Genomic DNA, 56,427 nt, shown 5'->3' with positions numbered 1-56,427 from the left:
ATTTTTTCTACTAATTGATTTTCAAAAATATTTTGCGATAATGGTTTTTCAATAATATTTCTCCCAGTAAATGTGTTTCAACAATATTTTTCGCAATAATGGTGATGCAACAATATTTCTCTCTCCAATGTTGTTTCAACACTACTTCTGCTAATGAAACTTTCAAAACATTTCTGGAAATATGGATTTTCAACAATATTTCTTATAATAATGGATTTTGAACAATATTTCTTATAATAATGGATTTTGAACAATATTTTTTGTGATAATATACTGAAAAGCCAGAAAAACTGGTACAGGCATGCGTATGCAAATAAAGAGATATGGAACCAATCAGAGTACGGCGCTGCGGTCGGCAACGCCTATATAACACAACAAGTGTCTGGCATAGTCGTTAGATCGGTTACTGCTGCTACAATGGCAGGTTATCGAGATTTAAGTGAGTTTGAACGTGGTGTTATAGTCGGCTCACGAGAGATGGGACATAGCATCTCCGAGGTAGCGATGAAATTTGGATTTTCACGTACGACCATTTCACGAGTGTACCGTGAATATCGGGAATCCGGTAAAAAATTAAATCTACGACATCGCTGCGGCCGGAAAAAGATCATGCAAGAACGGGACCAACGACGACTGACGAGAATCGTTAAACGTGACAGACGTGCAACCCTTCCGCAAATTGCTGCAGATTTCAATGCTGGGCCATCAACAAGTGTCAGCGTGCGAACCATTCAACGAAACATCATCGATATGGGCTTTCGGAGCCGAAGGCCCACTCGTGTACCCTTGATGACTGCACGACACAAAGCTTTACGCCTCGCCTGGGCCCGACAACACCGACATTGGACTGTTGAAGACTGGAAACACGTTGCCTGGTCTGACGAGTCTCGGTTCCAATTGCTTCGAGCTGATGGACGTGTACGGGTATGGAGACAACCTCATGAATCCATGGACCCTACATGCAACAGGGGACTGTTCAAGCTGGTGGAGGCTCTGTGATGGTATGGGGCGTGTGCAGTTGGCGTGATATGGGACCCCTGATACGTCTAGATACGACTTTGACAGGTGACAGGTACGTAAACATCCTGTCTCATCACATGCACCCATTCATGTCCATTGTGCATTCCGACGGACTTGGACAATTTCAGCAGGACAATGCGACACCCAACACGTCCAGAATTGCTACAAAGTGGCTCCAGGAACACTCTTCTGACTTTAGATGCTTCCGCTGGCCACCTAAATCCCCAGACATGAACATTATTGAACATATCTGGGATGCCTTGCAACGTGCTGTTCAGAAGAGAACTCCATCCCCTCTTACTCCTACGGATTTATGGACAGCCCTGCAGGATTCATGGTGTCAATTACCTCCAGCACTACTTCAGGCATTAGTCGTGTTGTGGCACTTCTGCGGGCTCGTGGGGGACCCTACACGATATTAGGCAGGTGTACCAGTTTTTTTGCTCTTCAGTGTAGTTTTTCAGAAACTTTTTTCACACTAATGAATTTTTCAAAATTATTTCTCGCAATAAATGTGCACAATAATTCTCGCATTAATGTTGTATCAACAATATTGCTCAATGCAATGGTGTTTCAATAATTATTGTGACTGTGTAATGTTTCTTCAAGAGTATTTCTCAAAATAATGGTGTTTCAACAATATTTATTGCAACAATGGTACTACTAAATATTGCTCGCAATAATGAGTTTCAACACTATTTTCCGCAATAATGGATTTTGAGCAATATTTCTCGCAACAATGGTGTTTCAACAATATTTTTTCTAATAATGTGCTTTCAATAATATTTCTTATAATAATGGGCTTTCAATAATATTTCTTATAATAAAGGTATTTCAACAATATTAATCACAATAATGGTGCATCAATAATATTTCTCGCTGTAATGGTGTTTATAAAATATTTCTCGAAGTAATGTATTTTTAACAATATTTCTCACATTAATGTATTTGCAACAAAAATTCTCACAATAATCGATTTTCAACAATATTTCTCGTGATAATGTTGTTTCAGCAATATTTCGCGTAATAATCCTATTTCAACAATATTTCTCGCAATAATTGCGCTTCAACAATATTTCTCACTGCAATGGTGTTTCTGCAGTATCTCTCGTTATAATGGTGTTTCTGCAGTATCTCTCGTTATAATGGTGTTTCTGCAGTATCTCTCGTTATGATGGTGTTTCAACAATATTTATTCTAATAAAGGTGTTTTAACAATGTATTTCAAAAACATTTATCGCAATAGTGGATTTTTTCAAAAGTATTTTTCGCAGTAAAGGTGTTTCAACAATGTTTTTCACTGTGATGGGTTTTCAACAATGTTTCTCACTGTGATGGTTTTTCAACAATGTTTCTCGCTGCAATGACGTTACAACAATATTTCCGTCACTAATGTATTTTCAACAATATTTCTCGCGATAACGTATCTTTTAAGAATGTTTCTCGCAATAAAGATTTTTTCAAAAATATTTCTCACAATAATGGTTATTTCAAAAGTACTTCCCACAGTGTAAATGTTTTTCAAAAATCTATCTTCTAATCATGGTGCTTCACCAATATTTTTTCTAATAATGACGTTTTAATAATACTTCTTCTAGTAATGGATTTGCAACAATATTTCTAGCCGTAATGGATTTGCAACAATATTTCTCGCAATAATCGATTTGCAACAGATTCATTTCAATAATGGTGTTTCAGCAATATTTCTCGTGATAATGGTATTTCAACAATATTTCTGGTAATAATAGTATTTCAACAATATTTCTCGTAATAATGGTATTTCAACAATATTTCTCGTAATAATGGTATTTCAACAATATTTCTCGTAATAATGGTATTTCAACAATATTTCTTCTTGTAATGAATTTTCAACATTTCTTGTAATGATTTATTTTCACCAACATTTTTGTTTATAATGGCTTTTCAAAAACATTCCTCGCAATAATGGTGATTTAACAATATTTCTTCCTATCATGTATTTTCAATAATATTATTCCTAATAATGGATTTTCAACAATATTATTCCTAATAATGGATTTTCAACAATATTATTCCTAATAATGGATTTTCAACAATATTTCTCTCCACATAATGGATTTTCAACAATATTTCTCTCCACATAATGGATTTTTCAAAAATGTTTTGGCAATAATGGGTTTTCAAAAATATTTCTCGCAGTAAATGTGTTTCACGGAATAATGGTGCTTCAACGATATATCTAACTGTAATGATTCTTTTTCAACGATATTTGTTTTAATAGAGGTGTTCTATATAACAATGGATTTTAAAAATATTTCTAGAATAGTTGATTTCTCAAAAATATTTTTCGTAGTAAACGTGTTTCAACAATGTTTCTCACAGAGATGATTCTTCAAAAATATTTCTCAGGGTAATGGTGTTTCAACATTTTTCACTGCAATGGTGTCTCAACAGTATTTCTCACTGTAGTGGTGTTTTTGCAATATTTCTCCTAATAAATGGTGTTTCAATGTTATATTTTCTAATTATGGTGTTTCACCAATATTTCTTTTAGTAATGGTGTTTTAATAATATTTCTTCTTATAATGGATTTTCAACTATATTTCTCGCTGTAATGGATTTTCAACAGTATTCATTCTGATAATGGTGTTTCAGCAATATTTCTTCCAATAATGGATTTTCACAAACATTGTCGTTATAATTGTTTTTAAGAAGATTTCTCATAATAACGGATTATTAAAAATCTCTCGCAATAAATGCGTTTGAACAATATTTTTTGCAATAATGATGTTTCGACAATATTTTTCACTGTAATGGTGTTTCAACAATATGGTTATTAATGGTTGTAATTGTTTTTCAAAAACATTTTTTGTAATAACGGATTTTTCAACAATATTTCTCGCAATAATGGTGGTATCAATGGTCAACAATATTTCTTCCTATCATGGATTTTCAACAATATTTGTTTCGATAATTGTTTTTCAATAATATTTCTGGCAATAATGGATTTTTCAAAATTACTTCTCCTAGTAATGGATTTACCCGAAATATTTGTCGCAGTAAATGTGTTTCAACAAAATTGCTCGCAATAACGGTGATTCGACAATATTTCTCATTTTAATGGTGTCTGAACAATATTTCTGCTAATAAACGTGTTCCAACAGTATTTTCCATAACAACGTGTTTTTCAACAATATTTCCCACCGTAACGGGTTTTCAGCAACATTTCTCGCGGTAATAGATTTTAAACGATATTTTCCGCAATAATGTATTTTCAACAGTGTTTATCCGAATAATTGTGTTTCCGCAATATTTGTCCAAATAATTGTGTTTCAGCAATATTTATCTTAATAATGGTGTTTCAACAATATTTATTCAAATACAAATACAAGGCCGCAACAAGCAAAATGTTCAACGAGATAGCTGGGAAAAGACGCTCATAACAAATATCTTGTGATAATTGTTTTTCAACAATATTTCACGCAGTAAATGTGTTTCAACAATGTTTTTCACTGTGATGATGTTTCAACAATATTTCTCAGTGTAATGTTGTTTCAAGAATGTTCCTCACTGATAATTCCTCAATAATAATAGTGTTTTAACAATATTTCTTGCAATAATGGATTTTCAATAATAATGGATTTTCTTGCGGTAGTTGTTTTTCAACACTATTTCTCGCAATAACGAATCGTCCAAAAATGTTCTTCGCAACAACGGATTTTTCAAAAATATTTCTTATAATAATGGATTTTCAAGAATATTTCTTGCGCTAATTGTTTTTCAACACTATTTCTTGCGGTAATTGTTTTTCAACACTATTTCTCGCAATAATGGTGATTCATTAGAACATTATTTCTCACTGTTACGGTGTTTCTACAATATTTCTCCTAATAAATAGTGTTGCAATGATATTTCTTCTAATTATGGTTATTTGAGCAATATTTCTTCTAATAATGGTGTTTCAACAATATTTCTTCTAATAACGGTGTTTCAACAATATTTTTTCCCTTAACGGATTTCAAAAATCTCTCTCTTAGTAAATGTGGTTCAACCATATTTCTTACTGTAATGGATTGTCAACAATATTTCTCGCAACAGTGGTGTTTCAAGAATATTTTTAACAATGATTTTTCAACAATATTTCTCGCAACAGTGGTGTTTCAAGAATATTTTTAACAATGATTTTTCAAAAATATTTCTCGCAATAGTGGTGTTTCAAGAATATTTTTAACAATGATTTTTCAACAATGTTTCTTCTAATAACGTATTTTCAACAATATTTCTGTACACGAGGGCTAGTTAGACCGGTACCTACAATTTATTGCCGTTTCCGAACGGCAGGCTAGTTTTTTATGGTCATCGAGAGGTTGGGGTGCTAACCCCTCGATGTGGGACTCCCTGCGGTAGCAATTTTTTCTGTGGTCATATCGCCGTTTCTGTTTTACCCCTGTGTCAGTAAAGTTTTGTGACAAGGACGAACTGGGTATCGAACTCGCAATACCTCTAGACATCCTATGGTACTTTAGGCGAGTATCTTTATCGTGCCAAAAATAAAGTAAAATACTTTCTTTAAATTGGAAAAATAGAAGAATATACCTTTATATAGAAAACGTTTGTTTCCTGCAAAATCCGAAACATATATGTCTCTATCCAATATTTCTTCCGAGACATGAAAATGCATGATTATGCAAATTGTTTAGTCTGCTCTCGCGAAATGACCTTCGAATCTGGTGTTTCTCTCTGCTTTTTTGGGCGGAAATCTCCAATACAGAAAACAGCATCATCATCATCAAATAACCAAATGATGATGAGATGATTATGATAATGATGATAACAAAACACTGCGCAACAACAACAAGATTCAATAAACAGCAACGAGAATCTCTTCTGTATAATAATAATCAAATCTCAATGGAAATTGTTTTTCCTTCAATCAACTTTCTTCTCTCCTGATCGATTATCGTTAAAAGTTGACAGTAGGGTAACAAAAATAGCGATCACAACAACATTTTGAATGCAGTGGAGGCTGCTTATTAGAACCACGGATAACGTTATCATTCGGGTATTGTTGTCAGTTTCGTTGAGTACGGAATGGACCAACATCATAACATGGGAAAAAGTCGTAGATAGTTATCAGGACTTCGCAAGGAGAGTTGAATTTTCTCTTTCCTAAATATATCTTCCCATCAGCGTGCTGTTAAAAACCTTCGTAATTCGATTCATGTTCTCACTTTCTAACAACAATATTTCTTGCGATAATAAATTTTCAACAATATTTCTCGCATTGATGGATTTCAACAATATTTCTCGCTGTAATGATATTTCAACAATATTTCTTAGAATAAAAGTGTTTCAGCAATATTTGTGGCAATATAATGGATTTCAATAATTTTTCTCGCAATGAGGGATTTCAACAATATCTGTCCCGATAATGGATTTCCGATAATATTTCTCGCAATAATGAATTTTCAACAATATATCTTGCAATAATGGTTTCTCTCAGTAATTGTTTTTCAACAATATTTTTTTGTAACAGTGGAATTTTTTCAAATATCAAATAAAATCAAATAAAATTTATTCATTTCCAACATACAGAGCTTTAGATTAGTTTAAAAAAAACATATTTATCATCCAGAGGCTGTGATGCCTGTACGGATGATTGAAAATTTACATGATAATTAATGAATAAAATATATAAAACATACGACATGAACAGAAACATTAAAAAAAAGACACATATACAACATAAAAGAGACAAAATTATCACTGTCAAATAAAAAATACGTAAAGATAAAAAATCAAGAACAAGAAAAACATACACAACACAAAAAAAGACAAAGTTCTTAATGCATGGCGAGAAATTTAAAATAAAAACAAAACATTAGATAAAAAATATATGAAAAAAAATGAAAACTCGCACATACATAGGTAAACACAAACAAGAACATTTTTTTTAAATTGAAAAAATATACATAATTAGAGGGGCAAAGCTAAAGTTGATAAATTTTATTGCTCCTCCTAAAGGTCAAAATAAGAGTCTACATCGTAAGAGTAAATAATCGTAATAAGAGTCTACATCGAAATTAATAATTTGGAATTTTTTCCTTCTCGCATAATGGATGTTCTACAACGTTTGTCAAAATGATGGTTTTTGGAGCAATGTCATCTAAGATTAATTTTTTAAAACTCTGTTGCACATAACAATTCAATGAAATTATTTCATAAAACAAGAACACTTTTTTAAAAGAACAAATTTTTTGAACCTAAAGTTGAATCAGACTCATTTTGCCCTATAAGTAATCCTTGCCAATCTGCAAGACTATGTTGGACAGGGGTCTTCAACGCATGGCCAGCGGGGCCACATTTTGCCCTCGTAGCTTTTTGTTGTGGCCCCGTGGACCCACCGATCATTTTCAGAAAATGGTTGAAAACATTAAAAAAAACGAATAATTCTAGAGTAAATGAAAGAAGTAATTCCAGAATTAATGAAATCCAGATCTACTGAAAGAAATAATTTTTGGATTTTTGAAACAAATAATTTCAGAATTAGTAATAAGAATAACTAAAAAATGAGTAAGAGAAACAATTTTGGAATTTCTGATAGAAATTATTTCACAATCAATGGAAAAATAATTTCATAATTATTGAAAGAAATTATTTCAAGATATGTTGAGAAGGAAAATAATTTCAGAATATTACTAAAATGGTTAAAGAATCATTTAAAGTGATTTCAGATTAAAATTAATCTCAGAATTAATTAATTTAATCAGTAACTAGTAAAATATTTTTCCGAATTGGTAAAAAATTATTTAAGAACTACAATATCAAAATTGATAATGAGTAAAAGAAGTAATTTCGGAAAAAATAAAGGTCTTAAATTTTTTTTCCTTGTTCAACTCGGGGTCTCGTTGGCCTCTTCTATCAAGATGTCACTAAATTACATGAGTTGGTGGCCCGCGGGATTCGTGGGAAGTTTTAATTTGGCCCGCCGTGTCTGAAAGGTTGAAGACCCCCTGATATATGAGGTCAGAAGGCTCCCTTATTGACAAAAATTTCCGTTCTCAGTTTACGATCTCCTAATCAGGCCATAATATAGCGACTATGATGAATGTACGTGTATAGCGCTTCTTTTTGAAATTTCTTCCCTAAAGTGGACGCATGTGTAAGGTAAAAAGTCTCTCTTTTCAGTTCAAGGTCAGTTTCTTTCAGCTGTTTCATTCGCAGTTCCTACGCCGAAAGACTTTCACAAGGGAATCTACAATTCAAGGGAATAGAATTTACCGTAATCTTACATTATAAAAAGTATCGTGATTCGTAATACACATTAGGTTGCTCCATTCTAACTCCTTACAATTTCTGAATAAGAAAATTTATTTTTGCTCAAAGGGTGGGGGGAACTCCTGCAATAGAAAAAAAATTCACGGTTTAAATTTTGTGAAACCTATTTTTTTTTTGTGGGAAAGAAAAACCGAGTTGTGGTCCCATTTCCGCACGTTCCATTCGATCAAACGGGACATATACTTACAACCAGGATTTTTCTTTTCGGATATAGTTATGAATCGGTTATTGTTATCAGAAAGTGAATCATACTTGACACATTAAGTATTCATATAATATCACTGGAGGCATACGGTGCTTATGAAAGTTAACCATTTCATGTACAAGCGTTTTGCAATAAATTTGGATAATCTCTATTTAACGAATCAGCGATAAATATGGTAACCTTGTCCTAACCTAACCGCAAGTTAGATAAACAAAGAAGGGGAAGGGGGGGGGAAATGTATAAAAGGAAAAAGCATAATACATAAGGGGTTGGTAAGAGGATTTTTTAAGAGTCCTCTTTCATGTATACAGGGTGTTCTGTTAATGAACCGACAAACTCAGAGGTTGTTAGTAGACATCAAGAGGAACAAAAATTGCAATGGGACATGGTGTCGCAAACCATGTTGAGAGGTTGAAAATCGCGAAAAACGCATGCAGTGATAATGCATGATGTTATAGACCCAAGAAGGTGGATTGAACGCGCGGGACCCGTTGCTTGGCCTCCACGTTCGCAGGATCTCAATCCATGTGACTTTTACGGGGTCACCTTAAATCACTCGTTTATGCGACGCCTGTGGACACACCGGAAAAAAGTGTTTGAATTGAAATGAAAATTCTCATAGCGCGAATTGTCGTTGCTGCGGCAGACACCTGGTATCTTCGAGCGCGTCCGGGAATCGTTTTTACGTCGTTGTAGACTGTGCAATGACGTCAGCGGCCGCCACTTCCAACAACTCTTGTAATAATTAATCAAATAAATCATTTTGCAGTTATTATTGTAATTTTTTGTCGTTCCAGCGTGACGTCGAAATCCGCATGCGTTTTTCGCGATTTTCACCCTCTGAACGTGGTTTGCGACACCCCGTTCCATTGCAATTTTTGTTCCTTTTGATGTCTACTAACAACCCTCTGAGTTTGTCGGTCCATTAACAGAACACCCTGTATAGTAAAAAGATACATTATATGTGTGAAAAAAAAATCTTCTGTAGATAACAGGGCTGCCATAAAGCTTCGCGATGGTAAAGAGAGAGTAAAGAAATCACAGAGAGAACTTGTTCGGAAGTACTGTAATTTAAAAAATTCACGGACCGGCGGAAACGGAAGAAATAATTAGCGGACTGGAAAAATATGAGAAACAATTTGTGGACCGTCAAAAAAAAAGAGAGAAATAACTTTCGGACTAGCAATTGATAAATGATTAGGAGAAATAATATGCTGACCGGGAGAAAAATATTGAATAATATTATTATATAATTAATAATAATAGTAATAATAATTAGAGAGAGAAAAATATAATAATAATAATAATTTATACAAAAATTGCCACGTTTTTAAGACAAATAAATTCAATTGGTCGAATGGTCGACGCGTTTCGGCTCTTCAATGGAGCCGTCATCAGGCCCTCGTGGTCAGAATTCACACGAATGAGTCGTGGAGGAGTGATGTTTACGTCTGGTCGTCATTCTCATCTTTGTGATAATAATAATAATAATAATAATAATAAATATATAATGATAAATAATGAAATAATAAAAAATAAAATTAATGCATTAATAAAAACATGAAATACATAATACTGTATCAACCCAGAATTTCTGAGTTCAAAATTTCAATACATAATACGTTTTTTTTTTTCAATTTATTTGAAAATACTTTAGATTCAATTTTTCGAATAATTTTAAAATAAATTTTTGAAACAATATTTCAGATGAATTTTTGGAATAATATTTTACAATAAATATTCAGAATTTCAGCAATTTAAAAAAAAAAAAAATTATAAATTTTCAGAATAATTTTTGTTTAGTTTTTCAAATAAGTTTTCAAAATAAAATTTTGAATAAGTTTTCAAAAAACAATTTTTTAAATAAATTTTCAGAATAATTTTTAAAAATAAATTTAGAAATGCATTATATTTATTTTTAAATAAGTTTCCAAGAAAAATTTCTACATTTTTTCAAAATGATTTTCTAAAAACTTTCTATTTATACGCAAATTTAAAAATCTAAAAAAAAAACTTCTTAAAAATAAATTTTCAAATAAAGTTTTAAATCAATGAAGAAATTAAGAAAATAAAATTAAACAGTAACAGAAAACTGAACGATTAATAACCGTTCGACTGTGTCTCTATCCAAATATCTTTTTTTTTCTCTCTCTGTATTTTCTTTTAAATATTGTCAAAATTGTAATTCAATTGTAAACTTTAATTTGTATCGTTTTATCTTAATAACTGGGAACAAATGTTACGTTATGAATAAAAAAAAATTGATTAAATTTTCAGTTGCTGAAAATGAACTTTTTTTTTGTCGTTAAATCGATATCCTTTTCATAAACCTTCAATTTTCACGCATATTATTCTGGTTTTGAACCCCGTTTTGTCCCTCATGACCCTCCTTCGCTGGAGTAAACGATGATGATTCACGACATCGAAATTTTCTGCGTAATCTCATGACTTCGGCACGCTACTGCGCAAAGCACACACACACAGCCATCCACAGCTTCTTCTTTTCGGCACGAATGAGTTCTCGGAAGCGGTTGCCGTAAAAACAAAAAAGATCCATATATATATATTTGGCTGAAAATCTCTCTTCTCAGCGAAAAATCTTTATTGCTGACGTCAGCTTTTGGTGAAAACAGAAAACCAGAACGAATTCTTGTGATATTGATTTGTGTATTTCTGGTAACGTGAATGGATTTATTTCTTTGGAAAACTTTACGATGAAATTGACGATGAGGATCGTAATTTTCTGGGATTTCAATGCCCTGCCTTGAAACTACGAGTTTTTATTGTTACTATTTTTTGAGTAATTCTTTATTTAACTGTCAACAATAGATTTTAATGAGAATTATCCATAAAGGACTGACAACCCGAGAAGAATATTGCTATTTTCTGTTTTGTTTTCTTTCTTTTTTTTAATATATATATATAGTATTATCAATTCACAATAGAGTGGACGGTGAAAAATCCTAGCTAAAAACTCGGACACCAAGATGAATAAATCTCATCAGTGAATACTCTGATCAACAATGAATCATCTGTTCAACAAACTCGCAGAATAATCCGGTCAACAATGAATATTCATGGAATGAGAGCTCCGATCAACAATGAATGCTCATGGAATAAATCATTTGTTCACCAATAATTACTCATGCAATGAATCAACAGTTCAACAATGAATAAACATAGTATGAATGCCGCACTCACTGCTCTGGTTTCAACAATGAACACTCACAGAATGAATTCTTCGGTCAACAATGAACACTCACAGAATGAATTCTTCGGTCAACAATGAACACTCACAGAATGAATTCTTCGGTCAACAATGAACACTCACAGAATGAATTCTTCGGTCAACAATGAACACTCACAGAATGAATTCTTCGGTCAACAATGAACACTCACAGAATGAATTCTTCGGTCAACAATGAACACTCACAGAATGAATTCTTCGGTCAACAATGAACACTCACAGAATGAATTCTTCTGCCAACACAATGAACACTCACAGAATGAATTCTTCTGCCAACACAATGAACACTCACAGAATGAATTCTTCTGCCAACACAATGAACACTCATAGAATGAATTCTTCTGCCAACACAATGAACACTCACAGAATGAATTCTTCTGCCAACACAATGAACACTCACAGAATGAATTCTTCTGCCAACACAATGAACACTCACAGAATGAATTCTCCGGTCAGCAATGAATACTCACAGAATGAATTCTTCGGTCAACAATGAACACTCACAGAATGAATTCTTCGGTCAACAATGAATACTCACAGAATGAATTCTTCGGTCAACAATGAACACTCACAGAATGAATTCTTCTGCCAACACAATGAACACTCACAGAATGAATTCTCCGGTCAGCAATGAATACTCACAGAATGAATTCTTCGGTCAACAATGAACACTCACAGAATGAATTCTTCGGTCAACAATGAATACTCACAGAATGAATTCTTCGGTCAACAATGAACACTCACAGAATGAATTCTTCGGTCAACAATGAACACTCACAGAATGAATTCTTCGGTCAACAATGAACACTCACAGAATGAATTCTTCGGTCAACAATGAACACTCACAGAATGAATTCTTCTGCCAACACAATGAACACTCACAGAATGAATTCTTCTGCCAACACAATGAACACTCACAGAATGAATTCTTCTGCCAACACAATGAACACTCACAGAATGAATTCTTCGGTCAACAATGAACACTCACAGAATGAATTCTTCGGTCAACAATGAACACTCACAGAATGAATTCTTCTGCCAACACAATGAACACTCACAGAATGAATTCTTCTGCCAACACAATGAACACTCACAGAATGAATTCTTCTGCCAACACAATGAACACTCACAGAATGAATTCTTCGGTCAACAATGAACACTCACAGAATGAATTCTTCGGTCAACAATGAACACTCACAGAATGAATTCTTCGGTCAACAATGAACACTCACAGAATGAATTCTTCTGCCAACACAATGAACACTCACAGAATGAATTCTCCGGTCAGCAATGAATACTCACAGAATGAATTCTTCGGTCAACAATGAACACTCACAGAATGAATTCTTCGGTCAACAATGAATACTCACAGAATGAATTCTTCGGTCAACAATGAACACTCACAGAATGAATTCTTCGGTCAACAATGAACACTCACAGAATGAATTCTTCGGTCAACAATGAACACTCACAGAATGAATTCTTCGGTCAACAATGAACACTCACAGAATGAATTCTTCTGCCAACACAATGAACACTCACAGAATGAATTCTTCTGCCAACACAATGAACACTCACAGAATGAATTCTTCTGCCAACACAATGAACACTCACAGAATGAATTCTTCTGCCAACACAATGAACACTCACAGAATGAATTCTTCGGTCAACAATGAACACTCACAGAATGAATTCTTCGGTCAACAATGAACACTCACAGAATGAATTCTTCTGCCAACACAATGAACACTCACAGAATGAATTCTTCTGCCAACACAATGAACACTCACAGAATGAATTCTTCTGCCAACACAATGAACACTCACAGAATGAATTCTTCGGTCAACAATGAACACTCACAGAATGAATTCTTCGGTCAACAATGAACACTCACAGAATGAATTCTTCGGTCAACAATGAACACTCACAGAATGAATTCTTCTGCCAACACAATGAACACTCACAGAATGAATTCTTCTGCCAACACAATGAACACTCATAGAATGAATTCTTCTGCCAACACAATGAACACTCACAGAATGAATTCTTCTGCCAACACAATGAACACTCACAGAATGAATTCTTCTGCCAACACAATGAACACTCACAGAATGAATTCTTCGGTCAACAATGAACACTCACAGAATGAATTCTTCGGTCAACAATGAACACTCACAGAATGAATTCTTCGGTCAACAATGAACACTCACAGAATGAATTCTTCTGCCAACACAATGAACACTCACAGAATGAATTCTTCTGCCAACACAATGAACACTCACAGAATGAATTCTTCTGCCAACACAATGAACACTCATAGAATGAATTCTTCTGCCAACACAATGAACACTCACAGAATGAATTCTTCTGCCAACACAATGAACACTCACAGAATGAATTCTTCTGCCAACACAATGAACACTCACAGAATGAATTCTTCTGCCAACACAATGAACACTCACAGAATGAATTCTCCGGTCAGCAATGAATACTCACAGAATGAATTCTTCGGTCAACAATGAACACTCACAGAATGAATTCTTCGGTCAACAATGAATACTCACAGAATGAATTCTTCGGTCAACAATGAACACTCACAGAATGAATTCTTCGGTCAACAATGAACACTCACAGAATGAATTCTTCGGTCAACAATGAACACTCACAGAATGAATTCTTCTGCCAACACAATGAACACTCACAGAATGAATTCTTCTGCCAACACAATGAACACTCACAGAATGAATTCTTCTGCCAACACAATGAACACTCACAGAATGAATTCTTCTGCCAACACAATGAACACTCACAGAATGAATTCTTCGGTCAACAATGAACACTCACAGAATGAATTCTTCGGTCAACAATGAACACTCACAGAATGAATTCTTCTGCCAACACAATGAACACTCACAGAATGAATTCTTCTGCCAACACAATGAACACTCACAGAATGAATTCTTCTGCCAACACAATGAACACTCATAGAATGAATTCTTCTGCCAACACAATGAACACTCACAGAATGAATTCTTCTGCCAACACAATGAACACTCACAGAATGAATTCTTCTGCCAACACAATGAACACTCACAGAATGAATTCTTCTGCCAACACAATGAACACTCACAGAATGAATTCTCCGGTCAGCAATGAATACTCATAGAATAAATGCTGCTGTCAACAATGAATACTTAAGGATGTATGAAATATGAAATGAATCATCAGTTAAAAATGAACAGTCGTAGAATGAATTCTCTGGTCAACATTTAATACCCATGAAATGAATGCTGCGGTCAACAATAAATACCCATGAAATGAATGCTGCGGTCAACAATAAATACTCCCAAAATGAATAACCCGTTCAACAATGAATACTCGTAGAATGAATAACCTGTTCAACAATGACTACTCGTAGAATGAATAATCGGTTCAACAACTCTGGTCAACAATGAATTTCGTTCATTCGTAATTATAAGCTGCGAATTGTGCTCATAACAACCTTTCTACTTTTAAAATCCCCTTTTCTTGTTCTTCCGCAGAACTTACTTTCCCCCGTTTCACACTACAACAGTAACAGTAGATATATATATTTCTAGTTCTACTACATACATCTATTACGAAGATCAATTTCCTCACTTGTGACGTAAATTCTCGCCAAAACCGGCCAACTTGGCAAGATACAAAGCTGAATCGGTTTTTTTTAATGCTCCACCACTTCTCGCTCCTCTACAGTGTACATACACATTCAATCGCCGTCACTCAGCTCAGCTGTGGGCCGGTCACGTAGCCAGTGACGTCACTCCAAGGGCTCTTTGGACGCGGCCCCTTTCTCTTTCCATCGCCACATTCCTCTCTTTCCTAGGGACGTCTTCCCTCTCATACGCCACTCCTCAGTTAATGCTGCTCTATTGCCGAGGAAGTAGTGAGTGCATCTTCGCGTGCATCCATGAACGTGTTATTACGGGACCGCTATTCTTCTTCGTGAAAGCGACCTTTTTAAAGCAAGTCTTTTTTTCCTCCTATCATCCCATACAGCGTTGAAACTGTAGTTAATAAAAGAGGAATAAATATTACGGACAATGGCGGCCGTTACACGCGGCCAACGTCAACATTGCTACCTGTGCGACCTGCCTCGGACACCATGGGCGATGTTGCTGGATTTCACGGAACCCGTGTGCAGGGGTTGCGTGAATTACGAGGGAGCGGATAGGATCGAATCGGTCATCGACGCGGCCCGTCAGCTGAAGCGGGCCCACGGTTTCCACCACGAGGGCCGGAGTCCCGTTCCCTGCGTGGCCAAGCCCGCTCCGACAAGCAGCAGCAGGTCGCCGATGCTGCAGGATTACACGCTCGCGGCTGCTCGGGCCCAGCAGCAGCATCCGCCGCTCGTGTCCAGGCAGAACGCCGTCAGCGGGATCGGCCCACAACAACAACAGGGATCTAAGCGGGCCGGTGATGACGACAGCCGTGGGGCTCCGGATAGCAAGAGATCGCCGGTGGTCGTCGAAGAGATCAGGCCTACCCTGAGTAGGGGAGAGAGCCTACCCGTGATGGGGAATTACGAGTCCAGGTACAGGAAGGATTCGCTCGGACGCGTTTACTCGTTCGATGCTACGGCGAGCTCTTCCGTCAAAGCCGGTAAGTCTCAATTTCACTACGATCATCTACCGCAGGGGTGCGCAACCTCCGGCCCGCGAGCCAAGTGCGGCCCGCTAAGGGGTTTCATCCGGCCCGCAAAAGGTATTTCTGTAGATAAGTATCAGTACGCACAACACGATAAATGCCCCGGCTGACCATATTTCCTTTATCACCAATTATCGCAAAAAAAAAATAATAAATCGAATGCAAGTACAGTTTCCAAGTACCGCAAAAAATTTGTCAAACAAAAATTGCCCATCACATCCGAACAAATAGTCAAGGCAATGTTGTCAATTTCGTCAAGAAAAATTTCAAAGGCAAACAATGTTCCCAATTGCAAAAAAAAAAAAAAAAAAAAAAAAAATCTTTCAAAGGTAGGTAAAGTTGTCAAAAAATTGTCAAAGGCAACTAAAATTGTCAATTATAGCCAAAAAATGTGGAAAGCAAGTAATGTTGCCAATGAGAGTCAAAAAAAAAGAAATGTCAAAGACGTTATGTCATGAAAGTAATCTCACACAATTTGTTGATTCCAAAAATTCAAGAAAGTCTTTTTGAAGAATTAGAGGTGGGGAAGGTTAAACGGCACATTTTATTAGAACGTTGGGACGGTGAAAATTTCGCGAATGTCCCGTAAAATACGGGTCATGTGGTCACTCGCACATGCAAGTTACTGGCCCGCGAGCGGCAAAAATATTAACATATCTGGCTCGCGGTCTGAAAAGGTTGTGCACCTCTGATCTAGCGCATCTCAATCACTAGCTTGAATCAGGACGTATATACACGTTCAAGTGACGCTGCGGACGGTTTTTATTTTGAGATTTGATCCCTGTTCCGTCAGAAAAAAAAAAATGTATTAGCAAGCTTACCATATTATAACCCCAAGAGCTTATGCTTGTCGTCTCGCAGCGCCAAGCTTCGATAATAATCTTAACGGCGCCATTAATTTCCAGTCTCCTAAACTCATTTACCCACCGCCCCCGTTCTCAGTATATTTTTTATTCCCCCAGCTTCCCCATCTTTAGTAAACAAACCCGCACTGTATCCCGAAGGGCGATATCGCCCACTTTTTTTTGGGGAGCTATAAAAAGGTATCGAGTCTCGACGTCCATTTCATGTTGCTCGCCATTGCATTGTCATCGTGTATTATTGAAAAAACAAAAAACAAACCAAGATGAATAGAGATTTTCTTGTATCATGTCATATACAGGGCTCATTACTCATAACGTTGTCGTTACAACATCATCATCAGAGAGACGACCAAGCCGCTCACGATTGACGGATCTTTTCTGTATCGGTGATGACCGAAGTAGAACTAGAACATCCAGCCGAGACGAAACGGACCCCGTCGCTATCCGACAACAACTACAAAATTGTAAATCAATTATCATTATTATTACATATAACAATATATTGTTCATTTATAACATATTATTTATGCATTTGCTATCATTTATCATTATAGATCTACCGCTTTCTAGAATACGCGTGGAAAACGCAGGGTCATTTTTAAGTGTTTTTTGTTTTTCCTTGACGCCCCCTAAAAATTTGCCCCCAAAGGTGGGCATTGACTCCTCCTTCGGCCCCCGAGAAAAGGTACAGTCGAACTTGGAGTTCAAGGGAACAGCAAAAAAGTTCGAAAAGTCCAAAATTCGAATTTTTAAATTCAATATAGGATAACACAATACGAAAGTCAAAAACTCTTGATAATTACAATAATGTTTTGAATGGTGTCACTTGCTATGACCGTTGTTGCATAATAAGTGTTTGCATAAAGTATAAACGGTCACGAAAACTGTATCATTTGGGAAGGAATATATATGGACTCCTCTCCCTATCTCTCTCTCTCTCTGTCTGTTGCTTTCTTATACAGGTACACTTTACGAAATTTTTAAAAGTTGATTTTAGGAGTTACAACCTGCAAGATTCAGCTTGGAGTTTAACTTCAATCCTAGAAATGGGTTTGTAAATTGAAAATGGCAGCATACTTAAGCCCTTTGACGACGAAATACAATGAATTTGATGACGTGTTTGAGACAAATATGAGAGAAAAATTCTCAGATACAATTCATCATATCTCACTCATGAATAACGTTTGGTAACACATTGACAATGCCATGAGAAATTTAATCGAAAACAGCGGTTCCGGTGAAACTAGAATTTTCACATATTTACGAGAGATATGCGGAGTTCTCTGGCTCTGCTACAAAAGTTCTTATAAGGAGACGAAAGATGCTGCCTGTGTCAGCCGAATCTGGACTGTTTCATTAATTAAAGAGATATCAGCCCATCATACTAGACTCTTCAGGAAAGAAAACGTCCACACACTCACTAGAATAAATCAGAAATAGTGAAGACGGAAAAAGTGTAAATTTAACTCATTCATATTTGCCTAAATTCACAGCATTTATTATTCATAAGCTTGAATAATTGATTCATGAAAAAAAAGTTCCTTTGCTGTTGGGTTCAATTTTTTTAAATCTTTCTGAAGAGAAAACTATCTTTCCCATGTTAAATTCTACTCACTTTTTGCGATTTCGTCTTATATTTTGCGGTGCTGATTAATAGCGTAGGGACGCCTGTATTCGTTTCCGTCCTCTTCAGATTCAATGTGATTTTGTTCTCTACTTCTTCACCGATGTGCACATTCGTAAGTCAAACCCCACAACTTTTTTTCTGTCTAGAGTTAAAGAGTTGAACAAGCGTATTAACTTCGTTTGGACATGCTTTGAAAAAGGTTGTTAAGCTACATGGGTATTCTGAAATAAACGAACAATAATGCCAATGAGATATAAATTTCCAGAACTTTTTTAACAGTTACTGTACTGGGAGAAATTCCAACACTCGAACTTGGAAACATTCATCTGCGGGAAAAAGTGATTACTATACACATACACACAAACTTTCGTATTTCATGATTCACAGCATTTGCATCTGCTATTGTCGGGTGCTAATGAAGTCATCCAAGAGATCCTGGAATTAACCAGTTGAAGAGGTAAGACAAAATCTGGTGTGTGAAACTGGTGTAACGAAATCATCGTTTCTTGCGTAGAACAACATCTTAATTTTGTTTTAAAGTTCTAACGTTTGCTGCATGTTATAAGAATAAAGAAAAGGATGACGAAAAGTGTTAGCCAAGAATTCTGAGAGAAAGAAAAAAAGACATTTTGCAAACGAGCATGTGTCGCAATCAAACTTCCAATTGTCCAAACCACAGACCTGCCAACTCTCCGGATTTAGGTGGGAGACTCCGGATTTTTCATCCTTCCTCCCGCTCTCCGGATTTGTTAAAATTTCTCCAGATTTCGGCAGAAGATTAGATTTTACTTAGGGAAACACCCATAGAGGACAGCCGTGGTCATTTCCATCGAGCAGCCGTAAAAAAAAAAAAAAATTTGGTGACCGCATTTAAGCAACTGGCAAAGACGTGACTTTGTTTACGTAGCGTTTATCGGCGATCATTTATCAGGGGCATGACCTTGGTTGCCGAAATTCCTGTGTAATCAGTATTGTATTCCATTAACAGCCGTGCCGTAAACCGGCACCTCCTAGAGATAGATCCTCCTCCTCTATCTCTAGGAGGTGCTGGGTAAACACAAGTTTTTTCGTCAGCAGCTTTGTATTTTGAAGTTTTTAAATTGTTTCCTCCTATCAAATATGTCTACAGAAAGAAAATATAAAGCTTTAAGCTATATAAAGCTAAATACAAAGCTTTTAAGAGTTCATATACCCAAGATTATCAATCACTGATAGCATCCTCCAAAGAAAACCTAATGGTTTAACCATTAGAGAAAAAGAATCGAATTGAACAAGTTAATTTTTACGTTAAATTGAAAACTTGATGGGAATTCCTAAAATATTGGAATTAACCAGTATTATAAATGGAAAATCATATTTGTTACATCATTAAGTGGGTGGTAACTTTACAACATGGACTCTGGTGCTACAAATGTGTGGGTTGCTTTATCTCTCTGTAGAATTTTTTTTTCTTTTGACCTCAGGGAGTTAATCCCTGACTTAGAGGATTGTGTAAGTTCTGAGTTAGAAATATGGCGAATATGAACTTTGGGAGCTTTCATCAGACGGCAGCACTTAAAGTCGAACTTTCAGTGGGCGTTTGAGATGGCTTCCATGAGAAAGTGCCATCGGGGGATATTGGGAATGCATGGCTTATTACGTACTATTGTGGTGGGTTGGTAAGATATGAAGTCAGAGATGGGAAGAGTTCAGGGTACATGGGTTCGAACCCACCCACGGGAAAACCGCGGGCATTTTGCCTGTTGTGGTGTTGTATTTGTATTGTATGTATTGTATTAAGTAAAATTTTGCGATTTTACTTAACCCTGCACATCATCTTGGCTGAAGAAAACACATTGAAACGAAGTGAATTATTTCTTCACAAAAAAAAAAAAACGTTTTTTTAAAAAAAATGCAAATTAAAAGAAAAATGATTTTCTGAAATTTATGTTTTTAAATGCATTTTTTGAGTATCAAAAATGCAAAAACATTTTTAAAATTCCAAAAAAAATGAATGCTCTGGTCTGAAAGGAATAATATAAAACACCGATTTGTCCGAGAAAACGTTTGTAATACGGAAATGTTATTGGACACGCAGCCGGTAAACAAACTACGTTATACTCGCAGTTGCATTCTCGGTAGAGCGTTTTGCATGATTGCATCACCAATCAATCAAATCAATCCGTAAATCGACGACGATAGCAAAGTTCCTCCTCGTGGGGATATACGATTGCATTGCGTGCATGCATAAGTAATCAGCACATTCGCAGTGTTCCTCTTCGTCTTTTTGGACTTTCGCCAGAGGATTGTGTGTGTCCTTTATTATGTGTATGTGTATAAATATAGATTAGAGAGAGGACTGTGTGTGTATGTGTGTTTGCTTTTTTATCTGCAAGCCCGTGGCTCGTTCTTCAAGGGCGAAACCTCTATCCGCCATGTGCGTACGTAATCATTTCTCTCTATGGGTGCACTTGAATATAGGATAGAAAACCACACACACACGCGCGCGGTCTTTTCGGGAGAACAAAAAGCGTGTGCGTGATATCGTGGATCAAACATCATCAATCTGTTACTCGCAAGCTCACAGCAGTGCTCATTTAAGCACCCTAATGTACGCGAAACTTGTGAGCCCGGTTTCTTCTTCTAGGCTCTTAAGTACTAATCGATTCCACAATCAAGTGCCCCAATTCAAGAATTTGTCTCATAGTTATATATATATATATTTTTAAATTTCAATTAAAGAAAATAGGCCGGAGAGCGCCCACCAATTGAATCAACTAGAAAAGCATTTTGGAGGCTTCTAGGCATTTTGGAATTTCCGTCTTCACGACCACGCTCTCCAGGGCACCGGACTTATATTGAAATAGTGACAAAGCCTGGTCGTACTCTGCTCGTTTAGTTCAATACAAGATTAGCCTCCATAGATAGAACGAGGCTATGTTTTGCCTCGTTCCGAAACACCCACCCGCTAACCCCTTAGCACCCTCTTCTTTCAACCTGTGGCCATATGCAAGGCAGTGTCAGAGAATCATGAGACCACCGAGCAAAGTGATAATGTTCTATGGCCCTCCTACCAGGTTGACAATACCAGCCTACCAATTAACATTTTTAAGTGGCACAGTAGGAATCACTAAACCCCCCCCCCCCCTTCAAAATGCCACATCTTTTTTTTTTAATTAAGTAGGCTTTCTTCCGATTTTCAGCAGGAGCAAACTAAGGGGGTATAGTGAGAAGTGTTTCATTGACAAATCACCTATCTGGGCTTGTCAGTGCTAAAATAAGACGCTTTTCAGGAGGCGAGATATCTTGTAAATGCCACTTAAAAGGTGATTATACTTACTTTCCTAATTCTTAGTACCAGAAGTCGTTATTACAGTACCCACTCTGTGCATTTGAGGTACTTCGGGTCTTGGGTGTGTGAGCCCATGCGTTCATACGACACTGGTCATAATGGCCCTCCTATCCCGGAGCTCTGGGATATTCCTATTAATGAAGCCCGGGTGAAATTCAAACAGTTTTCGCACAAAAACACACATCATTTTGTAGCACGATGCCGAGTAACCCTAGAAATGATTATGCACAATTCCAAATCTTCAGCATAAAGCACAAAAACCTACAGGTCTTAAACACTTCCGACGCCCTGATCGATTCCTCATAAATACGGGACAATTGCGTTTCATGTTGGATTCCTGGCACAACGAGGATAGGCAAAATGAGAGAAATGAAAGTGATGAGTGGCATGCGCGTTATAGATCTATGTCAGTGTTTCTCAGACTGAAATGGGAATGTGGGTGACAGTCGCACACGGCTCCCTTTACTTAATCAACAGTTATCTGCGACTCCCCAGAGTAGCCTTACAAAGAACCGCTTCTAAGACCGAACTGAAGCGACGCCTCTGACGAAGATTCATGACACCCCTAGGTACGGCGACGTATTTTTTTGAGAACCAGTGATCTTGAAATTGGCTCGGATAAGAAAGATCTCGGCCACCAGTGTTTCGTAACCTGTTTTTGCCCATGCCCCCCCCCCCCGTCTTATCCAGGAGTGAGACTCATTCTACTTATTGAATTATGTATATGGCGGACCATTTTTTTTTCTCTCAGAATTAAATTTGAGGTCGCGGACCACAGGTTGAGCTTGTATGGGCAAGGGTTGGGTGACCAGATGTCCCGGTTTTTCGCTATTAATTTCACTGTCCCGAAAAACGCCCATTTGTCTCGGTTATTCTTTGTGCAATGAAAGTTCGAATGAAATAGAATCATTTTCAAAAATATAGTCCGTCCCGCTTAATTGGATTAACGGATAAAATCTTTTGTGCAACCAAAACTTAAGGTTGAGGTTCCCCGCTCAACAGAATTACTCCGCTTAATCGATTACAATTTATACGACGACAACTGTAAATGCATATTAACCACTATGTACATAATATTTTTATTAAATAGAAACATTTGAAAATTATGACAAATATATATTTCCAGTTGAGACTTATGAAAAACCTAGACTTGGGGGCTTTGACGTGTCTAAGCTGTCTTTAGTACGTACATTTAATTACTCTATTTTTATTGTCTGTAGAGCCAATAGAGGGCGCTAACATTTCAATAAAATTTAAAAAAAAATCTCAAAAAAAAATTTGCACTAATGCCATGGCTTCATGAAATATCTTGAAATTAGAAAAATGATCGCAATTCTCTGTTTGTGCGACTAATTAAAAGTTTTGGATGCAATAAAAAAAGATCCACCCCCCACTCCATGATGTACGCCGTACAATCATGTATATATATACGGGACGTCGACATTCAAATTCTGTCATGATACTTTACTCATTTTGGCACCTTTGTGTAGAAGCAGTATGATAATACCGGATGCATAGCATGCAAGGCGTATGGCATTTTACTGGCGAACCGTTGATCCTACAGGTATACTTCCAGTTAGAAAAATTATCCAAATAACGTGTATATAGTACCCAGATAGCTCATTCATGTTGCAGGGGGTTGTTCAGTTATTGAAATAAAAAAATTAACTTTTCATACAGTCTCCGTGTGCCGAAAACCTCAATGAAAGTTGTTGCCCTATCTCTGATGCAAAAAAAAACACGTTTCTAAGTGCAATATTCGCTGAGATATTCGAATTCGAAAAATGGAGGAAATTAGGGGAAAAAAATATTAAATATGGATGAGAAACGGTTTTTCCTCGTTTAGAGCTGGTTTTTTTTTTTTTCCAAATTTCCTCCGTTTTTCGAATTTGAATATCTCAGCGAATATTTCACAATTTTTTTTCTGTTGGCATCAGGAGAGATAGGGCAACAACTTTCTAATTGAGGTTTCCGGCACACGGGGAATGTATAAAAAGTTAATTTTTTTTTTATTTTAATAACCAAACAACCTCCTGCAACATGAATGAGCTATCTGAGTACTACACGTTATTTGGATAATTTTACTAATTGAAACAGAACCTGTAGGATCAACGGTTCGCCAGTAAAATGCCATACGACCTGCATGCTATACACCCTGTATGTCCGTAACGCATTGCAAGTTATTATACAGGGTGATTCAGAAAAGATGGGAAAAATTTTACGTACGGGATAATGGCGCACTTTAGCAATACTGTAAAAGTGGACATGCATTTCATTTACGGAGCTGCAAACAGAAGTACTACAGAGGCAGCACGAATGTACGGTGAGCGTTTTCCCCCACAGGAGGTTGCCCAATCCGAAAACATTTGCGCGCTTACAGCTTCGGCAGCTGTGCGAAACGGCGTCCTTTTTTGCTTCCCGGTGGAATAACTTCACGGGGCTGGCGTCCACACCTTTTAGTCTTTGCGACGCAGATTTTCATACGGTTTCTTTTTCTTCCCTAAGTTAGGGGTCATTTAAGTATTACGTCAGCATCGAGGGGGGGAGGAGGTTTCAGATTTGCCGACTTTTGATGACAAGGGGAGGGGGGATTTGAAGGTTGCTCACGCCATCAACCACCCCTTTCTGAAGATATGAAATATTCTAAGCTGCTGACGGCGGGGGGGGGGAGGGGGGGTCAAAAATGGATGAAAATCTGCTACGTAATACTTGAATGGCCCCTTACATTTGCATGCAAGGTGTTCTTTTACTTCCGGTGAGTTTCAACAGGAATGCCGTTTTAACGTTTGAGGAGCGGCGTTTCGAAACGCGCGTTTGTGTTTCATGTTAGACCATGCATTCTTTGATGGCAATTGCTTGTATTGGTGTGTACTATCACCTCTAAAATTTTCCCCCCTATTTTTCAAGTCACCCTGTATAATGTCGCACCCCCCCCCCCCCCAAAAGAAAGTTTCTAAAATGTCCCGATGGATGGTCCCGATTAATGGATTCCGTGTTTTCCTCTGGTTTTTAAATAGGAATTACGTGTTTTGTCCCGGTTTTTTTAGGTGCCTCATCTGGCCACCCTAGTCTAGGCGGCAGATGGGAACTTTTTTCCCGGAAGTCATGACGTCTTGGACGAACTTATTCGTCACGTGACCGTCTTAGTTCCCGTTCGGGTTTTCCGTGTGTTCACGCACTTGTCATCATGGTTCTTGTTGGAGCATCGTTTTCAGCCTACTACACGCTGCTGAAAGCGACGCGTCAATCCTAATCGATTGTCGAGAGAGGAAGGACTGTTTCCTGTAAAGCCGCAGCGGAGAGGCACTGGATTCACGCACGTCATGAGCGGAGAGCCGGAAAAAAAAAAGAAAAAAGAGATGAACTGCTGCTGGTCTCTCCCATTTACATCTACCGCCATACAGATATTTCTGTCAATGGTTCTTGGAAACGAATGGATTTTTTAGTTTGTTGGGTAGAGGGAGCTGTCGTTGATGAAATGCCAAAAAGGCAAAAAAAAAAAAAAAAGTAGGAGGAGGACGAGAGACTCTCGTGGCCTCTTCCCAAGGGCATCATTCGTTGCTTTTCTCTGTTGGATTCCCGCCAATTTTATTTTATTTTTCCTTTCCGTGTGCTTGCTGCTCTTAGGGAAACATTCTGGCACTATTATTCTTCTCGTTGCCGTCTTTCTTTCTGCGAAATCTCTGGGTTATCCTGAAAGGGAACCGCGTGTAGAACTTTCCTCATACTGATGCTGTGGTGTTATGTGTTCTGTTCTGTATTTCTTGAAGAGTGCCTGTCCTCTTGTGAAATGACGACAGCGATGCTTTTGCCAAGGTTGTCTCCAGAAGATACAACCCTTTTCTTTTCCCCCTGGACAGTTGCACTTGATCTTGAATCATTTTTCAATGAGTAAAGATGGCCCCATGCCCACACGTGGGAGAGGATGACAAAGCCGTATTCAGGGATGGATATTATTCCTTTGTTTATGCTGTTGATTTACTCCAAAGAGATCTCTGGAGTGTCTCTTATCGGCCCAGGAACACAGCTTCAGGATGTTGGAGTCCCCAACCTCATCCCTTGAAAATAGGGCCGTAACTAGAGGATTTTTGTGGTGGGGGGCAAACATGATTTTGCCGCCTCCACCACTGTAAAATTCTGTGATTTTAGTAAGGAATTTTAATCCTAAAGTTTGCCAACTACCCGTTCTCTAGTTCCGGCTCTGCTTGAAAATATCAATTCCAAAATTCAGGGCGACTCGAGATAAAAATCTCTACCCGTTCGTATGATTCTTAGTATTACTACCCGGACACACAAAAAGTTGCTCTTAAAAAATTAAAAAAAAATTTTGATTTTTACCTCTGATTCGGCACTCCTCCTAGACCGGACACTGATCATTGAAGCCCGGACACATTCCGTTTCACATCTCTGAGAAGATGAAGCAAAGGCGATTTATCCAGCACCTCCTAGAGATAGAAGGCCCTCTGCACTGTTTGCCATAAACGTCATTCAGACTACCTAGCAAGTTTGCCACATTTTGAAACCCAGCATCATATTACGTTTATTCTTATTTTGGCGTAGAATCTTCCTGATTGACTCACAAATACCGCGTAGTGATTGGATGTGGGGCATAGAAATTGCCAGTTCTGAGCCCGATGATTTCTTTTCCTCACAGAGATTACACTGGCACGAGCAGGGAATATTTTTTCTCTGAATATTCTGAGAGAAAATGGACTACTCACTGACGTCAAGCAGAGTGCGGAGGCCTTCCTGGTGGTCCAATATTTCGCTCTGTGAGGAGTTGAAAATCTGAGATAGAGGAAAGTTATTTTTGTAACTTTTTTTTTGGTCAGAGGACCTTTTTTCCCTTTTCACCTCGAATTGACGCCCCAAGAGCCACCCCTGCAAGAAATCGTTATAGACCGCCAGTTCGCAGTTTCTCAAGTCAAAACAATTTCGGTCGAACATTCTTGTGGTAATTGTTGATAAGGTTTTCGCGGCCATGATTTGATGAAAATTGTCTATTCGTCCTTCATGACCTGAAACGGACGACGGTCTTCGAACCTGAATAGACAATTTTCATTCTTATGTTAACTTGAACATACAATGGTGGAGCGTTCGTGAATTTACATGGTGGGGGGGGGGGATTGTTGTGATTTAGGTTCTCAACCTGGGTACACATGGTCCTCCTTGCAGTTTTGGGATATTCTGTGAGGAGGTCTCGAGTGATAATCAGGTGAAAGGGTAGCCATGACAAGTAGTGAAGAGATGTCCACAGAGAACTGTTAAGAAATAAGCTTTCCAGAATGAATTATGTGACCACTTTCAGAATCCAGCAAAGCCAGGGGCTTCGGAAGTGTTTCGGATCTGTGGGTGCTCGTCTTGAGTTCCCTTATAAGAAATTTCGATTTATGAATCAATTCTTGGGGGTGCTCAGACACGTTGTACAAATTTTTAATTGTGGGTACTCGATCACCCGCGGCTCCGATGCCACTGAGCAAAGCTACCGATAGAACCAGGGCCATCTTAGCGCATTTGGGCTTAGTCTCATGTTCAATGATGGATCGACATGATGGATATGGCACGATGACTTTCGAGTGTAAGTATTTAAATAGCCTGGTATTTTTTCAGCGAGGTATGAGCCCCAGAACATCACTCCGTCCTGGGACCCAGGATGTTGAGATGGCCATGCTCACAAAAAGGAAGCTCACTGAACTCTAGCCCAGAGTAGGTGCAGATCCAGGGAGGTACGATTCATTATGTAGGTCCGTTGGATCGTCCCGTATTTTATATAGCCCTATTTTTTCCATATAATTTGGCTCTTGGATAGAATTATCAATTTCCCCCCCCTCCCCCCACACTACTGGATGCTGGCCCAGGGTTCCATCTTATTAAAAACGAATTTTTGTGTATTATAAATTCATATTAGACCAAATTCAATTGAATGAGTAGAAAGGGTCTCGCTTCCCCTGGATGAAGGTAGAGGCAGAAGTGTGCGCAGAGGTCACTGAGTCCGTTTATCCCAAGACGTTTTAAAATTTACAAAATTGCAAATTTTTTTAAATATTTTTGTTAAAGGATTAAAACATGGCACATAAATGTTTTTTTTAAATCTTATTCAAATTTTCTGTTGATTTAAAATGCTTTTTGAAGGTAACCGAGACTTATATGGTGAAAATTCATTGTGTTCCTCCCGAACCCAGTGTGCCCCCTCCCTCTCCAAAGGCAGATCCTGCGTACGCCCCTGGGTAACACAAGCCACGGCAATATGTCGCCTGGATAAGACAAGGCGGCCTCGAAAACATGTCAAAAGAGGGTCATGGGTTGAAAAAATGTCGAGAAACTCTGATTTAAGCTATTATCTGTGTAATAGTGAATCCACATTAGAGTCGTGCGACTTGTCAAAGCCTGTCGGACAATCGGAGTAGTGTGTACGTAGGCCCCAAACGAGTACAAGCCAAAGCCGAAGAAGTTCCCGACGACCACGAATATTGTGGGACCACATTATAGCAAAAACACTCCAAAAATGCTTTGGTGCATGCTTTTTTTTTTGTTATCATCCTCATACACACCCGAGAGAGGCTCTTGAATGAAACCTTAACCGGCTTGATTTTGTTACTCGATATCACCGGTTAAGGCCAGATGAAGCGAAATAAACAGTTTTCTTCTCTGTCGAGATAGATCTATTATCTCACCGTGATGGCGATAATGATAAAAATAGATGAAGGTTACAATAACTCACGCACACACATAACAACAACGTGTGTGTGTACACGCGCATCTATCTATCTCTGTTTCTTGTACAAAACGGCGGAAGATAATCTTTTATTTTACGCGGAAGAATGGAGTTTGTACTGTTCCGAGTCTCAACCCACCATCTGATATTAAGGGAAAAGTCCTCAAAATGACCTCCGGCAGAAATATGTTTTCCATATAATATACATGATGTTGTTATCTATCGGCTCATTTTTCGCAACTCTTGTGGTGTTTCCCAACTCGTAATGGCGTCGTAACATTCTCCATCCACCTTTAGAGCTTCAGCAGAGAGATAAATAAGCCTTATCTCTTGTGTAAAAAGAGAAGGGGGATGCATAAGAAAAAAAAAATAGGGCCAATGTCCGCCAAGTCCAATATTTTGGACTTTTATCAATTATTGTTATCTCCAACGTGACATGACGTTTACGAGCCCCGTCTCCATAATATATACATCTATCCATATTTCTTTTCCTCTTTCGGATTTGATTCCGAGGCTGGTCTTTTACTCGTGTATATGATTTTAATTAATTCGCTACTTGGTTATTTTTATTTCATTGATTGGTCATTTTGTGAATAAGAGAGCGTTGATTAGACGCTTAACGAGGTGACGTCACTGCCGCATTTAATCTGAGAATCTTGGAAATGAACGAAATATCGTCATTGAAATTGGTGCTCGAGCACCCAGCGTATTTTGTAGCACTGGGCCGTGCAACTCCAAAATTGCCTCGGAAATATAAAAAAAAATGTCCTACGTAAAACTTAAGTGCATTTTTCGAACACTATTTCAGTCACAACATCGAATAATCGAACACTATTCCAATCGCAGTGTTAAATTTTCGAATACTATTTCAATCTCATATTCGAACATTATTTTGATTTTCAGTATCCAATTATCCAACGCAGTCTCAGTATCTGAATATTTTCAAACATTATTTTAGCCGGTATTCAATTTTCTAACATTATTTGAATCTCAGTATCTGAACGTTTCGAACACACACTACTTAAATCTCGGTATTTTTACATTATTTCCAAACATTATTTCAATCTCAAAATCTGAAAATTTCCAAACATCATTGCATATTTACACTGAAAATAAAATATAGATGTTTCTGCATTAAAAATCGGGATTAAAATTGACAAAGTATTCAGAATGATATTGAAAATTATAATAGCCTGTAAAATTCTCGATCTTCAAATAGACTAAATAATATGTATTCGCTTCCGTTACCTCATAAAACACTTTTGAAGAGACATTTTACTTATCTTATTCCAAACTTTTACAATAAATTTACCACCAGAAATCACTGGCAATACTAATTTGTCATCCTTTAAGAAATGTATCAAGTTATATGTTATACATGTTCTTACTTGATGGTATAGATAATTTGTTTTAATGTTTTTCTCTGTTGCTCTTTGTAATTTTTAAATAACGTAACAGTTTAATTTAATTGCATGCTGCATCCATTTGTTTTTGTTTTTCATTCTAACATCCAAAATATACAGGGTGTTTCAAAAGGAATCATCCGATTGAAAAAAAAAATCATAACTATTCAGCTTTTAATTCGTTTTGATCGAATAATGTATAGGTAGGAAGAGGGAAATCTCGACTTTTTCACGCAGTTGCCGACAGGTAGCGCTAACGCTTTTCCTTCGGCCGCCACTTGAGTGTTTGTCAAGATGGCGACTGCACAACAGAAATCGTTTTGTGATCTAAGCTTCGCGAAGTGCGAGTCCGTAACACCTGTTCATCGTGCTTTTCGTCCTGGTGTTGAACTTTTCCTACCACTCAGAGCATTAGACGGTGGTATAAAAAATTCTGAGACACGGGTTGGATGTGTAAAGGGAAATCCCCTGGCCGTCCCCGCATGTCAGGTGAAAATGTGGAGCGCATCCCACAGAGTTTCGTACGTAATCCACAGAAATCCACTCGCAGTGGATGCAAACATGCTCGCAAAAGTTTGGGACGAATTTGACGACAGTATAGACATATGCCTGCATCCCCATGGTGGACATATTGAGCACCTTTAATTTGGTTTGTAAAAAAACTTTATGATTAGCCATGTAATGTAAAATTAATCTTAAGTGTCTATGTTCAATATTTTTCGTAATATACGCATTTCAAAGCGGGTGATTCTTTTTGAAACACCCTGTATTCTTTTCTTTTAATGCAGCATGTAAAACGGTTTTTAAATTGCACTTCTCTGTGTTGCCATGAATTTTTTTTTTAATGTATGCATCTAGTACTATATATTCAGTTTTATCCATTCAACATTCTGTTTTCTATACTAATATTTTTACTAGCATTTACCAGAATGGGTCATTTTTTTAACTTGACTTCTTGGTAAATTATTTTTCTATATTTTCGCTTTTTTTTTTCTTTTGTACTGATATACATGATAATAAACCTGAAATGATACACTTTCAACAATATTTCAATCTCATTATTTTCGAAATTTTCAGGTATTAGTTCTAAGTTTTTCGAACATTCGAGATCTCCTTGGTTTGTTTTTTGTTATCGATTATTTCAATCGCGGTGACGTATTTCCGATTATTTACACGTGTTATATCTGAAATAATCGAATATTTTTATATATTTTGTCTGAAATTTTCTAATATTTTTATATATTTTGTCTGAAATTTTCTAATATTTTAACGTGTTGTGTCTGAAATTTTCTAATATTTTAACGTGTTGTGTCTGAAGTTGTCCAATACTTTCATGTGTTGTGTTTGGAATTTTCGACCATTTTGGTCTCTTTTTTCGGAATGGACCTCTATCTCAGTGACGTATTTTCTAATATTCTCACATGTTGTGTCTCGAATTTTCTAATATTTTCAAATGTGGTGTCTCGAATTTTCTAATATTCTCACATGTTGTGTCTGGAATTTTCTAATATTCTCACATGTGGTGTCTTGAATTTTCTAATATTCTCAAATGTGGTGTCTCGAATTTTCTAATATTCTCACATGTTGTGTCTGGAATTTTCTAATATTCTCATATGTTGTGTCTCGAATTTTCTAATATTCTCACATGTGGTGTCTCGAATTTTCTAATATTCCCACATGTTGTGTCTGGAATTTTCTAATATTCTCACATGTTGTGTCTCGAATTTTCTAATATTCTCACATGTGGTGTCTCGAATTTTCTAATATTCTCACATGTTGTGTCTGGAATTTTCTAATATTCTCACATGTTGTGTCTGGAATTTTCTAATATTCTCACATGTGGTGTCTCGAATTTTCTAATATTCTCAAATGTGGTGTCTCGAATTTTCTAATATTCTCACATGTTGTGTCTGGAATTTTCTAATATTCTCACATGTGGTGTTTCGAATTTTCTAATATTCCCACATGTTGTGTCTGGAATTTTCTAATATTCTCACATGTGGTGTCTCGAATTTTCTAATATTCTCAAATGTGGTGTCTCGAATTTTCTAATATTCTCACATGTTGTGTCTGGAATTTTCTAATATTCTCACATGTGGTGTTTCGAATTTTCTAATATTCTCACATGTTGTGTCTCGAATTTTCTAATATTCCCACATGTTGTGTCTGGAATTTTCTAATATTCTCACATGTGGTGTCTCGAATTTTCTAATATTCTCACATGTTGTGTCTCGAATTTTCTAATATTCTCACATGTTGTGTCTCGAATTTTCTAATATTTTCACGTGGTGTGTCAAATTTTCGATGTTCTCACGTGTTGTGTCTGAAATTTTCGGTGACTGAATTTTCGGTATTTTCAAACATTATTTTAAACTGTATACACGGCAGGGGCAGATCTGGAGCTCACCGTTGGGAGTGGTGAGTAGGGTGACCACACGTATTTTCCGAGACAGTCACGATTTTTTCTCTGTTCCGACTTTTTTTGAAAAAAATACCCCGGTTTTTTCTATTTTTTGCTTAAAGTTTTCTTGCATTTGTTATTTAAACATTGATACAAATATATGTAATATTATAATTTTCAACGGATTTATTGAATGCAATATTATCGTATTCGCATTTCTCTATGGGGGAGCCACAAGGGCGTAGCGGGAGGGGGGGGGGACTTGGGGGTCTGAAATTTTCGAACCTTTTGGTATTTTTTCTTGTTTATTTTAATCTCAGTGACGTATCTGAGAATACTTTCGCATGTTGTGTCTGAAATTTTCGGTCATTTCTGAATACTGAATGATTTTCGAAAATATTTGTCTGAATATTTTCGAACATTAAACTTTTTGCACGGTAACGGATTGTCGAATAGTCAGTTTCAGATTTCCGAACGTATTCTGATAACGTTCTTGTATCTCGATTCTCAGCCGTTTCTGTGGCATCTTTGAATGCCCAACCGAAACTTCGCGTGTGTGAGAAGAGTGTCGTAATATTTTCATTCCATACGCAGTAATGTTGCGGTTAGATAACTTATTTTAAGCGATTGTACTTCAAATTATGCAAATGCATTGTTAAGTTCTTTTTGCGAAATGATTGATTTTTGTGTTCGTGAACTATCCTTGTGTCGTGCGTGAGATGATCTCAAAACACGTTCGCTTCTCTCCTCATCCATGAAATAGTGGTTTAATGGTTTTTTTTTTTTCTTGTATGTGTGTTCGTGTCCGTGCGTGCAAGCAGTCGTTTAGCTCGTTTGGCGGCTTTGACGTTACGTCACTAGGCATCCATGCCATGTAGTGCGAAAAAAAGCAAAAGAAAAACCAGAATTATGTCGTCGGCCGTCATCCAACGAAACTGAAAGCTGTTGCTGCACGTGTATGTTGATGATGTTGGTTGCCGCTCTCCCTTTCTCCCGTCGCTCTGGAATTATTTTTTTTCTATTTATGCCGGTTTCTGTATATATATATATGAGCGCCAAGGTCGTCAACTTGAGAACTGGGCCCCTGCTAGATGGATGCTTCTTGCCTCTGCCTCCTCTCGCAGACGTTTATTGCCTCCGGGTGGGCCCGAGACTGGGCTAATAGCAACGTGTGCACATACGTGAAAGCTCGCTGTATCACGTTAAAAAGATAAGTGGAGAGAGAAGAGATAGGAGGCGAAAGGAATGTGAAATGTTGATGGGAGATTTCTATGCTCGATTTCGCCCATCTATGGCCATTTCTAGAAATACCAACCCGTCACTATGTGTTTATCGGCCGGCCTTGATTCCGGCTGTATTTCCGGTGCGACGTTTTAAGCTAAAGGAAATGACGGAAGACGGCGTTTTTTGTTGTTTTTTTTCGATGATGACGAAATCAAGGCGGTTTTCCCTAATTAAAGAACGCGTTCTTTTCCACCCTTAAATTCAGTAATCATTACATAATGGCAGAAATCGGGTATTATTTTTGGCGTGGTCCAAAAATTTTCTGGGGGGGGGGGTCCATTCGTATGCTAAAACTGGTGGAATTTTTTTTTTATGATTATTATTAATATTTTTTATGAAAATATTGTTACAAAATAATTATGTAAATAGTGTCACCATTCATGTTTTATCATGTAAATAATCGGTAACGCATTTTTTTTTAAAACCCCACGAAACTGACGACAAACTTGGCGCGTCTGGCGACAGCTCCTATTTGGTAATATGGTGATACCAAACAGGAAATGCAAAGATATTTCGAGAAGCTAGTAGAAAAATCTAGGTCTCTGACACATCCATTGAAAGGTGATGCCGCCAGAAGAGAACTATGAAGAAGAGATTTGTAAAATTTTATTCTTGAAGAGACGAGGCCTTCTTTCTGCTATTCAATATGTCATTCCTGTTTTTTAGCGTTTTTCGTTAAAATTGCTGATTCTAGCTGTTGTGTGGAATAAATCTCTGCCGTCCTCCTGCATTTTGCTTCACCCTCTGCTCATTTCAAGGACTTGTGCGAAACATTATCAGGAACAATGTTAACAAATACTTTTTGATCGTCTTAGAGAAGTAGCACGTGCCCTTCACGCCCCTCTACCCCTGCGTACTCTTCTGCCTCAAAATATTAAAGGCGGTGTTTGCCCAGTACCCGAACTTATGAGGAACAGACCCTTATCAGATATCATGGCACATCAATTTCAGGGAAAGTGATGTGAAATATTGTGTTAACAGCGCGAGACTATTGTTAACTGAGTATTACTAATGTTGTGTTAACAAACCTATATTGGGACTAGGGGCGTAACTGCCCCGGGTTGCAATTTTAGGTGGCAACAAAGAACACTGTTATAAAATTATCGAATTTTAAAGTTGTGGGGTGGTAAAATAATTTTTGCCCGGGTGGCTGAATCATGTTTGCCACAGGCGGCAAAAATTCTAGTTACTGCCCTAATTGGGACGCTTTTAGGAATTTTACCTTTTCAAAGTCCATATAAATATTAGCTGCTTTTTATTTATGTTCCTGGTTTAAAGAAGAAACTTAATACATCTCAGACTCGGCGTAATTCCACCGGTTCACTCAGTTTTTAAGTCAGGATCGGATGGGGAACTTCTGGCAAAAACTGTTCAATTTCAATTCTGAAGAACCACATGCCATTATACCTGAAAAGAAAAATGTTTAACCAGTGTGAACTACCAGCGCTGATTTATGACGCATAAAAGGCTCCTTACAGCACAAAGGAGAATGGAAAGATGTATGTTAGGCATCACAAGAAGAGACAGAAAACGAATCACTTGGATAAGAAGCCACACAAAGGTATGCGGTACCATGGAAAGAATTAAACGTTTAAAATGGAAATGGGCCGGACATATTGCATAAAGACAGGACAACAGATGGTTCACAAGTGTTCTAGAGTGGTACCAAGAATGTGCCTCCCAAACAAGATGGAGCGATGAGATCCGAAAGATGGCTGGAGTCAACTGGATTCCAAAAGCATAAGACAAAGGAAAATGGCAGAGAATTTAGAGAAGACCATCCAAGAGGGGATTGAAAATGGTTGTTGATGATAATGATGATGATGAAGCAGTTTTTAAGTATCTGTGGCAAAACAAATACTACATATATAATATACGTTTGTTTCGCCCTCCCCACTTCCGCTCATAAGACAAGAGCTCTATCAATAGCTTCAGTCAAAAATCCTGACCTAGTACACCACTGCAGGATGTAGTGAAGGAATTGCATAGAAAGAGAGCTCCAGTTATGCATTTTAGACAACGGGAAAGTGAAATGACTACTCCCGATCAGATGCAATAAACGTCCCCAGAGGCAAATTTCGGAGTAGGCGATTGAAAATCGAAAACGAAAGAAGATAGAGCAAAACTTCCGTATACGAAGTTGTAGAGTATCATTTAATTTGAGCATAACGACACATACAATAGAAACGAATGTGGTGAAATGTCTTAAGGATGATTGTACGTGAACGAAGAGGAAAGGAATAGAAATACACACACGAGGAAAAGTACGCTATTTATACGGTGAATTATGTGTCTGTCAGCTTGATGCCATTGAAATAGCATAGCGATGATGTCGAGTGCGTTTAAAGAGCTCACCATGCATGTGTGTGGATACAGATACAACGCCACAACAGGCAAAATGCCCAACGAGGTGGCTGAGAAAAAGATACCCGTAACAAATATGGATGTCATATATTTCAAAAATACTGCAACCCAATTAAAAACTAATTGGAGTGATCATTTTTATCCTATTCATTTTTCCTGTATATCGTTCTATTTTGTAATTGGAAGTTTGGGTCTGTCTTCCTTCGGTTTTCAATGGCTAACTTTCAGAATTCGGTGTGGCCAAGGATATTTTTTATGCATGCTTATGCAAAGCATAAATGCGCAACCCATGACTCTCGAGCCAAATGTGGTCCATGACATCAAACCTAATTTTTGCAAAAATGAACATAGTGGCACATTTACAGATCACACTGGGACCTGTGGCACATTTCCAAATCACTTAAGGAACCAGCGCATAGGTGGAGATATCCTTGAAACTCTGGGGGGGGGGGTTCAGTCATTATTGCTGGGGGACACGATGATGATGATGATGTCAGTTCATACATACACGTATACATTAGATCAGACGACTCCACCTTTGACGCTGGAAAGCATTGCCTCCATGCCCCCCCCCCCGTATCTCCAAAGTGCCCATGAACCAGCAGCATATTTAAAGATCGCTGAGTGACTTGTTGCACAGCTCCAGAGCACTTAAGGGACCAGTGGCAGTGTTCCAGATCATTTAAGTGAGGCGTTATCAAACCAATTAAGTGACCCACACTCTCCTAAAGGTAGCCCTTGGTGTAAAATATATAAAAAGCGTGTGTGGCACACACTGGTCATTTAATCCGAGCTCAAACTGTCGTTTTTTTGCCAACCGTTCACAACACAATTATAACTGTGCTGTTTGAAATGTTTATTCCCAAGAATTTGCAAATTGATTCAAGCTTTGTCTTTTTTTTTCTACTTTCAGCTTTCGCAGCAGTATCAAGCGCGACAGTGGCTTCCTCAGCTTCCCCGATCGGCAACCGCACGGTGTCCCCACCGGAAGGTAGTTCGGCCCACAACGGTCCGTCGCCGATGGCCGCCTTGATGACGGTCACGGACACGATACCACCTGGGTCTCCGAGGAGCTCGTCGGATCCGGCCGCCACCACAGCGGTGGCCACCTCGTTGTCCACCAGGCCGCCGTCGGCGACGCGACACTCGCCGACCGACACGCCGCCGCTTCGCAAGTCCTCGACCGTCGGCCGTTACGGCGGGCTGCCCACGCAGGACGGCGTCGCGTCCAGCACCACGCCGATGACGCCCCCGGACCCCCCGCCGCAACCGGTCAGCGCAGCCGCGCCTCCGCCCATACCCCCGCCCCCGCCGCCCGTGCTGAAGTGCACCCTGTGCCACGAGAGACTGGAGGACACGCACTTCGTACAGTGTCCCTCGGTCGCGGCGCACAAGTTCTGCTTCCCTTGCTCCAGAGACAGTATCAAGAACCAGGGTGCCGCCAACGGCAACGAGGTATATTGTCCGAGCGGGGAGAAGTGTCCTCTCTTGGGGTCGTCCGTGCCATGGGCGTTCATGCAGGGTGAGATCGCCACCATCCTCGGAGAGGAACACGCCAAAGTCAAGAAAGAGAGGGAATCGTAAAGCCCTTTTTCGCATTCAAGTGAAGTTTTTTGTTTTGAATACGCATAAATGTCGTTTCCTCGCAGGCCTTAGAAGAGAGAAACCGTTCAATTTTGTGAATCGTGTCCTCACACACAACCTTGTGTACCAGCGCCGTGATTGGTTAGGTCTTCAGAGATGCTTAGCCTACGTGTTCCCCCCGATTTGTAAATGGTTTTCGAACTCTTGTCTCTACATCTTCTCTGTTCGAAGAATCATGTGCTACCGATCGAAGCACAATCAATCTGTAAAAAGAAACTTTAGACAGAGAGCCACAAACGGAAGGGTGACCGAGACCAAACTGTTCCCGTGGTCTTTTGGATCGAATCTTGTCTTATAATTAACGTCAAGGGTGCGCACAACCTCCGTCCCGTGGGCCGAATGCGGCCCACCACCCGCCCCACGGAAGCTGTTCGGGTAAAAGAAAAAGTAACATGATCTGTAAGACTGACTACCTCCTCGGGGAAAAAACACGAGAAATTGAATTCCATATGTGACATCGCAAATTATCGAGGAAAATATTGTCAAAGGCAAGTAAAATTGCCAATTATAGCCAAAAATAATTGTCAAAAGTATGTTAAGTTGACATTTATAGCCAAAAAAAATTGTCAAAAGTATGTGAAGTTGACATTTACAGCCAAAAAAAAAATTGTCAGAGGCAAGTCAAGTTGTAATTTATAGCCAAAAAAAAAAAAAAATGCGTGAAAGTCAAGTAAAGTGGCTAATTGTAGCTAATCAAATTATGAAGTTGCTGAAAGAAACGCCCAATGACGGGAAATATAGAACTGCTACAAGTCGCAATGAATTGCAATTTCTTCTTTCACACAAGAAAATAAGTATTTGTTTGACAAACATGTGACACAAATATACAGGATGTAACTATAAATTGATGGTCAGAACTGTAAGGGGGTAATAGAACTCGCCAAAACAAGTAGCTTTCACTGTTCAACGTGGGGTTCGGAAAGCAAGCGGTGAGCCGCGAGAGGTTACCTGCTGGGTGAAAAGGGAGAACGCTCGAAAACTTTACAACAAATGAGCGACAACCAACTGCAATACAGGCTTCCCAATTTCGACGGAGTGAATCGCGTACACCCTGGAATCTTCCAATTTCACGAACGCCTGCAGCTGCGACACTAATGCGGGCGACAAGGTCCTCTTCCAATCCATTCCGCTGTCAATCCATCTGTTCGGAGAGCCAATGCCCAGGTAGTTCCGCACAATCCAATGTACTACTACTTTACCGCATACCAGCTCCTGTCATATATCGCCATACGCCAATTTCCAACCAGTGAAATTGGGTGGGAAATGAACTCTCCATCCATCAGTGGTCGCCCCAGGTTCGGTAGGTAAAGAACCTGGAAATGTACTGGCACCACATAATCGCTCGAAGATTTGCTACACTTTGATCTTAGCCAAAAGGCCGAGAAGCGATTGCTGATTCCTCGAAGATTTGCTGGTACATTTCGTAGTTACTCAAAAGGTAGCACCTGCTGATGGAATTAATAGCAGCTGTGAATGATGGGTTCTGCTTCAACCATCCACCACAACCATCCTACGTTTCATCCACCGGCTCGCCGCCTGCTTTCGGACCCCACATTGTATGATGAAAGTTGTTTATTTTGGCGAGTTCTTAGTTACACTGAGTCGATATTGCCATATGGCGATGTGGCCTGCATATCTTTTGGCTTGACAGTTTAGTTACACCCTGTATACAAGTTTCTGGCCCGCGAGTGGAAAAGTTACCGCGTATCTGGCCCATGGACTGAAAAGGTTGTGCACCCCTGATTCGTACGTCATATTCTCCAGTATGTGACATTCGTCTCGCATCCACCACACAGGAACGTTTTCCGCGGGTTCTATGCCAACAATATCCGTGGTTGACGTCGCGAGTGGCGTAAAAGTCACATGTTCGGTCTGTCCACAATATCCCGGATGGACCTCACGAGCCACATTCTTCGAATCGTTTTTGGACTCGTTACACCGCAGTACAAAAAGGAAAGTGTAAAAGTGGGGAATATCTTCAATCATCAAAAATCTATCGAGTTGTTGTTGTTGGAAAAAGTCGTTCTCTTTATCCTTTTTCTCCAACTGATTTTTTTCCCATGGTGTATCTAATCGTCGTCGTTGTGCAATTTATTGTGTGTCGTATTCTTTAAGGCGAAAGTCAACTTCGCATTACAAACATTATAGCCATATTATGAGTCGAACATCAACTGCGTTAGTTGAATACGTTGTTGAAGACGTATTCGATTATTCACTTATATATTAATTGTTATTTTGTTTCTTTTTTTGAATATAACTTAGAGCCGAGAATCGCTTGTTCTTATTCATTTTTGTTGTTGTTTTTTGGTGATGCCTCGGCCACGTGTCAGCTCTTTATTTGTGAATATGTGTGTGTGTGAGTATGCGTATATGTAAATGTCTATACATCATCATTGTTTCTTTTTTTTCGTGTGTGTAAATAAATGTTGCTTTTTTGCATCTGTTTCTCTTTTTGCTGATTTGAATTCCTTGTTATGAACTTCATACTAGTCAACCCCTATGGCAAACATGCTCAAGGCTCAACCCATGGCCCGCTGGGCAAATGTGGTCCACACTCCCCTGAAGTTTGAACACCCTTGTCACATGAAACCAAAAATTTCGTTCGTTATAAGTAGGGGCTGGGATTTGTATTACCTAAAAATCTTAAAAATATGCAAGCATTTATGACTTGTAACCGCGAGCAAATCCGACCTACCGTCATTGGACAATTTAGTACCATTTTATCAGCTTTTTCAGACGTGAGTTGTTCCGAAAGTGTGTATATATGTTGTATGCCTAATGAAGCCGAGGCGTACACATAACACAATTTTATTAAACATTTTAGCACAAATTACCAAGATACAAATATAAAACAACTAAGAATCGGACAAACTGAACGTGAACATGCTTCTCTGTGTGAGTCAGCGAGTGATACAGTATATATGAAAGATCTTCATCAGGAGTTGGGGGGGGGCGGGGAGGAGAGTTTAGTTTTAGTTCCAGTCTCAAAGTCAAACCAAAACCAAAGATGTTCTTCGTTTTGCGGTAAACAGTGTCCGCCTCACCTAACAAGCATTTATGACTTGACATATAAAAAAACGTAAATATGACCTTAAAATTTAAAAATAGGACCAGGCCCGTCATTTGGGGCTTTTGAAAATACAATAAAAATGGTGTATATATATATATTCATACATTGAATACATATTCTTTGCTCCCCTAGAAAAAGTTGAAATGACGGTCCCGAATAGGAGCTTATAATTTCCCAACGTTTCATCTCTTTCGCTATCACTTCTTACCCTATTAAAATAAACCAAGAAGTCATCAATTGTAATATAAGTCATTTCACTAGTTTCAAATGAAAACTACACTTGTGCACAATAACTATTCTTCAGCGCATTCTAGAATCGCATTGAATTTTATGAGATGCAGTTTCAAGTGTTTAAAAAAAAACTAAACTGCAATTGTAGTTATCTACTAGGAAATATTCGCGGAAACTACCTTGCAAAAAGGTGGTTTTTTTTTTTTTTAATTCTGTAAAAATTACCGGACGGAGCAATATTTGAAGAAAGCTTATCGTAAAGCAGATTCTGGTTTTTTCTGCAATATTATTGATTGTTTCTCAATCCGAATTGCAATGTTGCTGCACGTTAAATCGGTTTTGTGATGGAACTTTTTAACAAATTTAACGAAATGAAATAGTAATATTTTCTTTTTTAAATCGAGCACAAATCCGGCCTACCCCCATTGTACAATTTACTATCATTTTATCAGCTTTTTCAGACGTGAGTTGTTCCGAAAGTGTGCATATGTTCTATACCTGATACCTAATACACCTAACCATCTGCATGCGTATTTAGTGTTGTGTGTGAAGATAGTGCGGCCATCTGTATTTGGAATCGTGAGTGAAGTGTAATGCTTGGATATGTTTGTACCATAGACTAAAGATATAACTATTATAACTCTGCGGTTTGTACAGTTGTAGGCAGGGCCGCAACTGGGGAGGGGTCTGGTGCTCCGTTCTCCTGGCTTTTTTATTCGTTCAAAATTATGAGGAAGGGGTGCCAAAATAGCTACTTGCCCCGGGTGATAATTGTGTTTGGTTGCGGCCTTGGTTGTAGGATATGTTGTGGAATTTATTTTTTTTTAACGGGGAGATTATAAGACTTCACTTGCACTTGAAGCTGGAAAACGACAGAAGCCCAAATTCAGCCAACTACAATTGTGATTCGAACTCAGGTCCTCGTGATGTGAATCCCTCACTTTGCCCATATGACCGCATAGCGGTCCCCATCAGTGCTAAAAATATTCTCCCTCAAGTCCTTTTTTCCACTCTGGAAACTAGTCAGTTACAGAATTAAGGGCCATCCTACCAAACTCGAGAAGTATCGATTTTAGGGAGGAAAAAAATTAATAAATTGATTTTTACTTCAAAACTATACTTTCTTTCTTTCAAACCGAACACAACTCAGGTCTATCACCATCTATGGGCGATTTACTACCTAGTGAGTTGTGCCGGAAGTGTAACTGTGTGTGTACTTAACAGTCTGAGTGCGTATGTAGTGTTCTGTCAAAACTATAGTGCAAAAAATCATTGTTATTCAGTTTTGGAGGTTTAAAGTGACTGGGAACGTTGGCAAAAGTCTGCTCTTCCTGAAATGCATTGGACGTGAAGATTTCGAGTGTCCGAATGAATGACTTCTTTCGCAAGTTCTTGGCTGCCATTCAGAAACGTGACAACAAAAAGATCCTCCGAGAACGAAAAAGTAGCCCCTGAAAATAAACTATTTTTTTTTTTTCCAAAAAAGAAAGGAATTTTTTCATTGTAAGTGCGTACTGCATCTCTGATCCCTGAAGAAAATGCCTACAGATTAATATTTTCCGTGATAAAATGACCGAAGAAAAAGATCTATCGCTATCAAAATTTCTGAAATATGACCAATCGCTCGAAAATGCTCAAAACATGACTTTTCATAAAAAATATGGCATGTCATAAAAATGCGCGTCCTAGTTATAAGCAACCTTTCGCAAAAACAGAGACTGTCGTATTCATTCAGTTCAAAGTAAGTAAACTGAAAACCAAGAGAGATCGTCAGTTATATTGACTGATACTGCTTACGAGAGTTAAGGCCAAAACACACTACACTGATGTGACGTGATTTCACGTAATGTCAGAGACGTTGTGATTCTGATTGGTTTAAATTCTGTGACGTGGGAATTGTAGTAACATAATTTCCACGTCACAAGTTTTCCACGAATCAGAATTCCCAACGTCTGACATTACATGATAATCACATCGCGTCAGTGTAGTGTGTTTCAGCCTTTAGCCTACGTTTAATGGAGAAAGCTGAATGCTCCTTGATATGCCACCATAAGAAACATGTAAAGCATACATGCTCCATCACCCTTGTTGCAAATGTGGTCCGCGACTTCAAACTCAATTTTGTAAAAATGAACTTAGCAGCACACATGATCGAATACCTTAACTGACCAACGGCACATCAGACAACTTGTGACCCGTGCATGGGCGGAGATACGGGGGGGGGGGCGTCCCCCCCCCCAGCGTCACAGGTGGAGTCGACTGATCTAATGTATATATGAGCTGACATCATCATCGTGCCCCCCCCAGCAATAATGACCTTGCCCCCCCCCAGACTTCGTCAACCTCCGCCTATGGACCCGTGGTGCATTCCCAGTCTACTTAAATGATTCGCGGCACATTTCCAGGTTATTTAAGTTACTCACCGCTCATTTACAAATCAATCGAGTTGACCTGGCCACTGTGCTAGATCACAAGTGACTCAGGGCACATTCTTACGTCAATTAAGTGGTCAACGACAGACACATTTACAAATCATTTAAGTGACCCACGGCACATTTACAGATAATTTAAGTGGCCCGCAACCACTCAAGTGACCTGGGCGCTGTTTTAGATCGCTTGAGTGGCCCTCGTCATATTTATGGACTATCACTAATGAGGGCTCCACGACACGTTTGCAAACCAATGAAGTGGTTGGTCCCTTGATGTGCAAGGCAATTGTGTTTTTCCCTTCCAGCCACCTCGTTGGGCAGTTGGCCTGTGTTATGGAATTTGTATCCTAAATATTTTCTTACACCATACAGGTGTTCAGCAAATTCACAATATTGACTTGAATGATCAAGCTGACATTGATCGAGGTGAAGTGCTTGTTACAAGTGCAATAAATCAACCCTCCTAAATATCGATTTCACGCATTTCGGAGAAACAATAGCCGTCGAGAAAAATTGAACAGCCAATATAATTATTAATACAGTATATATATATATATATAGGTCTGTGTGTGTGCTGCTGCGAGGATATTAAAAGAAAAATGGCTGAAAAACAGGTTATAGTGTTAGGCGAAGGTTCCTTTTCTTTTCTCACTGAGGACATAGGGGGAAGAGAGAGGAATTTATTTATTTTTTTCTGTAATAACGTGTATATTTGTGGGGCGAACAAGTTTTACGCGAACGAGCAGGTTTCATCATCATCGTTAAAAAAGACAGGAAAAATAACCCTCGCGGGCAGCAAGTTGTAAACCGACTTCATAACCTTCACAAGATGAATTAATTTTTAATTATATCGTTTTCTGGTACGGAATGGGGGGGGGGGGGATTTTGTTTTCCTTCTCCCCGGGCCTACGCAGCACCGGTTCTCACACAGCCTGGTGTTGTTACGAGAAATCGGTAGGTGGCTAGAATTAATCATCGCGCTCATTCAGCTATAAGAAGTGACCGAAAGAACTGTGCGTGAGATCTATCAAAAAAATATTACCATTCCCTATTTTATTATCAACCACTCGTTTGGAGCAGGGTCAATATAACAAGGGCTGTCTAATGAGGCGCTGGAGTTGATACCAGCCGACGTCACGCGTGACGTCATTTTCCCTGCAGTACCGAGTAGAACCAGCACCTCCTAGAGATAGAAGGCCTATGCACTGTTTGCCATAAACGTCATTCAGACTACCTAGCAAGTTTGCCACATTTTGAAACACAGCATCCTGTTTCGTTTCTGCTTATTTTGGCGTAGAATCTTCCTGATTGGCTCGCAAACACCGTATAGTGATTGGATGTGGGGCATAAAAATTGCCAATTCTGAGCCCGATCATTTCTTTTCCTCACAACGATGATATTTTTTTCCCCCTGAATATTCTGAGGGAAAATGAACTACTTACTGACGTCAAAAGCAGAGTGCGGAGGCCTCCTATCTCTAGGAGGTGCTGGTAGAACCCCCTCAATACACTTAATATATGAAGGCGTCTTAGTACCGAGGGCGTCCGCTTTTTGCTACCTTGTTAAGTACGGTAGTTTCCACAATCGCTGTACTGCCTGCCAATTTTAAAGAATCATTTCCAAAATTATCTTTTCGATTATTTTCATTAGTGTCTGTTATTATTATTATCATTATTTACTGGTTTGTTCCGTTCAGCCATTAACAGGGCCCGATTTCCGTATGGGCAACATGGGCATTTGCCCACAGTGTTCATGTTTTAGGAGGGGGGCCCAAATATATATATATATATTATAGAGGGCCGTTCAAGTATTACGTCGGCAAATTTTTTGTCATTTTTGACCCCCTCCCATTGTCAGCAAAATTTCGTCATCAGCTCTGCCCCCCATTTCCTAACGCATATTTGGGATCAGAGACGTATGCGGGGATCCTAACGATCAAAAATGTATTTTTTCATGAAAAAAAATCTTTAAAATAAAATTAAAATTTCGAAAGAAAATACCGTATATAACTTCATGTATAAGCCGAGTTTTTTTGTGGAAAAATTCGTTCCTCAAGTAGGGGGGGGGGGGTCGGCTTATACTCGGGTAAGTTTTTGATGAAAAAAATATCGACCCCACAATCAGTAGTCATTTTTGTAACAGTGTTCGAGAAACCGGCATTATTGGTATGGGATACATTCAAACCCCACAAAACCGATAATTTCAAAGCCGAGGCAAAGAAATCGAAAACATCTTTGGCTGGTGGTGGCTAACGTCGATTGCACAGCCTTTAGAGATGTGAGCATCAACAAGCCTCTCAAAAGACTATTTGAGGAATTTGTGGATCGAATGGATGAGTTCCGATGATAAAGAAACTACAAAAAAGTGGTGTCTTGGAGAGACCCGACATTGACCTAGTGTGCCAATGGGTACATGAGGCATGGAAAATATATACCGTAAAATATTGTTTCCACCGAAATTATCCTCCTATCCTTCAAAAAGTGTTGCATCAGCAATGCGATGCACGGAACTGAAGATGATATCCTCTTTAAAAGTGACAATGGCGATGACAGCCCAGATGAAGATAAAAACGAAGATGCCGCACCCCCTATGATGATCTTATGGATTACGATGAGCTTGGACACTCAGAAGAAAACGGATTAAGAAGTTTGAATCATTTTCTATCGTAAATTTCCGTAAGCTATTCATTTTGGATGAAAATGGAAGAATTTTTTTTCTCTGAAATGCAACGGATTTTTTTTTTTGGCTGGCTTATACACGGGTTTTAAATTTATTGCGGTTTTGGTCGTCCTGAAGTGAGGCGGTCGGCTTATACACGAGTATATATACGATACCTTTATATTTTATTACAATCAATTTCTGTTAATTTCAGTGCTATTTGACGTCTAAGAACGAAATTTGTTTTTAAGAAATTCATTGCGATCCACTCTCTAAGCCATATATGATAAGACATTGGCCCACGGACCAACTGTGGCCCTGGGGTTATCTGATGCAGCCTGTCCTCCTCGAACCGAATTTTGTAAAAAATGAACTAAGCGGCACAGTTACAGATCGCGTATATATAAGTGACCTGTAACACAGTTCCAGGAACACTTAAGCGATCCTGGGACATTTACGGATCCCTTGAGTGGCATGCGGCACAGTTTTAGAGCACTTTAGAGGCATCCAGTGCGGATCTACATCACTCAAATTACTAGCGGCCCATTCCCAGATTACTTATGGAATCGGCGGCATAGTTACGGATCACTTGAGTGATACGTGACGCAATTCCAGAGCAGTTAAGTGACCCGGACACATTTAGAGATCACTTGGATCCGCGAAACATTCAAAGATCACTTGGATCCGCGAAACATTCAAAGATCACTTGGATCCGCGAAACATTTAGAGATCACTGAAGTGACTCTGTAGGACACTTATCGATGGGGAGATTGTTAGTTCAGGTGCCCACAAACTATCGAAAGGTTTTTCTCGTTTTTGGCGCACCGAGTAAGATTTCATTAAGGAATATTTTTGTAAAGGGTGGTTGATGACGTTAGCATAAGCATCATCCAAACCCCTCCCCTTGTCATCAAAAGTCAGCAAATCGGAAACCTCCTTCCCCCCCCCCCCCACCCCCATCAATGCTGACGTAATACTTGAATGACCCAATAGTGTACATATATATTTTACTGAAATTTTTATAAATTTTAGATTATGAAATTTTGGAAAATCAAAGAATTTTCCCAAAATAATATCATACTGTTTCTAAAGTGATGATTATTAGCAAACCCTATCAAATATTAATTTCAATATTCTACCAATCATTAATGGAATTTACACAGCATGTAAGAGAAGTTTTGCACTCTATGAATAATTGAGGCTGAGGATTATGAAACTCTTCGAGCGAAGAAAACACACACCAAAGAATTCCAGAATTGAAGAAAATTCATAATTCCAGAATTGAAGAAAATTCAGAAATCCAGAATTGAAGAAAATGCAAAATTCCAGAATTGAAGAAAATTCAGAAATCCAGAATTGAGGAAAATGCAAAATTCCAGAATTGAAGAAAATTCAGAATTCCAGAATTGAAGAAAATTCAGAATTCCAGAATTGAAGAAAATTAAAAATTCCAGAATTGAAGAAAATTAAAAATTCCAGAATTGAAGAAAATTAAAAATTCCAGAATTGAAGAAAATTAAAAATTCCAGAATTGAATAAAATTCAGAATTGCAGAATTGGAGAAAATTCAGAATTGCAGAATTGAGGAAAATGCAAAATTCCAGAATTGAAGAAAATTCAGAATTGCAGAATTGAGGAAAAGGCAAAATTCCAGAATTGAAGAAAATTAAAAATTCCAGAATTGAATAAAATTCAGAATTGCAGAATTGGAGAAAATTCAGAATTGCAGAATTGAGGAAAATGCAAAATTCCAGAATTGAAGAAAATTCAGAATTGCAGAATTGAGGAAAAGGCAAAATTCCAGAATTGAAGAAAATTCAGAATTGCAGAATTGAAGAAAATTAAAAATTCCAGAATTGAAGAAAATTAAAAATTCCAGAATTGAAGAAAATTCAGAATTGCAGAATTGGAGGAAATTCAGAATTCCAGAATTGAAGAAAATTCAGAAATCCAGAATTGAGGAAAATTCAGAATTGCAGAATTGAAGAAAATTAAAAATTCCGGAATTGAAGAAAATTAAAAATTCCAGAATTGAAGAAAATTAAAAATTCCAGAATTGAATAAAATTCAGAATTGCAGAATTGGAGAAAATTCAGAATTGCAGAATTGAGGAAAATGCAAAATTCCAGAATTGAAGAAAATTCAGAATTGCAGAATTGAGGAAAATGCAAAATTCCAGAATTGAAGAAAATTCAGAATTCCAGAATTGAAGAAAATTCAGAAATCCAGAATTGGGGAAAATGCAAAATTCCAGAATTGAAGAAAATTCAGAATTGCAGAATTGAAGAAAATTCAGAATTGCAGAATTGAAGAAAATTAAAAATTCCAGAATTGAAGAAAATTAAAAATTCCAGAATTGAAGAAAATTAAAAATTCCAGAATTGAATAAAATTCAGAATTGCAGAATTGGAGAAAATTCAGAATTGCAGAATTGGAGGAAATTCAGAATTCCAGAATTGAAGAAAATTCAGAAATCCAGAATTGAGGAAAATGCAAAATTCCAGAATTGAAGAAAATTCAGAATTGCAGAATTGAAGAAAATTAAAAATTCCGGAATTGAAGAAAATTAAAAATTCCAGAATTGAAGAAAATTAAAAATTCCAGAATTGAATAAAATTCAGAATTGCAGAATTGGAGAAAATTCAGAATTGCAGAATTGGAGAAAATTCAGAATTGCAGAATTGAGGAAAATGCAAAATTCCAGAATTGAAGAAAATTCAGAATTGCAGAATTGAGGAAAATGCAAAATTCCAGAATTGAAGAAAATTCAGAATTCCAGAATTGAAGAAAATTCAGAAATCCAGAATTGAGGAAAATGCAAAATTCCAGAATTGAAGAAAATTCAGAATTGCAGAATTGAAGAAAATTCAGAATTGCAGAATTGAAGAAAATTAAAAATTCCAGAATTGAAGAAAATTAAAAATTCCAGAATTGAAGAAAATTAAAAATTCCAGAATTGAATAAAATTCAGAATTGCAGAATTGGAGAAAATTCAGAATTGCAGAATTGGAGGAAATTCAGAATTCCAGAATTGAAGAAAATTCAGAAATCCAGAATTGAGGAAAATGCAAAATTCCAGAATTGAAGAAAATTAAAAATTCCAGAATTGAATAAAATTCAGAATTGCAGAATTGGAGAAAATTCAGAATTGCAGAATTGGAGAAAATTCAGAATTCCAGAATTGAAGAAAATTAAAAATTCCAGAATTGAAGAAAATTAAAAATTCCAGAATTGAAGAAAATTAAAAATTCCAGAATTGAAGAAAATTAAAAATTCCAGAATTGAATAAAATTCAGAATTGCAGAATTGGAGAAAATTCAGAATTGCAGAATTGAGGAAAATGCAAAATTCCAGAATTGAAGAAAATTCAGAATTGCAGAATTGAGGAAAAGGCAAAATTCCAGAATTGAAGAAAATTAAAAATTCCAGAATTGAATAAAATTCAGAATTGCAGAATTGGAGAAAATTCAGAATTGCAGAATTGAGGAAAATGCAAAATTCCAGAATTGAAGAAAATTCAGAATTGCAGAATTGAGGAAAAGGCAAAATTCCAGAATTGAAGAAAATTCAGAATTGCAGAATTGAAGAAAATTAAAAATTCCAGAATTGAAGAAAATTAAAAATTCCAGAATTGAAGAAAATTCAGAATTGCAGAATTGGAGGAAATTCAGAATTCCAGAATTGAAGAAAATTCAGAAATCCAGAATTGAGGAAAATTCAGAATTGCAGAATTGAAGAAAATTAAAAATTCCGGAATTGAAGAAAATTAAAAATTCCAGAATTGAAGAAAATTAAAAATTCCAGAATTGAATAAAATTCAGAATTGCAGAATTGGAGAAAATTCAGAATTGCAGAATTGAGGAAAATGCAAAATTCCAGAATTGAAGAAAATTCAGAATTGCAGAATTGAGGAAAATGCAAAATTCCAGAATTGAAGAAAATTCAGAATTCCAGAATTGAAGAAAATTCAGAAATCCAGAATTGGGGAAAATGCAAAATTCCAGAATTGAAGAAAATTCAGAATTGCAGAATTGAAGAAAATTCAGAATTGCAGAATTGAAGAAAATTAAAAATTCCAGAATTGAAGAAAATTAAAAATTCCAGAATTGAAGAAAATTAAAAATTCCAGAATTGAATAAAATTCAGAATTGCAGAATTGGAGAAAATTCAGAATTGCAGAATTGGAGGAAATTCAGAATTCCAGAATTGAAGAAAATTCAGAAATCCAGAATTGAGGAAAATGCAAAATTCCAGAATTGAAGAAAATTCAGAATTGCAGAATTGAAGAAAATTAAAAATTCCGGAATTGAAGAAAATTAAAAATTCCAGAATTGAAGAAAATTAAAAATTCCAGAATTGAATAAAATTCAGAATTGCAGAATTGGAGAAAATTCAGAATTGCAGAATTGGAGAAAATTCAGAATTGCAGAATTGAGGAAAATGCAAAATTCCAGAATTGAAGAAAATTCAGAATTGCAGAATTGAGGAAAATGCAAAATTCCAGAATTGAAGAAAATTCAGAATTCCAGAATTGAAGAAAATTCAGAAATCCAGAATTGAGGAAAATGCAAAATTCCAGAATTGAAGAAAATTCAGAATTGCAGAATTGAAGAAAATTCAGAATTGCAGAATTGAAGAAAATTAAAAATTCCAGAATTGAAGAAAATTAAAAATTCCAGAATTGAAGAAAATTAAAAATTCCAGAATTGAATAAAATTCAGAATTGCAGAATTGGAGAAAATTCAGAATTGCAGAATTGGAGGAAATTCAGAATTCCAGAATTGAAGAAAATTCAGAAATCCAGAATTGAGGAAAATGCAAAATTCCAGAATTGAAGAAAATTAAAAATTCCAGAATTGAATAAAATTCAGAATTGCAGAATTGGAGAAAATTCAGAATTGCAGAATTGGAGAAAATTCAGAATTCCAGAATTGAAGAAAATTAAAAATTCCAGAATTGAAGAAAATTAAAAATTCCAGAATTGAAGAAAATTAAAAATTCCAGAATTGAAGAAAATTAAAAATTCCAGAATTGAATAAAATTCAGAATTGCAGAATTGGAGAAAATTCAGAATTGCAGAATTGAGGAAAATGCAAAATTCCAGAATTGAAGAAAATTCAGAATTGCAGAATTGAGGAAAAGGCAAAATTCCAGAATTGAAGAAAATTAAAAATTCCAGAATTGAATAAAATTCAGAATTGCAGAATTGGAGAAAATTCAGAATTGCAGAATTCAGGAAAATGCAAAATTCCAGAATTGAAGAAAATTCAGAATTGCAGAATTGAGGAAAAGGCAAAATTCCAGAATTGAAGAAAATTCAGAATTGCAGAATTGAAGAAAATTAAAAATTCCAGAATTGAAGAAAATTAAAAATTCCAGAATTGAAGAAAATTCAGAATTGCAGAATTGGAGGAAATTCAGAATTCCAGAATTGAAGAAAATTCAGAAATCCAGAATTGAGGAAAATTCAGAATTGCAGAATTGAAGAAAATTAAAAATTCCGGAATTGAAGAAAATTAAAAATTCCAGAATTGAAGAAAATTAAAAATTCCAGAATTGAATAAAATTCAGAATTGCAGAATTGGAGAAAATTCAGAATTGCAGAATTGGAGAAAATTCAGAATTGCAGAATTGGAGAAAATTCAGAATTGCAGAATTGGAGAAAATTCAGAATTGCAGAATTGAGGAAAATGCAAAATTCCAGAATTGAAGAAAATTCAGAATTGCAGAATTGAGGAAAATGCAAAATTCCAGAATTGAAGAAAATTCAGAATTCCAGAATTGAAGAAAATTCAGAAATCCAGAATTGGGGAAAATGCAAAATTCCAGAATTGAAGAAAATTCAGAATTGCAGAATTGAAGAAAATTCAGAATTGCAGAATTGAAGAAAATTAAAAATTCCAGAATTGAAGAAAATTAAAAATTCCAGAATTGAAGAAAATTAAAAATTCCAGAATTGAATAAAATTCAGAATTGCAGAATTGGAGAAAATTCAGAATTGCAGAATTGGAGGAAATTCAGAATTCCAGAATTGAAGAAAATTCAGAAATCCAGAATTGAGGAAAATGCAAAATTCCAGAATTGAAGAAAATTCAGAATTGCAGAATTGAAGAAAATTAAAAATTCCGGAATTGAAGAAAATTAAAAATTCCAGAATTGAAGAAAATTAAAAATTCCAGAATTGAATAAAATTCAGAATTGCAGAATTGGAGAAAATTCAGAATTGCAGAATTGGAGAAAATTCAGAATTGCAGAATTGAGGAAAATGCAAAATTCCAGAATTGAAGAAAATTCAGAATTGCAGAATTGAGGAAAATGCAAAATTCCAGAATTGAAAAAAATTCAGAATTCCAGAATTGAAGAAAATTCAGAAATCCAGAATTGAGGAAAATGCAAAATTCCAGAATTGAAGAAAATTCAGAATTGCAGAATTGAAGAAAATTCAGAATTGCAGAATTGAAGAAAATTAAAAATTCCAGAATTGAAGAAAATTAAAAATTCCAGAATTGAAGAAAATTAAAAATTCCAGAATTGAATAAAATTCAGAATTGCAGAATTGGAGAAAATTCAGAATTGCAGAATTGGAGGAAATTCAGAATTCCAGAATTGAAGAAAATTCAGAAATCCAGAATTGAGGAAAATGCAAAATTCCAGAATTGAAGAAAATTAAAAATTCCAGAATTGAATAAAATTCAGAATTGCAGAATTGGAGAAAATTCAGAATTGCAGAATTGGAGAAAATTCAGAATTCCAGAATTGAAGAAAATTAAAAATTCCAGAATTGAAGAAAATTAAAAATTCCAGAATTGAAGAAAATTAAAAATTCCAGAATTGAAGAAAATTAAAAATTCCAGAATTGAATAAAATTCAGAATTGCAGAATTGGAGAAAATTCAGAATTGCAGAATTGAGGAAAATGCAAAATTCCAGAATTGAAGAAAATTCAGAATTCCAGAATTGAGGAAAAGGCAAAATTCCAGAATTGAAGAAAATTAAAAATTCCAGAATTGAATAAAATTCAGAATTGCAGAATTGGAGAAAATTCAGAATTGCAGAATTGAGGAAAATGCAAAATTCCAGAATTGAAGAAAATTCAGAATTGCAGAATTGAGGAAAAGGCAAAATTCCAGAATTGAAGAAAATTCAGAATTGCAGAATTGAAGAAAATTAAAAATTCCAGAATTGAAGAAAATTAAAAATTCCAGAATTGAAGAAAATTCAGAATTGCAGAATTGGAGGAAATTCAGAATTCCAGAATTGAAGAAAATTCAGAAATCCAGAATTGAGGAAAATTCAGAATTGCAGAATTGAAGAAAATTAAAAATTCCGGAATTGAAGAAAATTAAAAATTCCAGAATTGAAGAAAATTAAAAATTCCAGAATTGAATAAAATTCAGAATTGCAGAATTGGAGAAAATTCAGAATTGCAGAATTGGAGAAAATTCAGAATTGCAGAATTGAGGAAAATGCAAAATTCCAGAATTGAAGAAAATTCAGAATTCCAGAATTGAAGAAAATTCAGAAATCCAGAATTGAGGAAAATGCAAAATTCCAGAATTGAAGAAAATTCAGAATTGCAGAATTGAAGAAAATTCAGAATTGCAGAATTGAAGAAAATTAAAAATTCCAGAATTGAAGAAAATTAAAAATTCCAGAATTGAAGAAAATTAAAAATTCCAGAATTGAATAAAATTCAGAATTGCAGAATTGGAGAAAATTCAGAATTGCAGAATTGGAGGAAATTCAGAATTCCAGAATTGAAGAAAATTCAGAAATCCAGAATTGAGGAAAATGCAAAATTCCAGAATTGAAGAAAATTAAAAATTCCAGAATTGAATAAAATTCAGAATTGCAGAATTGGAGAAAATTCAGAATTGCAGAATTGGAGAAAATTCAGAATTCCAGAATTGAAGAAAATTAAAAATTCCAGAATTGAAGAAAATTAAAAATTCCAGAATTGAAGAAAATTAAAAATTCCAGAATTGAAGAAAATTAAAAATTCCAGAATTGAATAAAATTCAGAATTGCAGAATTGGAGAAAATTCAGAATTGCAGAATTGAGGAAAATGCAAAATTCCAGAATTGAAGAAAATTCAGAATTGCAGAATTGAGGAAAAGGCAAAATTCCAGAATTGAAGAAAATTAAAAATTCCAGAATTGAATAAAATTCAGAATTGCAGAATTGGAGAAAATTCAGAATTGCAGAATTGAGGAAAATGCAAAATTCCAGAATTGAAGAAAATTCAGAATTGCAGAATTGAGGAAAAGGCAAAATTCCAGAATTGAAGAAAATTCAGAATTGCAGAATTGAAGAAAATTAAAAATTCCAGAATTGAAGAAAATTAAAAATTCCAGAATTGAAGAAAATTCAGAATTGCAGAATTGGAGGAAATTCAGAATTGCAGAATTGAAGAAAATTCAGAAATCCAGAATTGAGGAAAATTCAGAATTGCAGAATTGAAGAAAATTAAAAATTCCGGAATTGAAGAAAATTAAAAATTCCAGAATTGAAGAAAATTAAAAATTCCAGAATTGAATAAAATTCAGAATTGCAGAATTGGAGAAAATTCAGAATTGCAGAATTGGAGAAAATTCAGAATTGCAGAATTGGAGAAAATTCAGAATTGCAGAATTGAGGAAAATGCAAAATTCCAGAATTGAAGAAAATTCAGAATTGCAGAATTGAGGAAAATGCAAAATTCCAGAATTGAAGAAAATTCAGAATTCCAGAATTGAAGAAAATTCAGAAATCCAGAATTGGGGAAAATGCAAAATTCCAGAATTGAAGAAAATTCAGAATTGCAGAATTGAAGAAAATTCAGAATTGCAGAATTGAAGAAAATTAAAAATTCCAGAATTGAAGAAAATTAAAAATTCCAGAATTGAAGAAAATTAAAAATTCCAGAATTGAATAAAATTCAGAATTGCAGAATTGGAGAAAATTCAGAATTGCAGAATTGGAGGAAATTCAGAATTCCAGAATTGAAGAAAATTCAGAAATCCAGAATTGAGGAAAATGCAAAATTCCAGAATTGAAGAAAATTCAGAATTGCAGAATTGAAGAAAATTAAAAATTCCGGAATTGAAGAAAATTAAAAATTCCAGAATTGAAGAAAATTAAAAATTCCAGAATTGAATAAAATTCAGAATTGCAGAATTGGAGAAAATTCAGAATTGCAGAATTGGAGAAAATTCAGAATTGCAGAATTGAGGAAAATGCAAAATTCCAGAATTGAAGAAAATTCAGAATTGCAGAATTGAGGAAAATGCAAAATTCCAGAATTGAAAAAAATTCAGAATTCCAGAATTGAAGAAAATTCAGAAATCCAGAATTGAGGAAAATGCAAAATTCCAGAATTGAAGAAAATTCAGAATTGCAGAATTGAAGAAAATTCAGAATTGCAGAATTGAAGAAAATTAAAAATTCCAGAATTGAAGAAAATTAAAAATTCCAGAATTGAAGAAAATTAAAAATTCCAGAATTGAATAAAATTCAGAATTGCAGAATTGGAGAAAATTCAGAATTGCAGAATTGGAGGAAATTCAGAATTCCAGAATTGAAGAAAATTCAGAAATCCAGAATTGAGGAAAATGCAAAATTCCAGAATTGAAGAAAATTAAAAATTCCAGAATTGAATAAAATTCAGAATTGCAGAATTGGAGAAAATTCAGAATTGCAGAATTGGAGAAAATTCAGAATTCCAGAATTGAAGAAAATTAAAAATTCCAGAATTGAAGAAAATTAAAAATTCCAGAATTGAAGAAAATTAAAAATTCCAGAATTGAAGAAAATTAAAAATTCCAGAATTGAATAAAATTCAGAATTGCAGAATTGGAGAAAATTCAGAATTGCAGAATTGAGGAAAATGCAAAATTCCAGAATTGAAGAAAATTCAGAATTCCAGAATTGAAGAAAATTCAGAAATCCAGAAT

General features: G+C 36.7%; 1 protein-coding gene across 2 annotated transcripts; it reads left to right on the top strand.

Moving 5' to 3' along the window:
- Window positions 1-15,498: 15,498 nt before the first annotated feature.
- On the top strand, window positions 15,499-40,546 carry LOC149085733 (interferon regulatory factor 2-binding protein 2-B-like). 2 transcript variants are annotated; one of them, XM_089232124.1, is made up of 3 exons: window positions 15,499-16,430; window positions 17,638-17,802; window positions 37,377-40,546. In XM_089232124.1, exons 1-3 carry the CDS (start codon window positions 15,872-15,874, stop codon window positions 38,045-38,047), a joined length of 1,395 nt encoding a protein of 464 aa, XP_089088250.1. In that variant the 5' UTR covers window positions 15,499-15,871; the 3' UTR covers window positions 38,048-40,546. The 2 variants fall into 2 exon arrangements, with proteins under 2 accessions (XP_089088250.1, XP_089088252.1); XM_089232126.1 differs by lacking the exon at window positions 17,638-17,802 and having other exon boundaries at window positions 15,503-16,430.
- The last annotated feature ends 15,881 nt before the right edge of the window (window positions 40,547-56,427 follow it).

This window comes from Pholcus phalangioides, unplaced genomic scaffold (assembly GCF_987345545.1).
Source record: "Pholcus phalangioides strain wild (caught in Gottingen) unplaced genomic scaffold, Ppha-v1.0 ptg000005l_1, whole genome shotgun sequence".
NCBI lineage: Eukaryota > Metazoa > Arthropoda > Arachnida > Araneae > Pholcidae > Pholcus > Pholcus phalangioides.
Note: the sequence above shows the minus strand (reverse complement) of the source record. Positions and strands in the feature narration are given on the sequence as shown.

Excerpts from the sequence above, each read along its gene's own strand:
- LOC149085733 (XM_089232124.1), top strand. The coding sequence starts at position 15,872 with ATGGCGGCCGTTACACGCGGCCAACGTCAACATTGCTACCTGTGCGAC. Across the intron at positions 16,431-17,637 it reads GAGCTCTTCCGTCAAAGCCG|GGCTCATTACTCATAACGTT; the intron begins GTAAGTCTCAAT and ends TGTCATATACAG. Across the intron at positions 17,803-37,376 it reads CCGACAACAACTACAAAATT|CTTTCGCAGCAGTATCAAGC; the intron begins GTAAATCAATTA and ends TTCTACTTTCAG.